The following is a 55636-nucleotide window of genomic DNA, read 5'->3' as shown; positions in this document are numbered from 1 at the left end:
CCACAAAACAACTAAAAGAAATAAAACACAACATCAATTAAATAAAAAAAAAAACAATTTTAAAACGCAATAAATTAAAATAATAACTAATATATTAATTAAAATAAAACAACTATTTCAGCGAAAATACACTCAAAAGCGGGTCATCACATCCTCCCCTCCTTATAAACAAATTTCGTCCTCGAAATTTGCAGAGCAACCACCAACTTAAAGCAAGCCACATGAAAGCACATAAACCAACTGTGACCAAGATTAAGATACATACCTTCTTGAAACGTTGCCAGGTCACCGCAGCGAAAGATCCCAATTCTGATTCCAGCATCACTCTCTTGGTATCCCACCAATCAAACGCCGTGCCTTGCAAGAGATAGCTGGCGTAGAGTACCTGTTGCGCCTCGGTGCATCCACACATCTCAAAAGTTCTCTCCAGGTCCTTGATCCACTTTCCAGCTCGAAGCGGATCCTCTTCTCCAGTGAAGTGTGGAGTCCTATGCGCCAGGAAGCGCTCATAGGTGCACCCAGCTTGCACCATGCTGCTAGATCCTCCCGGGTAAGGCCAAGGCCCTCCCTGATATGGCCAAGGACCTCCTGGTTGCGGCCAAAATCCTTCTTGTTGCGGACAAGGCCCTCCTTGTGGCGGGCAGGGACCCCCTTGTTGTGGCCAAGGTCCCCCTGGTTGTGGCCAAGGCCCTGTCTGTTGTGGCCTATAAGTTTGCTGCATAAACTTCGTCATCTGCCGTATGGATTGAGCTATGGAGTCATCTCTTGATGTATTGTCCCGTGGCTCCTGAGTAGATTTCTTTGGCCTTCCCATTTTCCTGCCACCACAACCTTTGACCCCCTTTCAGAAAAACAAAAAACAAATAAAACCAACCAACAAAACAGAACCAAAAACCAACACCACATCACACCAAAACAAAAGAAACAACTTATAAAAACATAACTAAATAAATAAAACAACTAAACAAACTCAAACAAATAAAACATATAAAAATAGCTGTACTTAACATAATTTTCAAAACACAACTTTAAAAAGCATTCTGGTACTGCCTACGGGACATGTGGTTTTACCCAGAGCCAAACCGCTCTGATACCACCTGTGACGCCCCCAAATCCCCACGCATGGACACGGGGAAATCGAGACGTCCGGATGATGACATCACGGGTCATCACCCTAACGACGTGTGCCAAGTGTGTGCAAAGGCAACATATGTGCACAAAGAAACACGCAGCGGATAAGCAAGTCAATAAATAAGTACCAGAATTTTTCTTGTTTAATACAAAGCTATTCCAAAACGTACATACATAAAATATTACAAAACACGCATATAATAAAAATATCAAATACAAAGCATAACTTCAGCAACCCGGCGGAGCCGCATCCTCGGGCTCAGCCTCCTCCTCCCCATCCTCGAGCTCTGCACCAAAAGTTACGGAACCAAAAATGGTACCGCAGGTAAGTAAAACCCAAACACCACCAGATAAAAATACATAGAACTCAAGCAACATGGATGCAAGAAAAGCCAATGCACATGTCCCGCAAAACCACATTTTTACCACGCACGCCAAAAACCCGTTTGGCCCAATAAAACATATCTTTAAAAAAACACGCCTCGCCATTATCCCAGATAATGGCCCAAACCACCATTTTCCCAGAAAATGGATCAAAGCCTCGAAAAAAACCAACATCACCATTTTCCCAGAAAATGGCCCACATCCGAAAACCATAAAAACAACCGGTTATGCATGCACCATGACCTCCCCTAGGGATCATCCGCACACCCTGGCTCTGTGCCACACCGCAGGTAACGACTACGCATGTGACACCTAAACGAGCGATGCCCAGACTCGCGCCCAGCGCGTACCTGGCCAGGCCATCCTCTAGCCCTCGCCAGCGAAGAGCCACGGAGTCGGTGAGTAGAGCGATGCCCAGACTCGCGCCCCGCGCGTACCTGGCCGGCCATCCTCTAGCCCCGCTCCCGTCGTCACCCAGCGACAACTCAGAGGACGTCACTCAGTATTATCTACTCCCGAGTGACCAGAGGAGCTCCACCGAGATAATAACCCATCTCGGCTTGGGCTCGTGAAACACACGCACCCGAAAATCCATTCACGCCAGCAAAACAGGGTTTCTCCAATAAAATAAATACACGTGCATGCACCATGCAAATGCAATTACCAATGCACAAAACAAACAACCAACCATAAAACAATAAATCAAGCAACTCCGTCCTCCATCCATCCGACCCCCAAACTCCTCGGACTCAGTCCGGAATCAACCAATCAGCAGCAATAAATAAATGAATGAGCAATATATATTTAAATCTGAAAATAGGGTTTGGAAAATACTTACAGCGCTATATGGCAATTTTAGAAAACACGCGGCGTTGCAAACGGCGGAGAAAAATCAACGTCACAGTGAAAATTCACTGTGGTCGTGGGTTGTGAAAAACTCACTTTTGAACGGGTACAAACTAGGGCTTGGGATTGATAGGGAATGGTCTAGGGATGATTGTGAAGCTATTGGAAGTGGTGGTTGGCCGTGGGTGGCGGCGAAAACGCCGGAAAGAGGCCGGATTTCCAAAAAAGGAAAGCTAGCTCGTGGGAGCTGTTCCGGTGGTCGTTGGAGGTCGGAAATAGGTGGGTTAGGACGGCAAGGGACCGGTGATGAAGTGGTGAAGAAATGGTGGCCGGAGGTGGAGCGACGGCGGCGGATCGGAGCCAAACCCGTGCAGGCTTTGAAGGGTTTTTTCGGCCAAACGGCCGGCCGGATGGGGGTGGGTTTTGGTGGGAAGGTGCGCCGGAGGGAGGGGAGTCGAACGGTGCCGGCGGTGAGCCACACGGTGGCCGGACGGCAGCGGTTCAAACGGTTGAAGATTTCCGGCGTGAGGGAGAGAGAAGAGAGAGAGACCGGGGGGGTCGATGCGGGGAGAGAGAGAGAGAAAAAGAAAAGAAAAAAAAAAAGAAAAGAAAGAAAAAAGAGAAAAAGGAAAAAGGAAAAAGGAAAAAGAAAAGAGGTGTAGGGAAAGAAGATGAGGTCTAATCCTCATTCCGGGAAAACAACACTAAACCGCCGAAACGAGATTAAAACCACAAAACAACTAAAAGAAATAAAACACAACATCAATTAAATAAAAAATAATAATTTTAAAACGCAATAAATTAAAATAATAACTAATATATTAATTAAAATAAAACAACTATTTCAGCGAAAATACACTCAAAAGCGGGTCATCACAAATTTGGCATGTCAATAATAGCCCAACTCTTAGCATTGATTGTCCATCCCTCTAAAATATAATGATGTGGCAACATATCTAATTCCAATTGCTTCCTAAGTAGGATATGCCAACAAAGAATCCCCACAAACTCAAGCATATGACATGTGCATATTGCCTTTGCTTCTCTACTATCCAAGGTCACATAATAAATAGGTATTTCTTTACCATTCGGTGCGACTCCGTATATCTTTCTTTCACCCTCTTTGTTAGGGGTGTAACTGGTTCGGTTTGATCCGGTTTTGTAGAATTTTTGGAACCGAACCGGTTACACATGTTTTACATTTTTAAGAACCAATTCTTCTCTAATTACCCTCCTAAACTAGTACTTCCAGTTTTACCAGTTCGGTTTGGTTTTAATCAAGTGTCAATTTCATTAAAAAAAAATTGCTATAAATAACATATGATCATGCAAATGATCAAACAAATTACAAATAGTCATATTTAAGATTAACATTTTATGTTATAAATTATAATATAAAATTATTTCATATATGATATATAATTATATATATTATATATAAAAATTTCATAGATAATTATATATATAATATTTTATATAATATACAAAATTAATTTTTATATATATATTTTTTCCCAACCAGTCCGGTTCGGTCCCGGAAAACTATTAAACTGAAACCAGACTGGGTCTGGCCAGTTTTCACAATATAGGAATAGCTCTTGAACCAACTGGTTCGGTCTAATCCAGTCTAGGCCAGTTTTCTGGTTTTCCAGTTTAAACTTTCACCCCTACTCGTTGTTAACGTTGGTTGATTTGTATCGTTGGCTATTGAATAACTCATCTTGGAAGATCATGAATGACTTCCTTGTATAGACTGAGACTACATCTTCTTCAATTTTCCATAATGTTTTCATAATTGACAATGTCGACTTTATTCACATGTCCTTCTCTTTCTCAATGAAATAACGTACATCTAAGGCTTTCTCATATTGATGCACAAAATCACTCACCATCGTGCTCAAACGAACATAATCTTTAAAAAATTTATTCATGCTTTTGTTCTTTTAAGTTGTTGACATACCAGCACAAAACATGTTCGCAAGTAAGCCAGAACCCATTTATCCCGTCGATTGTAAAGATTTTGCAGTCAATAATTATCTACTAGACCATACTTCGCTAGTATTGAACTTCATTTCTGTTCAAAATCATCAATCATTATTGTCTCATGTATACAATGATGGAACACTTTTTGAAAGTCCAGAAATTTGTTATATACATATGCTAAATGTTCTAGAAATTTTTTGTAAAATATGCCACAAACACAACCTATGAGTTGTATTTGGGAGTACCTCACTAATGACCTTCACCATCGCATTGTCATCATCAGTAATTATGGTTGAAGGGGCACACTCAAGCATTGTCTTTTGCTATGTTCTCAATAATCATATATAGGATAAAACTGTTTCATTAACTAACAATGCACTACCAAACATTATAGTTTGGTGATTATGATTAACTGCTGAAAATGACACAAATAGTATCTTATAAATATTTATCAAGTATGTCGCATCAAATGTGACAACATCTCAAAAATATTGATATGCAACTCTTGATCTTGCATCCGCCTAAAAATAACTTTATATACACTCATTCTCATCAACTTGCATGAAATACACAAACCCAAATTCTTTACACTATTGATCAAGAAAGTAGGCATACAACCTTTATGCATATCCTTCTTAAAAAAAATTTCCTTATTTTATTTCCTAAATAATTCTCGACATCCTTACCAATACATCTAATGTTAAAATCACCACCTAATTATTTGTTCAACACCGAAATTATCTTTCTTGTCAGTACACCGAACTCATTCAAAGTGAGAATGAGACCCTGTTTGGTTACACAGATGAGATGAGATGTTTTAAATACTAATGAATAAAATATTGTTATAATATAATTTTTTAATATTAGTTTCGTATTGGGATTTGAAAAAATTAAATTATTTATTATATTTTGTATGAAAATTTGAAAAAATTGTAATGATGAGTTGAGATGAGGTTTTTGATTTTGTGTAACCAATTCGAGCCTGAGTTTTTTTTTTTTTTGGACACGCGTTACTCCTCTATGTCTATGGAGTAAACTAGTACTTCTCGGTATAAGTAGCTCATGGTTGTATTCAGGGACGAACTTGCATAATGTCCACTTTTCACCATCATTTTTTTATACATATTGTAGCTTTACACCAATTTTTGTCTCAGCAGGTTTAGGAATTTTTCATTTTTTTTTTATTTTTACTTTCACGCTGAAATCATTTCCTTGAGCAAACATACTCTACTAGAATTAGTTTTCTGTCATCTTTTGAGAATCTAGTATAGTTGGTCCTCATTGTAAAACATTTTCGTCTTGCATACGCTTTATAAAAATACTTGGGCGTCTTCTACCTCTACAAACGCATTCCCAATGAATGGTCCAAAAAGACCATTACTCGATTTGGAAATCGTATTGACTCCATCTCCATCTCCCACCTTAACTCCATCTTCCACATTCACTCTGGGTTCATCCCACTCTGGGTTCATCACTTTAATTCAAGAGTATTGGTCAAATGTAACTCTATTTAAAAAAAAAAAAAAGTATTGAAGCTAAAATGATTGGAATTACAATCTAAAATGGCCATTCCAAGACATAACAATGCATGCACCAATATTAGTTCGGTAGCTTCAACACAAATGTAATACAGGAAGTCAAAACAAGATTTACTCAAAATAAGAATTTAATATGATCTCCTACTCAAAACAAGAGGGCAAAAAATATTATCTACCCTTAATCTCCATACATCCCTACAAATACTAGGAATAAAATACTTAATGGACAATATGCAAACCATGTGCGACGGGTTGAAGGGTTGCAATTGGCTGAAGGGTTGCGACGGGTTGAAGGGTGTGAGGGGTTGGAGAGGTTTGCCGGGCTAGGGAGGTGCGGCAATGGAGTGCAAGGGCGTGGTTTAAGCTTTGATCTGAAGAGAGTATTCAGTCAATCATTTGGTATTTGATTTTGCTATCTGTAATGTGGCTCATGGAATTTAGTTGTGGATTTTTGACGTGTCAATTTTTTATTTGTTGCCGTTGAGAGTCTAAGAACATCATAACGGTTCAAAAGAGGGACTGTTAACCTAAACAGTCAAAATTTCACCACGCACTAAACAAAAGAATATAACTTATAATCAAAATGATTAACCCAGGATCGGAACCTGGCTCTGATATCATCTGTGATGCCTCCTACTCCCACTTACAAAAATACGGGAATCGAGATATCCGGATGATGATAACACGGGCCACACATCCCATCGTTAAGTATGTACATGCAACACGTTTATAACTAAACAATGTAGCAAATAATAAAAGTCAGTTGACTAAGTATCAGAATTTGTATAAAAGACAAACTCACTTAAATACAAGCGTATCAAAATATCACAAATTAGTAGTCTCAACTCCGATGGGGATTTCAGTAACTTGTTATAAATTTCTCCGTGGATGTCCATTATCTACAACAGGGTTTGCATATATGTGAATTAACGCAACGGTTCACGAAGGCCACCTACTCTTATTTTGTGTGAAGCATCACGATCACGTTTGTGGGGCTTTGATATTTGGTTCGGTTTGGTAAGTGAGAATTTTGATATTAAAATTTTGAATTTTAAAATTAAATTTTAAAATATTAAATTTTAATATTATTATTGTTTTAAAATTTTAAAAGATTAAGAAAAAGTTAAATTATTTATTATATTTTATATAGAAATTTAAAAAAATTATAATGATAAAATAAAAATTTTAAATTTAAGATAAAAATTTTATGGTACTAAACTGAATTTAATATTTTGTGTGAGCATCACGTGTGTACTATGTGGGGGCTAGCGTGTTTTTTATTTAATGGTTCTGATGACGCGTTTTGGTAATCAAAACGTACCGTAATCCGAAAATTACGAAAATGTTGTTCCTCTTTTATTTATTTTTATTTTTATTTTTTAAAAGTACATTATTTTATTTATTTATTAGACGAATGTTACATATCATTTTACATTATATATTTTATATATTAAAATATTATTTATTATTTTTATTATTTTTTATTTTATTTTATTCTTGTTAAATTAATTAAATTATTTTATTTATTATTTATATATTATATATTTATTATAAAAAAATAAAAAAAATAAAAATAAATATAATATGTAAAGTGTGAGAATAGAAAGAAAAATTTTCCAATTTACTAAGAGCACTCACATCCGTATCCCCATCCCCATCTCTATAATTTAACTTAAAATCATATTTTTTCAAGTTTTTCCCTAAATTTTATTCATCTTCTAAAAACCTCCCACATCCCATTCCCCATCCCTATCTCTATTCTATTAAATAATATTTCTCTAGTCTTTTTTTATTACTTTTTTCTCTCTCTTCCATTTACAATCTTAATTACTAACTCTTTTGTCTTATTATCTTTTTTTTCAAATATCAATTTCTATTAAATTTTTTTACGGTTTTGACTATCAAATACAGTATTTTTTTAACCGGAATTAGTATTATAAAAACAGTAATTTTTTATTTAATTAGTGAATTTTCTAATGTGATGGTCATATTTTATTATTTAGTATTCTTTATTCGTTCTTTTAAAATTTCCTCTCACGTATTGAATCTAAAATTTAAACTCATTTTTTTAACGGTAACATTTTTTGTCTTTTCTCCAACGGTAACATTTTTCGTCTTTTCTCAAACGGTAACATTTTTTGTCTTCTCTCAAACGGTAACATTTTTCGTCCTATGTGTAACAGTAACTTTTTCCTCCATAAATACGCATATTGCTAACATTCACTCTCACAAACTCTTCTTTATTTTGATCTATAGAACCGAATTTCAATAGTCTCCCCTGATCTCCCACTTCTTTCATCAAATGGCTCGTACTTTCTTTCGCAAATTGTTGACATACGTATCCTCTGAAGATGATAGCGATGTTGTTCTTAATGAGGAGGCCGATGGACAGTCATCGAGGCATCGTAACAATCGCCAACGTCGTAAGTTTATTCGGCGTGATCATATTGAGGGGCACGAGCGGCTATTTCACGATTATTTTGCTGAAAATCCAGTATATCCCTCGAATCTATTTCGAAGGAGATTTCGGATGAGCCGTCCCCTATTTCTTCGTATTCTAAATGAGGTAGAGTCTTACGAGCCGTACTTCGTCCAGAGAAGAGATTCCGCCGGAAGACTCGGTTTATCTTCTATGCAAAAGATAACTGCAGCACTTAGAATGATGGCGTATGGGGTGACTGGAGATTTTATGGATGAATACATACGTATTGGTGAAAGCACCGCAATGGAGAGCCTGAAAAAATTCTCCTCGACAATAGTAAGTGTTTTTTCAGATGAATACCTACGGTCTCCAAATGCCAACAATATTACCCGATTGCTTGCTGTAGCTGAACAACGAGGATTCCCAGGAATGCTGGGCAGCATTGACTGCAGGCATTGGAAGTGGAAAAATTAGAAGGATTAATGAGATTACTCTCATGATAGGGATCTATGGTATTGGTGGGATTGGTAAAACAACTATTGTCAAAGAAGTTTATAACAGGATTGCGCATCTATTCGAAGCTAGATGTTTTCTATCAAATGATAGAGAACTTTCAACTCGTGATGGTCTGGTCAAACTGAAAGAGAGCCTTCTTAATGAGCTCTTAGGAAACTCTAGAAGTCTTAATGTTGGTAGTATTGGAGCTAATGTTATAAAGGGTTGGCTTTGCTCTAAAAGGGTACTTCTAATTCTTGATGATGTGAATGATTTGCTCCAATTACAAGAATTAGCTGGAAATCATAATTGGTTCGGTCCAGGAAGCAGAATAATAATAACAACAAGATATAAATATCTATTAGAGAGACATACGATTGACTCAATGTATGAAGTGGAGGGATTGGACAACAACCAAGCTATTCAGCTATTTAGTTGGCACGCATTTAAAAAAGAAGAGCCAGATGAAAGGTACGTGAAATTCTCACAATGTATAATCAGTTATGCTAAGGGCCTTCCACTAGCTCTTAAAGTGCTTGGTTCATATTTGTATGGTAGAAATATAATACAATGGAAAAGTGTATTGAAAAAGTATGCAGGAAAACCTCACGAGGATATTTATGAAATACTTAGAATAAGCTATGACGGGTTGGATCGTGATGAGAAAAATATTTTTCTTGACATTGCATGTTTCTTTAAGGGGATGCATGTACAAGATGTTACGGAAATACTAGACAGTTGTGGTTTTCCAGCAACTATTGGCATCAACATACTTAGAGAAAAGTGTCTCATAAATATTGACAAATTTGATCATGTGGAGATGCATGACTTACTGCAACAAATGGGTAAAGAAGTTGTTCGACGAAAATCCACCATGGAAGCTGGCAGACGTAGTAGATTGTGGTGTCATAAAGATGTTCGCGATGTATTAGAAGACAATACGGTAAGGTCACACTTAAAAAAACCATTGATTTTCATTTCACAAGTGAAAACTCCCAAAAAATGTTGAAGTTAAAAATGGTGAAGTAATTCGTTGGTGTGTGTGTGGATGTTTATGTGCATGTGTGTATGTATGTATGTATAAATGTGTGTGTATATATATCTATATATAATTGTATTTTCTTTTCTTTCCCTTACTATGATTCGTGCAACTTAGGGCTGGTTTGGGCATCATATTAGATATACAATTCTCATCTGATCTCATTTCACCTCATTTCATCTTATTTTCAAACATAATTCAAATGCAAAATTTTCAAAGAAATCATTACAACGTTTTCAAACTTTCAAATACTAAATAAAAAAATTTCAATTTTTTTAAATCTCCAAACAAAAATAATTAATAAAACTATATTTTTACAATATTTTAACTTTATAATATTTTTTATTCAATTTTTTTTCTCTCTTCTCCAAAACTCAAAAAATACTTGAATCAAACTATCTCACTACTATTCACAAACTATCTTACTACTATTTATAAAATTCTCATCTTATTTCACTTTCAAACTAGCCTTTAGATTGTTGTTTATAATTTTAGTAGTTTTCTATATAGAAAATGAATAGCCTATATTAAATTAAGGAGAATTTTGTAAAATTAAGGTAGAGTTTGGATAGTGAATTAAGATGATATAAGTTAAGATGAAAATTAAAAATTGAATAAAATATTGTTAGAATATTATTTTTAATATAATTATTATTTTGAGATTTAAAAAAATTAAAATATTTATTATATTTTATGTGATGATTTAAAAAAATTATACTATTAAAATAAGATGAGATGAAATAAATCGTTTCTTGTATCGAAACGGGACATTCTTAACTTTATTGAAATTGCATCTTTGTTTTAGTTTTTAACAAAATGAATTGTAAAAGAGTTGTATGGATGCTTCCGTTAAAGTTAACATTTACTTTTTTTAAAAAATATAAAATCGCTGGTATCTCCTCAAAAAAATTATGCTTTTATGTTTTAGCGAAACTTTCTGTAGTTTAGTATTATATTTTTATGCGCGGCCTTGTGGCAGCAACACACAAGGGCACGTGGCAACCCACTATATACCCATTTGCCCTTCTCTCTCTCTCTCAATTTGATTGTTTATTATATGTTTTTAAATTTTTATCCTTTTTTATTTTCTTCCGACATTATTAGCTTTTTCCTTTTTCTTATAATTTTCTAATATTAAGTTTTCATTTTTTTTCAGTATTTTTCTATTTTTATTTTATAATGTTAATTGATTTGATTTTTTGAAAACTAATTTATTAAGTTATCCATTTCATTAATTTATGTTTAATTTGTTTTGGTTTTTCTGTATTTTCATGATTTTAGCAAGTGGTAAATGGTAATAAAGGAAGAACTCTATGAATTGATTTTGTTGGGATACCTGTGTGGTGTGTCTTGTCTTTCTAGGGAACAAGAAAAATTGAAGGGATTTCGTTAGACTTTCCTGGAGGCCATGACGAGGTACGCCTGTGTTCCAAGGCATTTATGAAGATGAAGAAACTTCGACTGTTTATAAATCATAACGCACAAATCTCTGGAGTACCGAAATATCTCTCTAATGAGTTAAGCATGCTTCGTTGGAGTAAATATTCGTCGTCATCTTTGCCATCTAATTTTAATGGAAATAATCTCTGTATATTTCGAATGCGACATAGCCTCATCAAGAAGTTGGATGGCCTAAAACTCAAGGTACAATTATTATTTTAAATATTTATTTCTTTAAAACTATGAAAGAAACTACTTCATTGAAGCTAATAGATTTATTTTATTTTATTTGGACAGAACTTGAGAGAAATGGACTTATCTTTTTCTAAATTCTTGACAAAAATACCTGATCTTTCGAGTAGCGCAAATTTAAAGAAGGTGAATCTCCAATATTGTGAGAATTTAGTTGAGGTTCATTGTTCCGTTGGATTCCTTGATAAGCTTTCGGATTTTCTTGTTAATGGATGCTCCAAGCTTAGGATTTTTCCTGAAAGATTCAAGTTGAGATCTCTATGTTTGCTTCAACTTTATGATTGCTCGAGTCTTCAAGACTTTCCCGAGATTTTGTGTGAAATGAAATTTTTATATCATATATGTCTTCGCGGCACTAGCATAACAGAGCTGCCTTCATCAATTGAGAAGCTCACTGAACTTCAATCCTTAGATCTAAATGGTATTGGTATAAAAGAGCTACCTTCATCAATTGGAAAGCTCACTAAACTTGAACGTTTATGTGCAAGAGACTGCAAAGACCTTGTGCATCTCCCATCTAGCATTCATCAGTTGCACCGTCTATGTTCTCTCAAACTCGACCGTTGTTCACAAGCAATAAACATTAGAGAGGTGGAGGAGGATGGTACACAAAGCACGGCATCTGTTGTGTGTAAAGGCCAATATGAAATTGAATCAAGTGCAGAATTGACTTCGATAAATTCAAGCATTTTTAATGATGGTTCCTCCTCAAGCGCGAATTGGGCACCACTAGCTTTAAGTCTTCAATTCTGTTGCCTATCAGAATCAAATTTCTTCACAGATGCTAACTACTTTCCCACTCTGGTTGAGTTAGATCTAAGTGGGAGTGATATTGTTATCTTTCCTCAAGACGTCAGATTTGCAGGGTTGAAAAACCTTTGTTTGAACAATTGCAAGCAGCTTGCAGAAATTTTACCTCTTCCATTGAGTATAGCAAAGGTTGAAGCTCGGGGATGCACGTCATTGAAAAGTTTTGCAGAACTATCTAAAATATTTTTTAATAACAATGGAAGGAATTCAAGTGGCCTAAAGATTGACTTGTATGGATGCCTTCAACTTCTTGTGAATATGATGCTTCCGTCATGGGAAGAGGTATGTATATTTTCCTCTCTTTTTCAACGTGTTTGTGTGCGACCTTGGTTTATAACTTGTCTTGCTGATAATGTTTTTATATTGTTATAACAGAGAGATTCTAAGGAAAAAAATCGGGAAGACCACCTTGAAGCTAGAATCATGGGCATTATATTTTCAGGAGAGAGGATTCCAAGCTGGTTCAGCTATTGGAGGGAGGCCGATAATAGTAATTCGTGTGAAATAGATATTAACGGGCCGCATTATCGGAACCAGATAGAAGAAATTATTTTATGTGTTGTTATTGGATTTAGAGCTGGGATCATTTACTCAAAAATGGAGACTGAAATTTGTGTTGGAATCCATGATGGAAGGCATTGGAATGACTTATGTAATCAACATATAAGATTTGATTGCTCGGAGTCAGACCATGTATGGCTGGGATGTTTTGTGTGCCCTTACAATAAAGGGAACATTTCAAGGTTTAAATTTGAATGTGATTCAGAGCTCGTGGTGTTTAAAAGTGTTGGGGTCCATTTGGTAAAGAAGCATGAAGAGAACGTAAGAGATCAGAAAGGTGTGCTCCACTAAGATGTTGGTGCCCATTTTGGTAAGAGGCATCGTGATGAATTTGATTGCAACTTGGAATCCAATTCGGACCCTCAACGAAAGAGGCATTCCTCAACCATGGGCATTAGAATTTCAGAATTAGAGAATGAAGATGAGAATCCAAAGGAATCCCGATTGGAAGATGCATGAGCCGGAGAAGATGGGATGACTGAAGAATCTGTAGATGTGAAGCTGTCACTGCGACTCGCATCATAGAAGGTATCTTAAAGGCATTATTTTTATTTTTTGTGCATTGGTTATTTCATCTGTACAATTTTCTCACTCCAACCAAACAAACCCATGAATCTTTGTGCACATGAAACTCCGTGTGCAACTCTTTTCAAATTAATGGGTCTGTTTGTGCTAACAGAATTTCATGTCTTTATCCTTGCACAAATGCTGCTAGCACCACATAGATGATCATTGTTAAAAAATTGTCTTAATCGAGACCAAAACCACTTGATTTATGACTTGAAAGCTTAATTTGGGCTGCACTTCACTTTCTTTTGTTGCTCTGCAGTTATGGCTCCGGAGTGTACTTCTTTCTCCTCTCCTTTGAACTGACATAGAGATTAACTGAACTTTGAAATTTCAACCACTCTAAAGAAAAGAGACTGCTGCATTTTCTTGCATCCTTCTTCTGCTCGGTAAAGTGGTGGGTGGTGTTGTGGTGCTCTATATGCGATGGGATGTTCGGCAGCACAGGCTAGATTTTAAAGACTCCCACGCTTTATTATTTGGTTTCAAATTTTCCCTTTTGGATTGCTTGATTCGAAATGTTGCGGTTTGCCCACTTCCTCCTAGTTCATTTTTCCCTGCGAGGTTCGTCTTATGATTGGGTTCGGGTTCGAAGCTCACTTCGTTTGGAAATGCTCTCTCTGATTCTCATTTTTTTAAGTCTAAACTCCCACGTTTTCTGAGATGATTTCCTCAAGCATTTGCTCATTTTAATGTGCTTTCTTGTGTTTAATCTTGGGAATTTTCTAGGAGATTGTTTTGGTCCCCTCAGGAAAAAAGCTTCTCATCAGCCACTATTTCTCATCAACCGTTGCACACCCTACGTGGATCCGAAGTTTTTGAGAAACCAGAGGTATGCAAGAAAGCACAACAAGAAGAATGGTGGTTCTGCAACCGAGGAAGAGTAAATCAATGAGGGTTGGGATTCTTTAAAGTTTAGATATTGTTGAAATGGTTTTCAGATTTGATGTGTTGGAAGTTTCTTTCGACCTTTTCAGTCAATATTGACTGTGGGTACCCTGTGTGTAAGACTAGCAATACATCTTGTTGGAGGATTGATCCCCAGGGTGTTATTTACTTGCAATTAACAGCATTACCCTTAACAATCTTGTTGGGTTTGCTGTGTTCATAGTGCACTTGGTCAACATCCCCATCACTGGTACTGGTATTAACCCAGCTAGGAGCTTTGGTGCTGCTGTTATCTACGACAATGATAAAATATGGGATGAACATGTATGAACGTTTTCATGAATTGGCTCTACTGCATATGAATATATATATATATATATATATATTCATTCCAATTTTTTTTTTTTTTTAAACTTTAATTTGTTATTTGGAGTATTAACTGTTAATACCTATGTAATGCAGTCTTGAAAAGGGAGTTTGAGGTTCAGAAAAGGAAGGATGAAGCCTTGAGAAATGAGCATCAGCTCCAAAAAAGGGAGGATGGGCTGATAAAACCAATGACCACAGGAAGCATTGGATTTCATGAAAACAAATATCTTCTCTAAAAACAGAAGGGGGTCTTCAAAAGAGAGTTTGAGGTTCAGAAAATGGACTGGAGATTGATTACGATAATCATTTGCAACTACTTTGGCAACACTGAGGGGGCTTTCTCAAAAGACCTTCCGCTATAATATAGGATTCGTAACCAATAGTTATGGGGAGTAAATGTGAAGGCAATGTATTTGAGAATGCTTGGTTGTAAACATTACTCTTGATTGTAAATATTCTGTACTTGAGAATGAATAAGCAGTGGCAGTTTTGCCTTTTATCTTCATGTGGCAGTTTTGCAAAGTGGTATTTTTATCTCTACCAGTTTTGAGGCCTCCACTTATTCTCCTAATAAATTGTACAGATGGTGATTCAAACTGCCCTTTTCAACACATTAGATTTACAATTGAGATAATAGACCGTTCTTCACCTTGCATACAAACAGTTTGTACTTTGCTTATCAACTAAGATAAAAATTGTGGTTATCAATTTTGCGTAACAAACTTTTCTTATCAGTTTATACATATAGTTTATACTTTGCTTGACAAACTGTGCTTATCAAAACAGATCAGTTTAAAATTTTGGAGAATCTTCTTCAAAATCCTCACAATGCCCCATACATGAAGGAAAGGAAATCCAACAGCTCAGTTTCCAAACTAAAACAACAACAAAGTATTGTACTTCTCTAACTTGAGTGTAAACAAATACAACAACAAAGACAAAACCAACTCCCATGGCCACTATTTGGCTGCAACTATTTCCATAAATCTTTAGTTCTGCAGGTGTCCAGAGTGTTGTCCAATCCCATTTTCGATCTCCATCATTATTTCTGCAAAAAAAAAAAAAAAAAAAAGAACAGAGAAACATATATGAGGGATGGATTAAACCTCCATTAATTCATCTAGTTTGGCCAGTAACAAAAAAAAGAGCAAAAATGAAGCATTAATGCATTTACAGATCTAAATAACTAGAAGTTCTACAAGGGTACTTATATAGCAGATAGTAAAAAGGAAAACAGAATAGGCTATGAACTTAATACCAAAGAAATAGTAGAAATGATGCAATCAAATTTTTTAACTAAAGTTATACATGAACTAAATATATAGCAAATGAAAATCAACATATTGTCTTCGCTTCCAATCTTGTCACTTTTAGTCAATCCGGAAGTTTGCACTACAAAGCTATTCAAAATACTGGGTGGAATGTTTACCAAAGTTCAAGAACATATCTGAAAAATGGCAGAAACAGACAAATCAGATATTGAAAGTCATAATGAGGAAAATTGGTCTAATGATAAACAGACAAATTAGTAGTCTCTTGCTTGTGAAGGGAAAAAAAGAAGTAGTTATGTCATTCAATATAGAATTTGGAAGGGAATTGTTGTATGTTTTGCTGTTGTCAAACCCGAATAAATTTTAGAACTGGGATATATTTTCACAGGTTTGATATGAATAAAAATTCAAAATCAAACTCAACTCAAATACATTTGAATCCAATTTATTGAAGTCATCTATATGATTTTTTATTTTTTATTTTTTTATTTTTATTGAAGTCAGGCATATATGAGGCTGTTAAGGGTCATATACCAAAGGAATGGGATATTACTAGAGTTGGTGTTTTAAGGGTTAGATTGAGCGCTTGTGATAAATTAATACAAGAAATCGAGATAAAGATGGAATTTCCCTTCAAAATGTGATTTACACAAGCGCAACACAACACAAGTTGCAGAAAATAGAAAAAAGAGAGAGCTTGCAGATCAAACCTCGATCTACCACTCCACAACACAACACAAGCGCAAAGAGTAATTTAAGATAAAAGTTCGTATCATTTCCTGAGTATTTTAAGATAGCCTCCTAATTCTCATCCTATTGAGAACAGATGGCAGTAATAGCTTACCAAGAACAGTAAAGAGTAATTTAATGGGAATTATATCAGCAACTATTAGCTTACTCTACATGAGTATTTTAAGATAGCCTCCTAATTCTCACCCATTTCCAATTGGGTCTCTAACTCTGGTCCCCATTTCCACCTATTCACAACCTCAACAATCTTGGCTACGGCTGAGGCATTAAAAAATGGCTTCTTTAGCCCACCCACCATGACGTGGTCATCAAGTCCTGGTTCAAATGATCGTATACCTTTACCACTGTAAATAACACCCCGATTCATCTAAGTACTCTCTCCTCAGTCCACTCACCAGAACCACCATCACCGTTTCTCCCGGAGATGAAATTTCTTCTAAATTTAGCGTTAATAACAGGACTCCTGACAAAGCTAGGAGACAGCAATGAAAGACATCATGAGGAATCCAATAGGATGAAGCCACTGCTTGTAGAAAATTTGATAGACTTTTTCTTTCTTGTTTATAGCCTTCGAAACATGTTATATTCTCTGAAAAGAGTCTGGAAAAGAGGTATATGTTTTTTTAACAAATGATATAGTTTAATTTCTTGCATCCATAGGATTTTAACTTCATGAAATCCTTCCCCCGTGAAACGGGTTAAAACTGGATTCTCACTTGCTAATCAGATCTTTGATGAAATATTACAAAGCATAGCAAAAAGGTAATTTTGACCACATAATTCACAAAGAAGCCCTTTAACTACAGTCTACAGTAGGCAAAAATCCCATCAGCAAATCAAAGGCATCAAGTTTGACAATGATTATTTCTCAAATCGATCGACATTTTATTCTCTTTAAGTTTGATATAATGGCCTTTTCCTTTTTCTATAATTTGCAAAAGCTCTATGAACAACAAAGAATCTGCCTCCAAAGTCAAAAAGTTGCAACGAATGGGATGAAGACACCGAGTATGGGCGATAAGGAAAGTTACCGAATGGAAACTTACGGAATTCTTGCAAAGTTGTTTGTCTTGCAGAGGATGATTGACGGCGAAGCGGGGTGCTGGGCTGAGGATGGGCGACGACGACGTGGGACCCAGAGCAGAGGAGGGGCGACGGCGGGTGCTGGGCACAAATGGGCGATGCGGGGTGCTGGACAGTGGATGTGCGACGGCGACGCCCAGAGCAGAGGAGGGAGGGGCGACGGCGGGTTTTGAAGGTGGAAGAGCTACCGACACCGAGAGCAATAAATGGGAGGCGGGAATTCGAATGGGATGAAAACATGAAATGGCTGGATAGGTGTTCAGAAGTTCCTCAAAACGCACATTTTGAAAGAAAAACCCCACGTCAGGTGTGTGGCGTGGGATCAGCTACAGTTGCTGATCTATAGAACAACTCTATCTTTGCAGCCACTGTTTGGCTGAAACCGGAACACACTTTACGTGGCCTAAGTGATTTTCCTTTTTTCTCCCTGCTGCACGTTTCCGGTCCCTCCATCTGTTTTCACCTCATTTGAAATTTTCACTCCATTTGAAATTTTCACTCATCCTCTCTCCACCCCCCAATCCTCTCGCCCCTTATCCACGTCGCCCATCCTAAAAGTAAACCGGTGGTGCACCTAAGGGCGTCCCGAGGCCCTCCCTCAGTCTCCCCCTCCCCCAAACGAAGCCCTCGAACCCTGCTTTCTCCCCCACCCCCCGATCGAGTACAGTTTTGGACGGCGTTGCAACGAGAGTGGCTTCTTCTTCTCTGGGATTTCGACGTCGGTAAGCATTTTTTCCAAACTTCTCACATACTCTCTGTTATTACTCACTCACACTCAGATTCTCACCACTCACGCTCACACACTTCCATTTAGCACTGATAACCCAGACCCACAAATTGTTTCCTCCCGTCGAGCAGTGCCACACACCACAGTCATCACAGTTTTCGAACGACCCCACGCCGGTAAGCCCATTCTTCGTTCATATAGAGTTATATCTGAGATTTGTAGGGTTTGTAGTCGATCTACAATTTGAAATTTTGCCCCAACTTATAAAAAGCCGATCTTAAAATCTAGGGTTTGTAGTCGATATTTCATTTCTAATTTTCCCTCAAATCACTGAAAGTGGATCTCAGAATGGAGCACTTGTAGGTGATCTGTACTTTGTAATTTTTCCCCGTGGTTATTGAGTGATGTTAACTAACTAGTTTATCCATTTAGATTGTCAAGAAAAATTAAGAATTTCGAATTTAAAGATCGAGAGCATAAACAAAAAAGGAAGTTATTTATTGTAACACCATAAGTTTGTGAAACAATTGATTCATTGGGATTTATCTCGTTGTTTGAAGGTTGAAGCCCCCCTTATTAGAAAAAAAAAATGTGGGTTTTCTTATACAGAGCTTCAAAATTCTTGATTTCTCATTTTTGAGCTTCATTGGCTTCCTTTTTGTATGGTTTAAGGTTTTATTTATTTCATTTATTTGCTTATCAGTTCATTACTTGATAAAACAAGAATATTTTCTTATGACTTTAACATTCAGGTTATTTTTCCTTTTTGTAATGGGACAAATTTTTGTCAAGGCTTTTGCTTCTCTAGGAGGGTTTGGGCATTAAAATTGTAAAGCCATTAGAGTTTTTTTTTATTGGCACCAGTTGTAAAAAAAATTGATTTTGGCAATTATGCAATTTATGATTTATGAGTTTTGTATGTATGCTAATAGAAAAGAACTGCTACTCTTGTTCTCAGGTTGAAGGAGGACAAGAAGTTGTAAACCAAGTACAGATGGATGCCATTTTCTCATAGCAAAGCCATAGGCTCTAATTCTCAGTGCACAAAAATTAGAAGATGCAAGCTTGCTCAGTTGATTATTTTGAGTCTTCTTGTTTATAGTTTTGGATTTCAAGTTTGTTCAAGTTGATGTATTCGATCTGTTGATGATTTGAATCTTTTTTTATGTATTCTCAAATTAGTTCATCCATTGTATAGTTTTGGATTTCGAGTTTTTGATGATGTATTCTCAAACTTGTTATAGTTTTGGATTTCAAGTTTGTAATGAAGAATTGAACTGCAATTTTTACTATTGGCAATTTTTGAATTTGCTCCTGAAGTTATATTCTTTTCCTCTTTTTTTTGACACAGTGCAATGGCTCAAATTTATATACCACAATTTGACAAAGTCTGTACAAAAAGAAGAAAAAATATATCAATCATCATTCAGAACAAAACTCAAAATGCATCACACACGTCTTCAACCAATATAAAATACGTAGCACATGAATGTTGGCAATGGCACTCCCTTGTCGGCAAACTGGGGTAGCACTCGGGACCAAATGCAATGCTGGCACATGAATGCTCCTGAAGTTATACCACATGAATGAGTGATCGACTCTGTACACTGTTGTTTTTATTTCACATATGCAATGCTATATAAATAAAAACACAAAAGTAGAGAATTTGTGAAAAACTCCAGTTATTTATTGTAACAAACTCCAGTTATTTATTGTAACATCATAATTAGTTTGGTACAATGTAGCACATAAAGTAACATCACCACAACTTTACAAGTGACCCATCTAACTACAATGCTTACAAACTTAACCAATCAGCTAAGTCCCCAACACAACATTAATAAAACTAATTTTCCTCTCTTTTGGTGTTTTTCCTCTCTTTGATGGAGTTCTCCCTCTCTCTATTAGAGATCTTTTTTCCTGGCAACTGGACTTTCATTCCACCACTACAAAAGGACAACAATAGGAACAAGTAGTTAAGCTGCAAGGTGTATACAATGGCAAACGATCACAATTATTCAATCTCCCAAAAAAATTTGTCATGCAAGGGTAGATGGAAACATATTCTATAATACTGGATATTTTGTAAAGCCATAGGATGAACATGATGTAAATAAAGTAAATCAAACATCACGCTATTCCTAACCTTCTCTTCCTCCTGCATAAACTAGATTGAAGAGGAGCACACTTGAGCATTCAAAGCATAAAAAATAAAATACCAACTTTATCAGGCTTTTCATTGATGGTAATGGCCCTAATAACCCAATAAATTATTTAAATAATGGAATGTGTCACTCTAACCTTACTACTTTTCATAAATAAAAGGATATGCTTTTATTCTTGCAGAAAATAAGAAGAACACGATGAGGGGATATCTGTTTAAGAACTTATGGTCACTTTGCAAAGATATTAATGCATTAAAAAAAAATAGAGTCTGTGCTATACTAATATTTAAGTTGAATGATATTCTTACCCCAAAAAAAAGATAAATCAAAGATAAAATAAGAAAAAGGCCAATGGCAGTTTTTTGTTTATGCTCTTGATCTTTAAATTCGAAATTCCTAATTTTTCTTGACAATCTAAATGGATAAACTAGTTAACATCACTCAATAACCACGGGGAAAAATTACAAAGTACAGATCGCCTATAAGTCCTCCACTCTGAGATCCACTTTCAGTGATTTGGGGGAAAATTAGAAATGAAATATCGACTACAAACCCTAGATTTTGAGATCGGCTTTTTATAAGTTGGGGCAAAATTTCAAATTGTAGATCGTGATGACTGTGGTGTGTGGCACTGCTCGACGGAATTTGTGGGTCTGGGTTATTAGTGCTAAATGGAAGTGTGTGCGCGTGAGTGGTGAGAATCTGAGTGTGAGTGAGTAATAACAGAGAGTATGTGAGAAGTTTGGAAAAAATGCTTACCGACGTCGAAATCCCAGAGAAGAAGAAGCCACTCTCGTTGCAACGCCGTCCAAAACTGTACTCGATCGGAGGGTGGGGGAGAAAGCAGGGTTCGAGGGCTTCGTTTGGGGGAGGGGGAGACTGAGAGAGGGCCTCGGGACGCCCTTAGGTGCACCACCGGTTTACTTTTAGGATGGGCGACGTGGGTAGGGGGCGAGAGGATTGGGGGGTGGAGAGAGGATGAGTGAAAATTTCAAATGAAGTGAAAACAGATGGAGGGACCGGAAACGTGCAGCAGGGAGAAAAAAAGAAAATCACTTAGGCCACGTAAGGTGTGTTCCGGTTTCAGCCAAACAGTGGCTGCTCCGTAGACTTTCTCTCTCTTAAAGCATCCACATTAGTTTCATCAAAGTGATTTTTAAAATTTGATAAAAAGTACAAATTTTTCATAATTTTAAAATCTTCCTATCCATAATCCCATATTAGATTAGTCATTGGATTCATCAAAATAATAATATAATATTATCTTTTTAATAATATTTTTTTTCCATATTTTGCAATTAAACCTACTATATGTACATTAATAATTTAATTTGATATTTAAATTATTGATTTCCAACTAATTTTTTTCCTCAACCTAATTACCAACAAACATATTTTGCCAACCCTTCTTCTACCTAACAATCAAATATATAATAATTTAAGGAACAACAAACACATATACAATTTGTTCATCTAAGATAAAATATTATGTTTGAAACTAACTACATAAACCACAATAGAACACGTAGTAGCACATTTGAAGTTAAATAAACCACAATAGAACACATAAACCATACTACCACACAAACATAACATTCCAACTCTACAGCTTTGAAGCAGCATCCTTGTCCAAAAACTAAGTCAACTTCCCTTCAGGTGAAACCATTTGAACAGGAAGCTTAACTGAATTTTGACTCTTTCCTAAAGCTGTTTGCACTGCTCCAGCTTCACCGGCACCAGTTATCACAAGGGCAATGTATGTAGAAGAGTTGATCACTGGAAACGTAAAAGTAATTCTCTCTGGGGGCGGTTTTGGAGAGTCCTTAATGAAGCTGACCCATTTCTCATTTTCTTTGAGCAGAGGATGGCCTGGGAATAAAGAAGCCACATGTCCATCTGGACCCATACCCAGCAGCATGAGATCGAACTTTGGGAATCCACTAGCTTCAGATAAAGCTATCACATTTCTATTGACCAAGTTTTTTAGACAAGCCTCATAATCATCTGCTGCACCCTCAGCTGACAGCTTATCATTGATTGCATAGACATTACCAGGGAGAATTGGTACCTGTCAAGAAAATAACAGGGTTAAATTCACTAAAGACCATCACAAGAGGAATAACCATGGACGGCAAAAGGAAAATTGATAATAATAATTCAATTAAAGAATGAAACTACCTTCTACCTACACGTGACCCAGAATATGTTTTGATACAGATCAAGGATAAGCATGCCATCTTATTTTTATTTGTTTGACTTATCAAATTTTTTTCCTGCACCTAAACTAATCATAATTCAACTCAACAAAGTCATAAACAAACTATGCTCTCCTAATCGTACCTTAGAAAGAAACCCATCATTAGCAAGCTTATAATTACTGTCTTCATGATCCTTTGGTACTACTCTTTCATCTAGCCAAAAGACATGCCATTTCGACCATTCGATTGAATCAATATATGGGGGTTCCAGTAGCTTTCTGAAATCTCATTGTCAAGCAATTACCAAAACGATTCCTCATTTATCGAGTCTTAGCATATGAAACTTGCATAGGAAAGCAAGATTTGGTTAATTAAACCTCTAATTTCAATTTTCCCAAAATGAACAGAGCTGAAACATCCCACTGATATAGTTTATTAGCTTCATTTAGACCTTCACTTTTATTGAAGTTTTAAACTTTGGTTACTTACTTAGGATACACAAATTATCAAAAATTTGTACTTAGGATACACAAATTATCAAGTTTTAAACTTTGGTTACTTACTTTGACACAAGAGAAATAAAGCAATCGGTACTTATCAAAAATTTTAATAAATGGATGATGTAAACAGAAACTGGTATTTGCTTAACAGAGTAGTAGCAATCTTATATTTGTCGACTCAAAAAAGTCCTATTAATAGTAAACCAGATGTAGACCAAAACAGACCGTGTGTATAACACAGAGGGAAGGATAGGTAACGAGAAAGCAAACACAATCTTTTGTAGTGAATTGTTGTCTCCACTCAAACACTCTAATTGACCATGCCATCTTATTTTTATTTGTTTGACTTATCAATTTTTTTTTTATTTGTTTGTCTATTTATGGGAAAGGTGAGTTCTTTCTACTTTGTTAAATACTAAAGAAACACTTTGGAAGAGGTGAATATCTTTTAGTAAAACGGAACAATACACTAATGTTTTTTTAATACTCCTTTAAAGGGACAGTTTGGAAACCTTTTTTTATGACAGGAAACTCATTGAGACAGGATTCTTCAAATCCATCTCAGAAGAATAAACTCTCAATATACTATCCTACCATCAAAATTTGGATTTTCCCTATGATATTTTGAACTCTTGTATCCCATATTCTCCAAACCATCATTGATTGGTCCTAACTATGCTTTTTTAATTATATATATATATATATATATAAACTATGCTTTTAACACAATCCAACAAAACTGATTAATACAGATTTTTTTTAATTAAAGCGGCTAAAAATTTGATCTTTTAAGTCAAGGGTTTGGCCAACAAATTCAGAGAGGCCATATGATTAATAGTTCCCTTAACCCAGATTGAGAAATTAGCACCTATTCAATTGATTACTCGCTATTTCAGAATTAACGTTCAGACCGTTCAATTGATGCTGCTATATCAAACATAGAGATAAAATACCTGAATTAGATCACCAAGATGTAGTATATGCAAAAATCGAAGCTACTACAAGTCCTTTCGCTGAAATTTGTAAAAAGAAAATCGAAATGTTAGAAAAAGTGCTCGATTGAGTTCAGAGCTGAGAAACCTTGTGATTCATAATAGAAATGCAAGAAAAATGCAAGAAAATACCCTCAAGCAGTGATTTCCTGGATTGGGCAGTGATTTCCTCGACCCCTCAAGAGCGATTTACTCGAACGACATCACTAAGATTTCCTCATGCTCCTCAAGCATGATTTAGATTGGGAAGGGTGAGTTTATGAGGTTGGGTTTAGCAAAAACTAAATCAAAAATGGAGAGAAAGGGAGAGAGGGAGTGTCGGGCTCTAGAGGGAAGAGAGAAAGATAGAAAAAGAGAAAAGGAAGAGAGAAAATGGAGAGGAAAAATTGAAAGAGAGAAATGATACTTTTTTTCGGATTCACGGGCGAAAGAAACATCTGGGAGAGAAGAAAGACAGACAAAGAGAAAGGGTGAGAAAGAGAGAAACGGAATCACGGGCGAAAAAGGAAAGAGCAGTTGAAAGAAATGATTTTGTAATAAAATAATGGGATAGACGGTAAATAGTGAGTCTTTAAAGATGAAGATGAAACTAAATTTACTGTAACTCAAAGCTTGACTTTTAGCGTTTGCCGAATCCAATGCCAGCGTTTTAACCTCCAAACCATTCAAATTTTGAAGTTTCCTTCATTTTACCGAGACCAATGCTAGTGCTTAAAAGGTTGTAAATGGCGATTGGGAAGTGGCAATTCAGTTAATATATGGAATGATAGATGGCTTTCAAGTGATTTGCAGTCGTATGCTTCTTCAGCTTCTACCATTTTACCTTTGGAGGTAAAGGTAAGTGATTTGTTTTATCCAAATTCTAGAACTTGGAATATAGATTTGATTTGAGGGATCTTTCCTCCATATGTTGTTGAATAAATTAAATTGTTCAACTTCATATTCACTCTTGGTCTATTGATAAGCTTATATGGGGTGTTAACTTTGCTGGAAATTATACGTTAAATCTGGGTATCATTTTGCTATGGGGTTGGCCTAACAAATGAATCCAGCTACTAGTTCATCCTCATCAAATCATAGCGTTATGCGGCGTAAATTAAGGAATCTGAATCTCCCTAACAAAGTATTGAATTTTGCATGGAGAGCATGTTCAAACAGTTTACCTACAAAATCCAATTTGCTGAAGCGAAATGTGACCAGCAATGATCTTTGTATCCATTGTGGTAGGTTAATGAAGATGTCCCTCATGCAATTTGTTTGTGTCCCATGGTTCAACAGGTGTGGTTTGCACGTTGCAGTAGACTTGTGAGATTGTTTTTTGCTGAACATTCCTTTGCTGATTTGATGTGGAGTGTGATGGAGTTTGATGTGTCAATAGTTCCATTTTTTCTCACTATCTCATGGGGATTATGGAAATATAGAAATTTGAAGTGTTTGAACAAACAAAAGAGCCAATACGGTGGATAATTGTATTGATTATGTAAACAGTTTTACATCTATTAAAGCAGCCCGTATGATCGGGAGAAATGAAACTGTTTTACAATGGAAACCTCCACCATGTGGTAAGCTGAAACTGAACTTTGATGAGGCATTATTTCATGATGTAAATTTTGTTAGTATTGGAGTATTCTTAGGAATGAAAAGGGGGAGGTGGTGTTTGCTTTGAGTAGGAAGGAAATTGGAGTTTTTGCAGTTGATGATATTGAAGCTCTAGCGGTTTTGAGAGGGTTACAGATGTTACTCAATATGGGTTCCAATGGGCTGATTATAGAAGGAGATTCAATGCATGTAATTGATGATATTAAATCAAGGGAATCAAGTTTTACATCACAGGCGCCTATTATTAAGGAAATACAGCAGATTCTGAGGCTTTTGTCTGATTGGATTAAGTCATGTGGGTAGACAGGGAAATGAAGCCGCTCATTTGTTAGCAAGACATGCTTGTACGGTGGATGATACAGTACAATGGTGGCATGCATGCCCAGATGTTGTATCTAAGGTGTTGATGGAAGCTTCATGTGTTTTCTTGTTGGAGTTGGTTGAGGGGTTCTCAGAGTTTACCGTATTTTATTGTTGGTATGGGTTCGAGGGTCCAGTTTATTACTTGTGAATGTATTTGTTTCTTGAACTTTCAAGTATGAAGTCCATCTTTTATCAAAATATATATATATATATATATATATATATATATATATATATGTATGTATGTATGTATGTATTTATATATAAATATATGTTGTTTGCTGAGTTGCTTGTGGGGGTTGGCCATTTGCAGCTTGGTTTTATGCTTTAAATTTAATCATCTCGCACAATTTTTGTGATCTGCTCTGCGTTTTTGTGATTTGCTCTATATTTTGTGATTTTCTTTGTGTTTTTGTGACTTCCACCAATGCGATAAGAGTAAAAATTGTGGGTGTTTGCTTGATTAGATAAGGATCGAGACGGGATGAGTACATATCATAATTCCTGGGCTGGGGCCGGCCTTGGTTAGAGAATGATCTGCTTTTAAAAGTTAGATTCACGTACTTCACCATCCAAAGGAGGACCAAAACGTCGCACCTGCATTACCTGCATTTTCTTTCGAAATGCTTCGTGCACGCTTCCGTAATATTTAAACAGTTCTCATGAATCTCTATGCTCCAGAAATATCATACATAGAAAACCTTTGCTACTGTTTCTAATGATTCCGGTGCACCCATCTTATTCAAATCATAACTATATAATTTAACAGGAACTTTATATTTGAAATTAATTAATTTTTCTTGGTGTTTGGGTATTTATAAGCTTTAAATAATACTACTAAAAAAAAAATAATAGTCTCTGGTTTCTTTTAATTTAAGTTTTACTAATATAGGATGACAATGATCAGAACACAGAAATAACTAAAACTAATTAGTAATTATGTCATGCTACCAGTTTTTTTTTTTTTTCTTTCAGCATCTTTATGAGGCAAATTAATTTTTATGTTAATAAGATTCATGGTATATATAGAAAATAATGAATTGAACTTTATTTTGAATCAACCAGTGCATGAGTTTCAAGTGTTGAAGATACACCAGTTTTCCATCTCTAATGTTGCTGAGTCGGCATTCAGTATTGGTACTCGTATTAGATTCATTTAGAAGCTCCTTGGCCCCAAAAACAGTTGAAGTTTTTATTTTCACACAAAATTGATTGAAAGCTCCCTCCATTAATTAAGACTCTTAATAAGGCCTAATTTGGTTACACAAATCAATCTACTAAATCATTTCATCTTAATATCCAAAACACAATTTAAATGCAAATATTTTTTTAATTTTAAATTTTTAACTTTTTTATCTAATCATTATCAAATCATTACAACTTTCACAAATTTCTAAATAAAATACACAAAAACAATTTAACATTTTCAAACCTCAAAACAAAAATAATACTAACATTTTATATTAAAAAATTCTTTTAATTTTATAATTTTTTATTTAAATTTTTTTCTCTCTTTTTTCAAAACCTGGTAAAACATTTCAACTCAAATTATTTCACTATTATTTACAAAGCATTTCATTATTCTTTACAGATTTCTTATGCCATCTATGTTAGAAGATGTAGAAAGCTATAAGCCGGAAAATGGCCGTGTGTATGAATTGCTGCTTGGCTTTAATGGTTTGCAATCCAAAAGGCTGCTTTATTTTAATCTATTCTCCTTGTTTCCATTTCTTCTTCGTTCATTCTTTTTTCGTTTATGTTGACTGCTGACTCTGCTGCTATTTTGTGACATGATGCCTTTGAAAGGCATTAAAACTAATATTAATGAAGATGAAAATATCTCACTATTCTTTTCCATTATAAGTCTGGTAGTTGGGACGAAGAAGATGATGGAATATGGAAACCCTCCAAGGTACCTAATCCACATAGAAATGACCATGGCAGCGCGAGCTAGGTATGACAATTAAGATGAATTGCTACATAAAAAGCTTGAAGCTTTATTTATTTTTTATTTTTTGCAGTTTCTGACAAAATTGTTCTTTTTTACTTGACAGAAAATTAAGGACCCCAATTATAATAGGAAATGAAAGACTCCTTGGATTGATAATCCAGATATTTTGAAGCTTACATATTTATTTTAGCCTGAAGAAACTGTAATTGAAGTAGTTTCCTTTTATCACATCCAGACTTTGTATTTGATTAATGTTTTACTCTTTTTCAACATATATTCTTGACGGTATCATGCTTAGAGCATATACAAGAACCATTGAAGGACGCATAATCACTAATAAGAACTATGAAAAGATTCATTATATGGCACCAAACATATATTGTTGTGGAGCAAAAATTTCCACCAATACAAAGGCAATAACAGGTATTTGTTAGGTCTGAGTTTAATGTGATGATATTGCACTCTTTCCATCTTCTTTTAAGAATGGCTAATGCACTGTCTCGGTGTTTGCTTTCTTTCAACAAGGTCAGCTCACAACTGCAACTGCATCGCTACAATACCGGTCAACAATCAAGGTTGTCACAGCACTCACCCTCATGAAGAATCACATTTTCAAGTGAAGTTTCATTTATTGCAAACTTAAAAAGGAAAGTTGCATTTGAGTTGATGGTACTGGACGTCATCTGCATACTATGAGTCTATTTTCAAGAATTAAATTGGAAAATATGTGTTTTTTTTTACTTACATATTTGGTGTTGTGTCACTGCCTCTTGTAAAAATTAGAATTGTTTTTGTAATTTTATTAACAGGCCAAAAGATTACTTAGGCTTGTTTATCGTGTTTTGTAGGAGGATGAATAACCAGATGTATCAAGTCATGTCAGAAGTTTTGTATAAACAATAGAGCACTGCTACATCTCCTGAAGATGTAGCCCGAAAAGTCACCAAACATTGCCAAAAAAAAAATAGATTTTATATTTATTTTTTTCATTCATTTTTTTATATTATTAAAGATTTTTTTTAAAAATAAAAAAATTCACAACATCATTAAAAATATTTCCTTAGTCACAAAGTAAAAAAAAAAATTTGATTCGGGAGAAATCTTCAGGATAACTATTTGGGTGAAATAGCATTTTTCGAAACAATATTGTGGTTGTTTTCCTTTTGTGTGTATATTACAAATTTGTTGGGTTTGGTTTTTAAAAGATCTTTGCTTATTTTTTTTGGGATTTCGTAAATTTCTTTTAGAATTCTGCATACTTTTTGGATATATTGAATGCATTATGATCGTTCATCATGCGTTTTAACTAAAATGGCATTTATTAGGATTATTCATTTTTACCATTTACACAGAAATGACCAAGACAATGATGTCCAACTTATTTGATATAAGTTCAGCTATTGGTCCAAAATATTAGGTTTGCAACGAAAGTTCTTTCCATAAGAAAAATTCTTTTTAAAGCATAACCACTGGAAGATATGTTTGGAATTGTGGCACAAGTCATGCAAAAAATAATTTGATAAAATAGTGAGCAATCTTCTTCAATGTTAATACCTTCCTTTTTTGACAGCCTTTTTTAGGACCCCAAGCAATGTGCTTTCCAAGAATTTATCCACTCATTGAAGCAAACAAGGCCTTGGTTTTTATACTTTTTTCTATGGCTAAGAGATGGAACAACATATTGGATTCTCATTTGACATTCTTTTTGCAAAGAATAGAAATCAAATTTTTCTAGCATACTGATCTAGAATTTATATAATAAAAAAAAACTTGTCGAAGAACCCATTTATGGATTTGGGTTTGGGTCAAAAATCTAGACATATATATTTGGTTCAGAACTGCTTGTTTGGAATAGTGTTTTTCAAGTCGATTCGGGTGAACAGAGATAACTCATTATTCTTTTATCTTTTCAAATTCTTCTAAAGGACTTGCTTTTGAGCAAGGCTAGAAAAAAGTTTGATGTAGCAGATTCAAATTGAATCAATCCAAACCCGAACTGATTTCAATGAACTTTTTGAACAGTTCATTGAACCGCTTCAATCGACCAATTTAAGTCGATTCAAACTAGGGGTGGTAATATGTTACACGACCCCGTTAATCCAATACGAATACAACACGATAATAACGGGTTAGGGTTTAACCTTAACAGGTTCGGGTCAAAGCGGATTAGCCCGTTAAGACACGATTGCTTAACGGGTTGATAACGGGTCAACCCGTTATAACACGTTATGACACGTTAAGAAAGTTAAAGTTACAATTATACCCCTATACTTAAAAGTAAAATTGCTAGAATTTCAATTTAGAAATTTTTATTATTTGAATTGTAATTTTAGACTGGTAGTTAGTTTTATAATTTTGATAGATGTTGTGGTTTTAATATTTATATAAAATTATGTTAAATTTAATCAGGTCAAACGGGTTAATTTTGAGTCCATTCAACCCATTTACATAAACAGTTTGAAACGGGTCATGTTGTGTCGTATTAACCTATTTCGTAATATTCACTAATGGGTCAAAATGAGTTGACACGATACAACCCGTTATGTTAATGGGTTGTATTAGAGTTTGAGATTTTGACACGATAAGCTTAACATGTCAGGTTAGGGTTGACCTATATAGTATAATATACATTCTTTGACACGACACAAACACGACCCGTTAACATAATTTGACACCCCTAATTCAAACCGATTCTAGTTTATTTTAGGCCGATTTGAGCCAATTCTAACAATTCAAAATTGTAATTATTTTTAGGTTGTCTAAAAGATAAATGGGTATTTTGTATTAAATTTGTGATTGTGTATAAAATGGTACACTCACCATGTAATTATAATATAATGTTCTTTATCTTCTTCGCATATGAGGCAAAAAAATGTCTACGAAATTAAATACATAAATTACATGTTTATTGAAACTATTTATATTCATATCATATTTTATTGAAATTAGTCAATAAATTTATATTTATACTCTTTTATACATGATATTAAATGCTTGAATTTCATTATATTTAATTTTTAATACATTTTATCAACATTGAAATAACCAATTCAAAATTGTCATCAATCATCCGATTTAATTTCTTGAATCACCCAATTCATTGAATTGGTGTTTATTCAATTTCTATTTAATTAAATTTATTTATAAATGGAAGGTGTAAATTGACTCATGTTACTGTAATCTTGGATGGGTTATGCCTGAGGATTTAAAAATATATGATACAGAAATTACTTTCTGCAGGAACGATTTTCACATAAGTGATTAAATAATTAATGAGAGATATGAGGGAGAAATTGTTGTGGTTCCTTGAAGCCAAAGAGCAACCTTCCCCATTGAATGTACCAGTAAACGCTTGATCAAGTCATTGCTTGATGAAAATATGGTTTGTTTCACATCTCTCTCAACTTTCCAAGCACATGGCTCGTAAATTTTTCACAATAGATTGACCAAGTATTCCTTTACTAAGGCATTAGCTTTAATGTTTTATTATGATTATAAAGGGCTCCAATTTCTAACATTGACTAGTCATTTTGGAGTATAAGTCCTTATGTGATTTGAGCTTCTTTAGGTCCCTAGCTATAATTTCCTATCACAAATTTAACAATTGTTGCCAAGAAGATGGCACCTTTCATTGTGTTCTGTCTCAATTCTTTGACTAAGCTATGATGATCCTGATAAAGATCGCTTCCTTGATTTTTTTAGGTTGAAAAGCTTGGAAAAGATTCTCACAAATTGTGCCAAGACCAGCGTGTTTTCAAAGTTGATAGCTGGTGACAGTGACTTCTTTGCAAATTTGGTGTACTTTTATGTTGGGAAGTGTAGTTATTTTGTTCCAAGAATCTGGATATTAGAAACATTGTGGTGATTGTTTCCATAGTTTTATATATATATATATATATATATAAGTAATTGTTTCCATACTTGACCAAGCTATCTCTGCATTTTATTCCTTAGGTGAGCCTTTTGTGTGTTACTTATCAAAAAAGATATTTGATGTGTATTTATAGGTTAAAAAAACCGCAATCTGTTAAGATGACAAATGCACGATGTTAAATACCTAACCAAGGTAGGTTATGACCATATTGTGTTAATGAAAGGCTATGTATTGTGCACATATAATTGGAGGAAATTAAAATATGTTAGATTGGTATTGCAAGTTCTTTTAAAACAACATGCTAGTAAAATCATTAGCCTCATATGGGTCAACCTTCTTTTCATGCTTTTAGTTGGTGGATTTTCAAGTTGTAACCACCTAGTTAATCTTCAGAAGACAAAGATGCAAATGCTTTTATGCTTACGTTGGCTGACAATTTTACTCATTGATTATTTATGGCTATCAAGATGAAAACATGATTTATGCTTGTCTATGATTTTGCTTATGTGGCATTGATGTTACATGTGTTAACAGAAAAGCCAATATGACAAAAATTGAAAAACTGTTGAAGGCTGGAGCCAATGTTGTTCTGACTAAGAAAGGGATTGATGACATGGCACTCAAGGCAAGTTTGTGGATCGATGCTTCTTATGTTGCTTTGCTCGGTTGGGAATGAGATTTTTTTTTTGTATTGATTTTTTATACATCGGGAACATCTTTGATTAATTGGGAAATGAGACTACATCACGAATAACTTATTCATGTAGCTTTTAAGAGTTTATACTCTATATTTAATGGTTGCACAGAGGCTTTTGTGTAATGTTTGTTTGTTGAAGTATGTTGCTGTAGTTTTTCGGATTGATTTTTCGTTACCTTTTGCAAATATAATTCTCTCTAAAGTCTGCTGGGATGGAAAATTTGTGTTTTTTTGTAGAAGCTACTCTATTAGTTGGAATTGTCGTGTTTTTGTATGAATTATTGTATGTACAATAGCACAATAAACAGTAACTATATGCAATTGAATCAACATACAGAAGGTTCTATAGGTATAATTCCTGGTTTAGAATCAATCTGTTAGATTATGGTACTATAGTTGGCACAATTCAGATTTATATAGACCATGGTACTGCATAGTATGAATGTGTACTGAATTTTCCATATATCTTGTTTAGTGTAGTTTTTTTTTTTTCTTTTTTTTTTTTTTAATTTTTGTAATGGACCATTTTCAGCAAGCAAAACTCATGGAAATATTTATATGGATTATAAGACTATTTCCGGGAATTAAAAATCGCCATAAATATCTATTTGCATCAATAATGTCTAGTCAGAAATACAACTTTCCGTTGCTTCATTACGCAGCATTAAGTATTTGCAGCTGAAAAAATCACTGAGAAAAGTCCTGCTGGCAATGATTAACCCTAGTTAAATATTTCTTTATTGCAATATTTGGGTTTTTCCCAGTGAACGTTTTCACATGAAAAAACTCTATTTTTTCTGATTGTTCCACAATTTCACCAGAAATAGGTATCTTGTGAACAACAATTGTGGCTATGATACGGTGAGTCTTTTATAGTCAAAAGTGGTTTTTTCAACTAATTTTGGGCCTTTTCAAGCGACTTCTTATCACTGGAAAATGCCATTTTTTTGGTCCTCCATTTACTTATAAAATAAAATAAAATAAAAATAACTTTATGACGTATTGTAGTAAACTATGTTAATTATATAGATTTACCTTCATGAAGTTCTTTTGTATCCAAAAACATCTCTTAAGAAAAAAAAAAGTTGCAAAACAGCTAGATAATTTAAACTAAAGCTCCACATACTACTAATGTCAAGATAATGTCATGAATCTTGCTATTACAAGCCATTATGTTTAACTATATGAACCTTAAAACTATCTATTTTAAAAGAGTTCTACTCTAGCAACCTTACACCACACATTTGTTGATGGGAAAAAAAATAAAAATAAGTGTATAATACAGGGCTGCTGTGACACCCCCAACTCCCACGTACGGAAATGCAAGAATCATGACGTTCGGATGATGATAACATGTGTTACACAGCCCAACGATAACTCAAGTGTGTGCAACATGCAAAAAGTGCACAACAAAAGTCGCAGCAAATAATTAAAAGTTAGTGAACTAAGTACCAGAATTTTAAATACAAGTCTCTCAAAATAAAATACATTCAAAAGTTATACAGTAATCCGGTAAAAATATATACAAGCCAAAATACATATCAAAAGCGGGAAACAAATCCCAATATCCGAAAAGCGTCCCCAAGACACTCCTCCGGCAAATTCAATCCCTCAGGCTCAGCGTCCTCATCTGCATCAAGATCTACGATTCTATAAAATGGAACCGCATGGTCAAGAATACCACATGAGATTATGAATCTCAGTAAGTAACTAACCAAACAACCCACGAGATAAAAAAACTACGTTAATGCAACTAACAAATATGCATGCATATGATAAAATATGCATGAGACCCAAAATCATCATTTTCCCAAAAATGAATATTTTTCCAATGCATGCCAAAATTTCATTTGGGCCAAAACCATTACATTAAAACAAACAACCGCCATTTTTTCAGAAAATGGCCCACATATAAATCCAACATTTTTCCAAAAAATAGTCAACATAAATCTTGAAATTCCCAACGTATCCCTGTAAATCACAAAATTGTCTACCAATTTCCTTGAATAAATAGATTAGATCTCAATTATCAAGATTATGAAACGAATCAAATACTTTAAAATAAATAATCAACTTTGTAAAATACAACGATTGGTTACGAAGGAAAACCCTTTAAAGAACTCTTTAAAGGTAAAACCCTACGGGTAGTCAAACCTAGGAAAGTCAATTTTATTATTTGAAGAACAATTACAAGGAATCATCAATTACAAAACCTTTGCAATTCGACTCTCTTGCTTGCCTAGACAAATGACCCGTTTGTCTTCTACCGCAGTAGCAGCCAGAACATCTGGCAATTTTCAAATGTTGATTTCCCTTCTGGAACTCCAGAGGTTGAAATCTAATTAATGTTACTTCACACTCAAAGCATGATCATACTCAAGAAGAGATGAAAAACTCAATGAAAATTATCAAGCGAATTTTCTCTCACAAATGCTCAGACTATCCTCTCTGGAATTCGTGGCTCAAAGTCCTTGTTGAGATACAAGACCGAATCCCTTTAAATAGAAAGTCTGAAAAGAGTTCTAGTCACATTAAGACTCTGCTGACGGTTAGCAACAATCGCAAAAATATGTTCCAACGGACTGCTAACATTTCGCGATAACATTCTTCTGTATTGACTAATCTCTGTTCAGCTTTCTTCTAAATAAATACAGATATACCAGAACTCGATTTTAACCTCAATGATTTATCTAAACAACACCTAAGACTTCTAAATAGACTCAACATTGTTTAGAGATAAATCAATAATTATTTTTACATTCATCCAACAAATTCAAATATAATGATAAGATAAGCTTTATCATATAGTTATCTAATCCTAGTCAATGTTTGCCTTTACAATCTCCCACTTTGGCGGATTGGTGACAAAATCAACTTGATGAATATCTTGCATCTACAATCTTCCCCTTTGGCGGATTGGTCACAAAACTACCTTGATGAATGTAGTGTGTACCTAAGACAAAAACAACCAGCAGACCAAGATCTCGTAAAGAAAATCTTAATACAGTAATGAGAAGAAATGACATAAAACATTCTTTGAAATTAGTCTCAATAATAATCAAAGCTTAGACATAATGTAAACCTACAAAAATAGTGTTCTAGTCATTATCAATAACCATGTTCAGTACTAAGTTCTCTCCCTCTATATTCTGCCGCTCCCCCTAAAGTATATAGTTCTCCCCCTCAATATTTTGTTGCTCCCCTTTTTTATTTTCAGCAAATTCATTAAACTCCCACTTACTCAAACTCCCCCTAAATTTCACAATATCAAAATATTCCAATACTCTCCCTTTTTGTCACTAATCTGATAAGACACAAAATAGAATAAATATCACTTATGTGTGCTAAGATGAAGACACTAAGAAAGACATGATGAACAATTCCCATGTATCTCAACTTTTTATGGATTAAATGCACCTAATATATGAGAATGAATGTATGTCAAATAATGAGCAAATGATTAAGACAACTTTGTTGAGACAAAAAATCAACACTTGGTGGGCATACCATGAAAACTGAATGACAAAGTCCAAGAACCCACTCAAAAATTATCCTCAATACATGCATAAAATAATCGCATATGAACAAATATGTCAATGCCCACTCTTTCCAAACAAAATCAGAGCCTCAACATCACAAATCAATCTTCAAAATCCCAACTTTCAGATATAGATGTGCCGAAATCTAGAACTGGAAGAAGAGAGTGATTGGAATAAACTCAAAATCTTACCGTGAATCTGTGATGGAGAGCCTTTAGTCAAGAAACTCAAAACTAAGTATTTTTCCCAAGTAGATCGTATGAGATAAGGATGCAAAGAGGAGTGCTAAGGCATGCATATGTGAGGTGTTGTGCGTTGGATGAGTATTACGGGGCACTGGGAGCGTTTGTAGTGACCGAAATCACTTTAAGTCACTTTAAGTGATGTCGTGCGAAGCATGTGCTAGATGGTCTCTCTGGGACTCAAACATGGATATATACGAGTGTCCTACTTGGACTTAGTCAAACTAATATCACCCAGATTTATATCACTACCCAATATCCACCCAACCTCCAATAATATTTTATATTTTTATTACTTTATTTATTTTATTTAATAATAAGAAAATAAAAATTAATTTAATTTAATTTAATTTTTTTTTATATATATTTGTATAAACAATGAAACAAGTAACATGCTTAAATGCATATTAGTTTAAACACAATGCTACTCACAAAACAAATTCAATAGAGTACATCCTCTTATTTGTAACAATCACTATAGATGTTCACTCCTCATAAGATCATCAATGTCATAGTTTATGTGAGTGTGTGAGTGAGCAAACTTATATGAGGTAGCAATTCTTTATTTTTTTTTATTTTTTTTTTCTTTAATATATTTTTATAATATTATCCATGAGTATTTTCTTCTTATAGATGCTCCTAAGAGATTGTCACTCACCTCAAAAGTCAAACTTTATGTTAGGGCCTAGATACATATGCATTTCCTCCAAACATTAGTTTGCACAACCCCTTTTTTATGTCCATTTTTGTTGCTCATCTTTTTCCACAATAATTAGAGCAACGATTCTTTCTATAAGGACTTAAGGAGATAGATCCGTGTAGGGTGTTAGTCTTTTTTCACAATAATTTAACATTGACTTTTTCTATATGGATCAACTATTTGTGTTTGGTAATGGGAGAACTCTTTATTAATGTACTAGGTTCAACTAGTATTAGTCAATTTAAGACATAGACTCCATCTATGGTGAGCATCTCATTAAACAATATAAACATTAATTATTATATGCATACATATAAATTCCTCACAGTGCTTTGTAAATGAACTTTGCTAAGATACTCCATAGGATTAGTATATACAAAGTGAATTGCACAAAGTAGAGAGATGCGTAGGTTCAGGAATTTATTAAGTGAGAACACAAGTACTCAAACTTTGACATATCAAGCATGTACTTTCCTTAAAGAAAAGTTTTAAACCAAACCAGGAATTTTTTTTTTTATATTATATTTTTCTTATTTAAAACTGAAAAACAGAAACATTAAAGCAAAACAGAAAAATAAAATACATGCCATAGACTAATGCAATAATATAAAGAATACAAAAACATGCAAGTAGTCCTATTAGTTAATGTGACATGGCATCTTCTTTGACCACTAATTTTGCTTTAAATTTTGACATATTCTTTTCATCAACATCATTTTGTATGATCTTTTCTTTATTTTGAAAGTAAAAATATGCTAGTTCACCAAGTTTGAGACTTAAAAAGTTGATTTGTTGATTTATATCACAAACTTGATTCTTAGACTCTTTCTTTTCCTTTTTAGATTTCTTTCACCTCCATTTTTCTTCACTTTATTCAAGTTAAAGCAATTTGGCCTTATATGACCAACAACACCACAATAATGACAAGTAGAAATAAATTTACCATGCAGATTTTTTGAATAAACAAGCTTATGTTCAGCATGATTTTGAAAACTCTTACCTTGACTTCTTTTAACAAAAAATAATACCTTTGGAAGTTGTTGCAGCAGATGATGAGACCAGTTTTTCTTTCCCCTTTGAAGTCGTGTACCCTAGGCCAATTCTATCACTACTCATCTTTTGAACACTCAACATCTCTTTTAATTTTTGTGTGGCTGTTTTTTCTTGAACCTTTTCCAATTCCGTTTCTAGTGCAAGTTTTTGATCCCTTAATCTTGCTATTTCAATATTAGAAATTTTGAATGCCTCAAATAGGTTATTTTTCTCACTCTCCATATCAGTGAATTTCTTGTACAACTTCTTGTTGAGTTTCTTTAATTTGATCACTTCTTCACACACATCATTGTAAGCTTCTTGTAAACTTAACTCATAATCATCCACAACTAGAACAATCTCTGAATCATTATTTTCATCATCACTTTCAGATTTTGTTAGCTCAATATCAGAAAAATTATTAACAACCGCAGAAAAAGCTACAAAAGAATTGTCATCACTAGATGATGAACTTGAAGTTTCAGATTCTGAACTGTCACTAAGCGTGACATTCAATGCTTTTCATTTACTTTTCTTGAAATTTGGACATTCAATTCTTATATGACCATAACCAGAATATTCATGACACTTTACTTTATCATTATTATCAGATTTTTCTTTATTCCACTTTTCAAAATAATTTTTTTTTTGCAGAAAATTCTTTACCTCTTTTTTTCTTTCCACTAGAAGTTTTATTAAACATGAATTTTCTAAACTTTCTTGCTATGAGATTTATATCCTCATTGTTAAAATTTTCTTTATCAGAAAAATCATATTGATCTTCTTTTACTGTTTTAAGAGTAATGGACTTACCTTTTCTTGTTTGACGAAGTGAGAATTCATACGTTTGTAAGGAACCGACCATCTCTTCAATTTTTATTCTATCCAAATCCTTACTTTCCTCAATGGCAGTAACCTTAGACCGAAATCTTTCCGGTAGAAATCTTAAAATCTTCCTCACGATCCTTGGATCCTCCACCTTCTCGTCGAGATTAAACCTGTAATTCACAATATCATTTAGTTTAGCATAAAAATCATTAAAACTTTCATCTTCTAACATTTTAATCTCTTCAAATTTTGAGGTTAGCATCTGTAATTTTGAATTTTTTACTAATCTTGTGCCTTCATGTGTAACCTCCAAAATATCTCAAACTTCTTTAGCAATCTCACACATAATTCTTTTAAATTCTTCGGGGGATACCGTCATGAAAATAGCGTTAAGTCCTTTACTATTCAAATTACAATTGCTGATTTTATCTTTTGTCCAAGCATCTATAGATGTCATGGGTTTAGTCCATCCTCATTCAACCGAATGCCATACACATTCATCCAAAGACTTAAGAAAAGCCCTCATACGAACTTTCCAATAAGCATAGTTGTGACGCCCCCAAATCCCCACGCCCGAACACGGGGAAATCGAGACGTCCGGATGGTGACAACCCGGGTCACCATCCCATCGTCGGGTGCCAAGTGTGTGTAAAAGCAACATATGTGCACGAAGAAACACGCAGCGGATAACGAAAGTCATAACTAAGTACCAGAATTTTTCTTAACGTAATACAAGCTGTTTAAAACATACATAAATAAAATATTACAAAAACACAAATACAGTTTTAAACAAATATAAAACATAGCATCAGCAACCCGGCGAAGCCGCATCCTCGGGCTCAGCCTCCTCCTCTTCGTCCTCTAACTCTGCACCAAAAGCTACGGAACCAAAACGGTACCGCAGGTAAGTAAAACCCAAACACTACCAGATAAAACACATAGAACTCAAACAATATGCATGAAACATGCCCAATGCACAAAACCCAAAGACACAGTTTCCACACACGCCAAAAACTCATTTGGCCCAAAAACACATCTTTTCCGGAAAACACGCCAAAGTCACATTTTATCCGTATGCACCATGACCTCCCCTAGGGGTCATCCGCACACCCTGGCTCCAGTGCCACACCGCAGAGTACCACCACGCATGTGACACCTAACGAGCGATGCCCAGTTCCGTGCCCCGCACGTTCGTAGCCAAGCATCCTCTAGCCCTCACCAGCGAAGGGCCACGGAGTCGGTGCGTAGAGCGATGCTCGGTTCCGCGCCCGGCGCGTTCGTAGCCAAGCAACCCCTAGCCCCCGATCCCGTCGTCTAGCGACAACTCAGGGGACATCACTCAGTTTATTCCGCTCCCGAGTGACCAGAGGAGCTCCACCGGGATAATACCCCATCCCGGCTTGGGGTCATGATACACACGCACCCGTAAGACCACTTACGCCAATACACAGGCTTTTCACACATAAACAAAAACACACGTGCATGCACCATGTAATGCCATATCAATGCATAATAAAATAACCAACCAACATAAATCAATAAAACAAGTAACTCCGTCCTCCATCCATCCGACCCCCGAACTCCTCGGACTCAGTCTGGAATCAACCAACCAGCAGATTAATTAATTGAAAGAGCAATATATATTTAAATCTGAAAATAGGGTTTGGAAAATACTTACAGCGCTATATGGCAATTTTAGAAAACACGCGGCGTTGCAAACGGCGCCGGAAAAGCAAAGTCACAGTGAAAATTCACTGTGGGCGTGGGTTGTGAAAAACCCACTTTTGAACGGGGACAAACTAGGACACGAAATTGATAGGGAATGGTCTAGGGATGATTGTGAAGCTATTGGAAGTGGTGGTTGGCCGTGGGTGGCGGCGAAAACGCCGGAAATAGGCCGGAAGACGCAAATCGGAGATCAAGCTCGTAGGAGCTGTTCCGGTGGTCGTTGGAGGCCGGAAATAGGTGGGTTAGGACGGCAAGGGACCGGTGATGAAGCGGTGAAGAAATGGTGGCCGGAGGTGGAGCGACGGCGGCGGAACGGACGAAAAACCGTGGAGCTTTGAGGAGGATTTCCGGCCAAACGGCCGGCCGGCAGGGGGAGATATTTGGTGGGAAGGTGCACCGGAGGGAGGGGGTTCGAACGAGACCGGCGGTGAGCCAAACGGTGGCCGGACGGCGGCGGTCTGGGCTGAAGAAGATTCCGGCCGTGGGTGAGGAGAGAGAAGAGAGAGAGAGATAACCGGGGGGGGTCGACGCGGGGGAAGTAGGAGGAAAAAGAAAAAGAAGAAAAAAGAAAAAGAAAGGAAAAAGAAAAGAAGGGAAAAAGAAAAAAGGAAAAAAGAGAAAAAAGAAAAAGATGTAAAAAGAAATGAGGTACAATCCTCACTCCGGGAAAACAAAACAAACCGCCGAAAAGGGATTAAAAACCACAAAACATCTAAAAGAAATAAAACACAACATCAAATAAATTAAAAAACCAAATTTTAAAACGTAAATAAATTAAAATAAATAACTGATATATTAATTAAAATAAAAACAATTATTTCAGCGAAAATACACTAAAAAACGGGTCATCACATCCTCCCCTCCTTAAAAACAATTTCGTCCTCGAAATTGCAGATCAACCACCAACTTAAAACAAGCCACAAGAAAGCACATAAACCATCTGTGATCAAGATTAAGACACATATCTTCCTTATTCGAACAAATACCGGTACTGCTCCCTCATGTCCGCTGCTCGCTCCCAAGAGAAGTCTTGAGCTAACGGATCTCCCCAAGCCACTTTAACTAAAGGTATCGTCTTGGACCTCAACTGTTGCTCCTTCCAATCCAAAATCTGCGACGGAACAACTTCATAAGTGAGATCCGGTTGCAACTGAATACCCGCTGGGTCGACGAAACGTGGCTCTTGCTGTCCAAAGCTCTTCTTCAGGGATGATACATGGAAGACATCATGAACATCCCCAAAATAATCTGGCAAAGCAACTCTATAGGCGACGGGCCCTACTCTCTCCAGAATCTGAAAAGGGCCGACGTACCTCGGATCTAGCTTCCTCTTCTTACCAAAACGCTTAACACCTCTCATGGGAGAGACTTTAAGGTAAACCCAATCACCAACTTCAAACGACAACTCTCTCCTCCTGGTATCAGCGTAACTCTTCTGGCGACTCTGAGCTGCCGTCATTTTATCTCTGATGATCCGGACTTGGCTTTGCATCTCTTGAATTATTTCGGGTCCAATTATCCTACTCTCCCCAACTTCATCCAACACAAGGGCGACCTGCACTTTCTCCCATAAAGAGCTTCATAGGGAGCCATCTGAATGGTCGCATGGAAGCTGTTATTGTATGCAAACTCGATGAGCGGCAAATGGTTTTCCCAACTTCCTTGGAATTCCATGACACATGCTCGCAACATGTCTTCCAGGGTCTGAATGGTGCGCTCTGACTGGCCGTCTGTCTGCGGGTGATAAGCAGTACTGAACTTCAACTTAGTACCCAAAACTGCCTGCAAACTCTTCCAGAACTGCGACGTAAACCTCGGGTCTCGATCCGACACTATACTCTTTGGTACGCCGTGTAGTCGCACTATCTCTTTGACATACAAACGGGTCAATTTACCCAAAGAGTCGGTGTTATTAACAGGCAGAAAATGAGCACTCTTCGTTAACCGGTCCACAATCACCCAAACAGAATTCTTCCCACTGGGCGTTCTCGGCAAACCCACTACGAAGTCCATCGTGATGTCATCCCACTTCCACTCAGGAATAGGGAGGGGTTGGAGCATACCTGCAGGTCTCTGGTGCTCGGCCTTCACCTGACGGCATGTGTGGCATTTCTCCACATATAAGGCAACGTCCTTCTTCATTCCATCCCACCAGTAATTCTTCTTCAAGTCTCGATACATCTTTGTACTGCCGGGATGAACTGAATACGGGGCCGCATGAGCTTCCGCCATGATCCGTTCTTTGAAATCTGAGTCCTTTGGGACCACTCTGCGATCTCGGAACCGAAGTATCCCATCACTATCCATGCTATAGTGCAACGGCCCTCGAGATTTTCTGACTCTCTTCCTGATGTTCAGCAGCTTCGGATCCTTTCTTTGGAGAGTTTTCAATTCTTCAAAATCAGTTACCCGAATATCAAGAACTGAAGACAAAATCTCTACTTGCTGCGAACTCTCTATAAGGAGCCTTCTCATCCCACAAAGCAACGATTCCAATTCTGACGGCTCGGCTTCATCTTCCAAATGTGACTTCCGGTTCAAAGCATCAACAACTATATTAGCCTTCCCCGGATGGTACTTGATCTCACACTGATAGTCACTGATTAGCTCCAGCCATCGCCTCTGCCTCATATTCAGATTTTTCTGGGAAAACAAATGCTTCAAACTCTTGTGATCAGTAAATACCTCGCAAGCTTCCCCATACAAGAAGTGCCACCAGATTTTAAGGGCAAAAACAATCGCAGCCAATTCTAGATCGTGCGTCGGATAATTCTTTTCATGGTCCTTTAGCTGACGAGATGCATAGGCTACAACCCGTCCTTCCTGCATAAGGACACAACCCAAACCAAACTTAGACGCATCACTGAAGACTACGAATGGCTTATGCGGTTCTGGGAGTGCTAACACTAGTGCCGTTGTCAACCTGTTCTTTAATTCCTGGAAGCTTCTCTCACATTTCTCTGACCAAACAAATTCTGTATTCTTCCGAGTCAAAGCTGTGAGAGGTCCAGATAGGCGAGCAAAACCCTCTACAAATCTTCGGTAGTAACCAGCGAGCCCCAAGAAACTCCTGACCTCGCGCACTGTTGTCGGGCGCTGCCATGACAAAATGGCTTCTACCTTACTAGGATCAACTGCCACTCCGCCCTGGGAAATTACATGCCCAAGAAATTTAACTTCTTCCAACCAGAATTCACACTTACTGAGCTTGGTGTATAGCTGGTGTTCTCTCAACCTCTCAAGTACCAGACTAAGATGATACACATGCTCTTCAACATCTCGGGAATAAACCAGTATATCATCAATAAATACTACCACAAAAGAATCCAGATAAGGTCGAAACACACGATTCATTAAATCCATGAACGCTGCAGGGGCATTAGCTAACCCAAACGGCATCACCTTAAATTCATAATGCCCATACCTCGACCTAAAAGCAGTTTTAGGCACATCCTGGTCTCTGATTCTCAGCTGGTAGTATCCCGACCTCAGATCAATCTTAGAGAACACGGCTGCTCCTTGAAGCTAGTCAAACAAATCATCAATCCGCGGGAGAGGGTATTTATTTTTGATGGTCACCTTGTTCAATTCCAGATAATCAATGCACATACGGAGGGTTCCATCTTTCTTTTTAACAAATAAAACTGGTGCACCCCACGACGACGTACTAGGCTGAATAAATCCCTTCTCTACCAACTCTTGCAACTGAGTCTTCAACTCTTTTAATTCAGCCGGTGCCATGCGATAAGGAGCTTTATGCACAGGAGCCGCTCCAGGTTCCAAGTCTATGACAAACTCCATCTCCCGAACAGGGGGTAGTCCGGGCAAGTCATCCACAAACACATCGGGGAATTCTTCCACAACTGGAATGTCTGCCAAAGACTTCTTCTCAGACGGCGTGGACACCATCTGCACCAAGAATGCATCCGCTCCCCAAGCAATCTCTCGTCTTGCCTGAATCGCCGATATAATTATCGATTTTTCTTTTAATCTACTCCCCACAAATTCCAGACAATCACCATCTGGAAGCTGAAAGCTAATTATCCGACTTCTGCAATTAATACTCGCAGAATATCGGTATAGCCAATCCATCCCGAGGATGATATCGAAGCCCAACAGCTTGAACACCACCAAATCAGCATCCAAGAACCTTCCCTCAAAATTTAACGGGCATCCCAAAGCAACCTTGGAACACCACACCATCTCACCATCGGGTAGAGCCACTACCATAGACTTCGGCAACGGTTCCGTGACCAAATTACACACCCGAGCAAACGTGGAAGATACAAATGACCGTGAAGCACCGGAATCAAACAAAGTACAAGCATAAAACTCATACAAACGAACTCTTCCTGAACCAAACACATCAACCCATGAAATCCAAAAAGCAAAGAATAACCACAAACACCCAAAAATTAAATCCAACTTAAAATTAAATTAAACCATACCTGTAATTACTCCAGCATCATGGGTCGCTGGTGCCTCATCATCCACCTCTCCGGGTGTGACAGCATAAACCCGGGCTTGCACTGCTTGTCTCGGGTTGGTTCTTCCACCGTGTCTACCTCCACGGCTTTCTTGAACTCTGACGGAGCAATCCCGAGCGATATGTCCCACTTGGCCGCACCGGTAACACTGGGGTCCGCTACTCATCCGACACTCGCCCTCATGAGCTCTATTACAAGCTCCACAAATAGGCACCCGTCCTCCCATACGAACACCTGAGGACGTTGGAGGTCGAGTTTCGGTCCGCTGAACAAACTTCTGGGGCGAACCCGAGCTGCTTCCTTCACCAGAAAAACTCCGCCTCTTATGCCCTGGAGGGGAACCCACACTCAGATTATTTTCTCGCTCCACAAGGGTAGCCACATCCACTAATTCCTGAAAAGTGGATATCCGATGGCTGACCACCATACGGCGTATGTCATGACGCAGCCCCTCCTGGAAACGATCTGCTCGTATCTCCTCAGTGGCGACAAGGTGAGGAGCAAACCGCTCAAGTTCTATGAACCTCCGGGCGTACTGTTCCACTGTCGCCCCCCCTTGGACCAAATTGGAGAACTCTCTGGCCTTTTGCTTCCTTACCGATGCGGGAAAGAAGCGGTCATTGAACTCCTTCTTGAAACGCTGCCAGGTCAACGCAGCGAAAGATCCCAGTTCAGATTCCAACAGCACCCTCTTGGTATCCCACAAATCAGAAGCGGTACCTTGCAAGAGATAGCTGGCGTAGAGTACTTGCTGTGCCTCAGTGCATCCACACACCTCAAAAGTTTTCTCCAGATCTTTGATCCATTTTCCAGCCTGAAGTGGATCCTCATTTCCAGTGAAGTGTAGAGTCCTATGCGCCAGGAAGCGCTCATAGGTGCATCCGGCTTGCACCATGCTACTGGACCCTCCTGGATACATCCAAGGCCCTCCCTGATATGGCCAAGGACCTCCTGGTTGTGGCCAATACCCTCCTTGTTGCGGACAAAGCTCTCCTGACGGTGGATAAGGCCCTCCTGATGGTGGACAAGGCCCTCCTGATGGTGGCCAAGGACCCCCTTGTTGTGGCCAAGGTCCTTGTTGTGGCCAAGGCCCTGCCTGTTGAGACCTCGCACTCTGCTGCATAAATTCTGTCATCTGCCGTATTGCTTCGGCTAGGGAGTCATCCCTGGAGGTATTGTCCCGTGGTTCCTGGGTATTTTTCCTTGGTCTCCCCATAATCCTGCCACAACACCACTCTTGACCCTCCTTTAAGAAAACAAAAAAAAACATCATAAAACCAACAAAAACAAAAACAACACCACACAGCAAGAAACAAAAGAAACCAGCATGCCAAAAATATAACTAAATAAATAAAACAAACAAACAAGCTCAAACAAATAAAACAAATAAAACAACTATACTTAACATAATTTTTAAAACAAAACTTTAAAAAGCATTCTGGTACTGCCTACGGGACATGTGGTTTTACCCAGAGCCAAACCGCTCTGATACCACCTGTGACGCCCCCAAATCCCCACGCCCGAATACGGAGAAATCGAGACGTCCGGATGGTGACAACCCGGGTCACCATCCCATCGTTGGGTGCCAAGTGTGTGCAAAAGCAACATATGTGCACGAAGAAACACGCAGCGGATAACGAAAGTCATAACTAAGTACCAGAATTTTTCTTAACGTAATACAAGCTGTTTAAAACATACATAAATAAAATATTACAAAAACACAAATACAGTTTTAAACAAATATAAAACATAGCATCAGCAACCCGGCGGAGCCGCATCCTCGGGCTTAGCCTCCTCCTCTTCGTCCTCTAACTCTGCACCAAAAGCTACGGAACCAAAATGGTACCGCAGATAAGTAAAACCCAAACACTACCAGATAAAACACATAGAACTCAAACAATATGCATGAAACATGCCCAATGCACAAAACCCAAAGACACAGTTTCCACACACGCCAAAAACCCATTTGGCCCAAAAACACATCTTTTCCGGAAAACACGCCAAAGTCACATTTTATCCGTATGCACCATGACCTCCCCTAGGGGTCATCCGCACACCCTGGCTCCAGTGCCACACCGCAGAGTACCACCACGCAAGTGACACCTAACGAGCGATGCCCAGTTCCGTGCCCCGCACGTTCGTAGCCAAGCATCCTCTAGCCCTCACCAGCGAAGGGCCACGGAGTCGGTGAGTAGAGCGATGCTCGGTTCCGCGCCCGGCGCGTTCGTAGCCAAGCAACCCCTAGCCCCCGCTCCCGTCGTCTAGCGACAACTCAGGGGACATCACTCAGTTTATTCCGCTCCCGAGTGACCAGAGGAGCTCCACCGGGATAATACCCCATCCCGGCTTGGGGTCGTGATACACACGCACCCGTAAGACCACTTACGCCAATACACAGGCTTTTCACACATAAACAAAAACACACGTGCATGCACCATGTAATGCCATATCAATGCATAATAAAATAACCAACCAACATAAATCAATAAAACAAGTAACTCCGTCCTCCATCCATCCGACCCCCGAACTCCTCGGACTCAGTCCGGAATCAACCAACCAGCAGATTAATTAATTGAAAGAGCAATATATATTTAAATATGAAAATAGGGTTTGGAAAATACTTACAGCACTATATGGCAATTTTAGAAAACACGCGGCGTTGCAAACGGCGCCTGAAAAGCAACGTCACAGTGAAAATTCACTGTGGCCGTGGGTTGTGAAAAACTCACTTTTGAACGGGGACAAACTAGGACACGAAATTGATAGAGAATGGTCTAGGGATGATTGTGAAGCTATTGGAAGTGGTGGTTGGCCGTGGGTGGCGGCGAAAACGTCGGAAATAGGCCGGAAGACGCAAATCGGAGATCAAGCTCGTAGGAGGCCGGAAATAGGTGGGTTAGGACGGCAAGGGACCGGTGATGAAGTGGTGAAGAAATGGTGGCCGGAGGTGGAGCGACGGCGGCGGAACGGACGAAAAACCGTGGGGCTTTGAGGAGGATTTCCGGCCAAACGGCCGGCCGGCAGAATGAGATATTTGGTGGGAAGGTGCACCGGAGGGAGGGGGTTCGAACGAGACCGGCGGTGAGCCAAACGGTGGCCGGACGGCGGCGGTCTGGGCTGAAGAAGATTCCGGCCGTGGGTGAGGAGAGAGAAGAGAGAGAGAGATAACAGGGGGGGTCGATGCGGGGGAAGCAGGAGGAAAAAGAAAAAGAAGAAAAAAGAAAAAGAAAGGAAAAAGAAAAGAAGGGAAAAAGAAAAAAGAAAAAAAGAGAAAAAAGGAAAAAGATGTAAAAAGAAATGAGGTCCAATCCTCACTCCGGGAAAACAAAACAAACCGCCGAAAAGGGATTAAAAACCACAAAACATCTAAAAGAAATAAAACACAACATCAAATAAATTAAAAAATCAAATTTTAAAACGTAAATAAATTAAAATAAATAACTGATATATTAATTAAAATAAAAACAATTATTTCAGCGAAAATACACTCAAAAACGGGTCATCACAATAGTTTTCTCCATCGAAATATGGTGAAATGTATAATGACGTCGACATGATCTACAAACGCACGAATGACACTCGAATGAGTGAACCACGCTCTGATGCCAATTGAAATTCCCAACGTATCCCTATAAATCATGAAATTGTCTACCAATTTTCTTGAACAAATAGGTTAGATCTTAATTATCAAGATTATAAAACGAATCAAATATTTTAAAATAAATAATTAACTTTATAAGATACAACGATTAGTTACAAAGGGAAATCCTTTAAAGAACTCTTTAAAAGTAAAACCCTACAGGGCAGCCAAACTCAGGAAAGTCAATCTTATTATTTGAAGAACAATTACAAGCAATCATCAATTATAAAATCTTTGCAATTCGACTCTCTTACTTGCCAAGACAAACGACTCGTTTGTCTTCTACCGCAGTAGCAGCCAAAACCTCTGACGATCTTCAAATGTTGACTTCTCTTCTGGAACTCCAGAGGCTGAAATCCAATTTATGTTACTTCACACTCAAAACATGATCATACTCAAGAAGAGATGAAAAACTCAATGAAAATTTTCAAGCAAATTTTCTCTCACAAATGCTCAGACTATCATCTCTGAAATTTGTGGCTCAAAGTCCTTGCTGAGATACAAAACCGAATCCCTTTAAATAGAAAGTCTGGAAAGAGTTCTAGTCACAGTAGGATTCTGCTAACGATTAGCAACAGTCGCGAAAACATATTCCGACGGACTGCTAACATTTCGCGATAACATTCTTCTGTATTGACTAATCTCTATTCAGCTTTCTTCTGGATAAATACAAATCTACCAGAACTCGATTTTAACCTCAATGATTTATCTAAACAACACCTAAGACTTTTAGATAGACTCAACATTGTTTTGAAATAAATTAATAATTATTTTTACATTCATCCAACAAATTCAAATATAATGATAAGATAAGCCTTATCATATAGTCATCTAATCCTAACCAATCTTTGCCTTTACAAATCCTTGTATTAAAACCCGTCATTTTTCCTATAAAAGGACTAAAAACCCATTTTTACATATGCAGCATGATCTCCCCTAGAGATCATTCGCACACTCTGGCTCCCATCATCATACCACAGGTAACGACTGTCCGTATGACTTTGTAACGAGCGATGCCTAGTTCCGCACTTAGCGCATTCGTGACCAAGCATGCTCTATCCCTCGCTAGCAAGAGGGGCCACGGAGTCGGTACGAGAGCGTTACCATCCCGTTCGATCTCTTTGTCACCCAGCGACAATCCAGGGGACGTCACTCAGTATATTACGTTCCTAAGTGACCAGATGAGTTCCACCGAGATAATGTCCCATCTCGGTTTGGGGTCATGATATGCACGCACACAACAATCATTTCTCACATGAAAACCCAGTTTTCATTCACAACTCATGAACATGCATGAACACCATGATGAATGTCATGACATCAAACACCACATATAAGATATCCAAACATGATCTAATTTCACAAACCAAGTCCAACACAACCAACCAACCAAACCAAATTGCAGTAAATATGTTATAGCAAAAATATATTTAAATCTCCAAAAAATATTTGAAAATTTACTTACAGCTATAAAAGGCAACTCTGAAAAATCAAGGTGACGCCAAAAGAGGCAAAGCAGAGGCAGAGCAGTGTTTTACAAGGAGTAGTCGTGGGTCTCAAAACTATGAATTTCGAAGGGGGAGCTTGGCTGGCTATGGAGGGGCATGGAGGAGTTAAGGAAGGTGCTGGGAGACAAGTGATGGCAGCTTGGAGTTGTGGGTGGCGGCGCACTGTGGGGATATAGCTATGAGATGGAGGGAACCCATTTCGGGTTGGGTGCTCGATGGAGGAGAAGGAACTGCCGAGAGGGGCTAGGCTTGGTTGAGGGTGTTGGTCGACATGAGGAGGAGCTAAGGAGGTGGCCAGTGGCGTTGCAGGGTGGTGTACGGCGGCGCATGGAGGAGAAAATGAATGGGAGGAGAAACGGGCTAGGGGCTTCGATCTGGCCGTGGAGAGGGAGGGGCTCGAGGGGGAGGTCGCCAGTGAGCTAGGGTCGGTGTGGTGGGCTGCTAGTGGCCGTGCGGTGGTGCAACTAGCCGTGCTAGAGGCACAAAGTTGAAGAACTCGTGGGTTCTACATGTTGCGGAGAGAGGGAGGGAGTTGCGGGGGGCTGGGCTTGGCGTGGAAGGGTGGTCGCGGGCATGAGGGGGTGGGGGTGAGGTGGTCAGCAGGGCTAGGCTGGCCATGTGGGGGCAACGCTGGGCTGAGCGACACACTGTTTTGAGAGGGGGAGGGGGCCATCAGGTGCATGAGAGAAGTAGGGGAAAGAAAGAAGAAAAAGGAAATGAAAAAAGAAAATGAAGGGAAAAGAAATGAGATCCAGCATTTTTATCTTGGGTCTCAAAATTGATCCATAAAAAAGGATTTCAAAACTACAATTTAAATAAAATAATTTAAACACAATGACTAAGTAAAATAAATTAATAAAATTCAACAATAAAATAATTTAAAACAAATAGCTTTTTAAATAATAAACAAGAATTAATAACAATAAAACACATTAACTTAATTTCATAGTTAAAAGTCGTAAAATAATATCACGTAAATCATCTAAAATTTAAAAAAAAAAAGTCCATAATTCTAATAAATACAATGATTACTTAGTTAAAATACATATAAATATGGGATATTACAACTGCTAAATAGAATTATTCACCTTAAAATGAGTCTGCCCATTTGCTAACAAAAAAGAGAGTATCTAAGCACATCTAGAGCATTTCAAAAAAAATTTCGAGCAATTCCTACTAAGCAAGAGGCTAACCTCAGAAAATATCATGAGATTTTCCTTCAAGTTCTTTTACCATTGTTAGCAACACAAATTGTCACACTAATAAAATATGTTCAATTACTATTAGAAATTATAATAAAGGCCCTTTAAACATCTTAATAGCCCAATGTGTAAGATGGGAGGTCATACTTGTCTAAAGAATTAGTCAAGATAAATAAAAATGTATGCTTTTTAAGACATCTATCACAATTGACACAGTTTTGTGTGAAAAACCTAAAACATCAGATATCTACAGATACCATAAAAGAAAGAAAAGCAAACAAAACATCATCAATATTTTTGTATAAATTTATTATGTAGACAACCGATCATTAATCGAAGATTCGAAAACACACCTTTGGAAGAGAAAGAAAAAAAAAAAAAATCGAAAACACGCCAAAACTCAAAACCCACTAACAAGCATTTGGCCTTTGGAGTAATTGCAAAAGGAAGATGTAAAACTACTTTACAACTCTTAAGTAAAATGAAAGGTAACTTTAATGTTATTTGAAAGTTTTTACACCACATATCGTCTATATGATATAATTTAATTTATAAGATTTATCTTTTAAACCAAATTATATTATATAGACGGTGTGTAGTATAAATATGTTTAAATAAAATGATCTTTTATAATATTGAAACTTATTTTTAATGAAGTGGTCTAATTGTAAAATAGTTGTAAAAAAATTATAAGTTTATTATTACCCATCACAAAATAAATATCTCAATTTCCATGCTTAACAAATCCAGACCACAATTTTAACTCTCCCAACATTCATAAGTAAACTTAAAAAAAAAAAATGATATATCTATTCATCTCTATTAGTCTCGTTTGATTATATAGATGAGATGTGATAAAAAATCTGTAAATAGTAGTGAGATAGTTTGTAAATAGTAGTGAGATAGTTTGAGTTAAGATGTTTTATAAGATTTAAAAAAAGATATTTGCTACTCATCATTTCCACACACCACACACCACACTTTTTTCTTTTCTTACAAAATGCGCAGTATATGGATGATGAGTAGAAGAACTCAATTAGTCTAAAAAGAATAAAACCAAAAAATAAAAATAAAAAATTTTAAAAAAATAAAATAAAAAATAAAAAAAGTGTAGTGTGTTATGTGAGGATGATTAATATAATTTTTCATCAGAAAATGAGGGAGAAAAGGTTGAATAAAAATATTATAAAGTTCAACTATTATTAGAATATGATTTTTAATATAATTTTTGTTTTATAATTTAAAAAAATCAAATTTTTTTTTATGTTTTGTTTGGAAGTTTGGAAAAATTGTAATAATTAGATGAAAAAGTTAAAAATTTAAAATTAAAAAATATTTATATTTAAATAGTATTAGATATTAAGATGAGATGAGACGAAAAATGAAATAGATTGAGACCACCTATCACCTGTGAAACCGGAAATGGGCCTTAGGTTTCTAATGGGAGGATTGCTACGTGGCATATTAATGATAACTAATGTGACATACTAATGTCATGGGCCATCGAAGATTGACATATGTCATATTAGTTACTTTATAATAGGAGATTAACAAGGTAATTAATTAAAAAAATTAATTTCAAATATCAATTTTATGAAAATTAAAAACAGTGATTTTAATATATAAAAATAAGAAAATCTTGATTTTGTACTTGACCCGAAACATTTGATCTTATTGCTAAGTACGTCCAGTCAAAGGCTTGTTACAAATTCTAATTACAATGCTGCCTCAGCGCCGTTAAAGAAACCGTCTAGTCAACAGAAGAACGGTCACCGGAAGTGACGGAGAAATCAACGGCGGTCGTTACCCCCCTCCACTCCCACACTAAAACCACCTGAGTCAATTCCAGTCAAAGACATATATACCCTCCCCACAACTCTCATTCACTTTAATCTTTGCTGCTACACTGATTCCGAAACGCGATTCGGGATTTCGGTCAAGGTTTCGGACACTATAAATAAGCTCAGCAACTGTTCGGAAACTTTACTCTCTCTCTACCTCTCTCGTGCGAAAGAATCGGCCATGGCTGAGAACGGGAGCTCAGAAGCTCTCCACGTAGAGAATCCGAAGCCACACGAAGAAGAAGAAGAAGAAGATGAAGAAGAAGAAGAAGTAGAAGAAGAAGAAGATGAGTCTGATGATTCGGAGGATGTTGAGGAAGAAAGAGAAGATGAAACCCAACTCGGTGAGTCGCAACGCAGCAACTTAAGGGGCCCCGTACGGCATGGTGAAGCTGAGTTGCAAGAGTCTCGTTTGGAAACCCTAGCAGCTCCTTCTTCGCTTCAATTGTCCCAGGACGATCAGGGTGCGGGTGGGCTTTTGTTTCTTTGTTATTTATTTCTCCTCTTTATTTTATTTTTGTTTTTGGAAAACATCTGTTTGTTTCTTTGTTTTGGTTTAATTGTGATGGAAATGTGATTTTTGCCATTGATCTGACAGGCTTGCAGGAGAATTCGACTTCGCGGGCGGCTGGAGGAGCGAAATCCGAGGTTAGAATTTTGGAGTTCTTAGTTTCTGTTTATGCATTTCGTTTCTGAACAGTGAGTCCCATTTGCATTCATATTTTTGCTCGCTACCTGTTTTTTCTGATCTTTGCCATGAATTTGCGAATTATTAGCGTGCCTTTGTGTGTTATTTGCTTAGTTTGAACATCAATTCAGACACTTTAGTTTGAGCACGTGAAATTGGGTGCTTTTTTATGTGCAAGAGTGCTGTAAGGGAACGATTATTTCTGTGCACTGTTTCTTGAGATTTTTCCTGAAGGTGATTATGACTAAGGATTAGGTCTTACCCCATATGTGATTGTTGGAAAATACTTTGATAGTGCTAAACTTCTTGCCACTAACAAACACACTTTAACCTGAAAATTGGAGAAAAAATCATCAATACTATTGTTACCAAATGTTTCAAGCTATGAAATTAATCGAGAGCAAGGATCATACAAGCTATAGAATCATCAAAAACATTGTTGTTGAAGGTCCATTTTCCCTGGAGTTCTGACTTGGTGCGAATGAGTATCTTGAGTCTTGACTCATAAAAGCCCCAGGATTAGTCTTTTTTTTAATAGGTCATCAACAAGTTTTATTCATAAGAAAACCCCCAGGATTAGACTTTTGTGTATTCCTCTATAAGAATGTACTTCAATATACAATGGACCAAGCCAAATAACCCTCAAGGATCACTCCTTTCCAGAGGGAAGCTTGCTTTTGCGTGAGTGTAGGAAAGTTTCTGTATATAGATCAGAAAGCTTTTGCCTTTATAAATGGGTTGGACTAACCAAGTCAAATAGTCTGAAACAACATCACTAGAGGTATGTTTGTTATACCCTTCATGACTCGTTTAGGAATAACCAATTCATGGGACGGTTGGAGTATCACATGAGGGACTATAACGAATCTGGGTTTTTGGAGTTACGAAGGTGTAGTCGGTGCACATATTGTTTTTCCTGGCTTGTGCTTCTTGACGTTGGGTGTATTGGGACCTAGAAATATTTTATGATGAACGCACGGGTAGCAACTGTCCAAACAATAATGGTAATGAACAGCTCGTCCATCTAAGTCCAATGGTAGTTGGAGAAAGGAAGAATCCAAGTGGAAAATGAAGAAAAATAAGTGGGTAGGGTAAAAAGGAATCCTAGCTCCTGTACAAGTACAAGATGAGATAGGATGGGGCTTGGCATGTGTGCATACGATATTAAATTAGCTTAATGTCCAGCTAGGCTCCTATACCTTAAGATACCAAAGGATGTCCTTGAAACTTAAGAAGGAATTCATTACTAATCAATGTGGATGTCAAGAAAAATACAATAAGCCCAGAATGTTCAAACACGTATAGA

General features: G+C 36.8%; 4 protein-coding genes and 1 long non-coding RNA gene across 7 annotated transcripts in view; 3 read left to right on the top strand and 2 right to left on the bottom strand.

Moving 5' to 3' along the window:
- Positions 1–8184: 8184 nt before the first annotated feature.
- Positions 8185–8778, top strand: LOC122299017. The gene is made up of 2 exons (XM_043108853.1): positions 8185–8376; positions 8479–8778. Exons 1-2 carry the CDS (start codon positions 8185–8187, stop codon positions 8776–8778), a joined length of 492 nt encoding a protein of 163 aa, XP_042964787.1.
- Positions 8776–15247, top strand: LOC122299845 (disease resistance protein RUN1-like). 2 transcript variants are annotated; one of them, XM_043110309.1, is made up of 8 exons: positions 9132–9270; positions 9500–9742; positions 11201–11482; positions 11576–12622; positions 12716–13429; positions 13731–14032; positions 14198–14680; positions 14819–15247. In XM_043110309.1, the coding sequence occupies exons 2-5, from the start codon at positions 9503–9505 to the stop codon at positions 13190–13192; spliced, it is 2046 nt and encodes a 681-aa protein (XP_042966243.1). In that variant the 5' UTR covers positions 9132–9270; positions 9500–9502; the 3' UTR covers positions 13193–13429; positions 13731–14032; positions 14198–14680; positions 14819–15247. The 2 variants fall into 2 exon arrangements, with proteins under 2 accessions (XP_042966242.1, XP_042966243.1); XM_043110308.1 differs by having other exon boundaries at positions 8776–9742.
- A 211-nt stretch (positions 15248–15458) lies between these two features.
- LOC122299847 lies at positions 15459–18157 on the bottom strand. Its single transcript, XR_006239784.1, has 2 exons — positions 17793–18157; positions 15459–15773 (listed from the first exon to the last, which is right to left on the bottom strand). It is a non-coding gene; the product is annotated as an uncharacterized LOC122299847 (long non-coding RNA).
- Positions 18158–22320: 4163 nt separating this feature from the next.
- Positions 22321–25630, bottom strand: LOC122299016 (probable 6-phosphogluconolactonase 4, chloroplastic). Its single transcript, XM_043108852.1, has 3 exons — positions 25575–25630; positions 23062–23197; positions 22321–22789 (listed from the first exon to the last, which is right to left on the bottom strand). The coding sequence occupies exons 1-3, from the start codon at positions 25628–25630 to the stop codon at positions 22358–22360; spliced, it is 624 nt and encodes a 207-aa protein (XP_042964786.1). The 3' UTR covers positions 22321–22357.
- Positions 25631–53731: 28101 nt separating this feature from the next.
- LOC122299478 (probable WRKY transcription factor 32) overlaps positions 53732–55636 on the top strand; it is a 6769-nt gene continuing 4864 nt past the window's right edge. The window contains exons 1-2 of one of the 2 annotated variants that reach the window (XM_043109816.1): positions 53732–54112; positions 54241–54290. In XM_043109816.1, coding sequence (XP_042965750.1) covers positions 53824–54112; positions 54241–54290 — 339 coding nt within the window. In that variant the 5' untranslated portion in view covers positions 53732–53823. The remainder of the gene's footprint in view (positions 54113–54240; positions 54291–55636) is intronic. The other variant, XM_043109818.1, reaches the window with a different exon arrangement.

This window comes from Carya illinoinensis, chromosome 16, assembly GCF_018687715.1.
Source record: "Carya illinoinensis cultivar Pawnee chromosome 16, C.illinoinensisPawnee_v1, whole genome shotgun sequence".
NCBI lineage: Eukaryota > Viridiplantae > Streptophyta > Magnoliopsida > Fagales > Juglandaceae > Carya > Carya illinoinensis.
The sequence above is the reverse complement of the archived record's forward strand: the minus strand, read 5'-3'. Positions and strand labels throughout refer to the sequence as shown.

Excerpts from the sequence above, each read along its gene's own strand:
- LOC122299845 (XM_043110308.1), top strand. The coding sequence starts at position 8,801 with ATGATAGGGATCTATGGTATTGGTGGGATTGGTAAAACAACTATTGTC. Across the intron at positions 9,743-11,200 it reads ATGTATTAGAAGACAATACG|GGAACAAGAAAAATTGAAGG; the intron begins GTAAGGTCACAC and ends TTGTCTTTCTAG. Across the intron at positions 11,483-11,575 it reads TGGATGGCCTAAAACTCAAG|AACTTGAGAGAAATGGACTT; the intron begins GTACAATTATTA and ends TTATTTGGACAG.
- LOC122299016 (XM_043108852.1), bottom strand. The coding sequence starts at position 25,630 with ATGGATACAAAGATCATTGCTGGTCACATTTCGCTTCAGCAAATTGGA. Across the intron at positions 23,198-25,574 it reads CAGCAAATTGGATTTTGTAG|AAAGCTACTGGAACCCCCAT; the intron begins GTAAACTGTTTG and ends ATGAGATTTCAG. Across the intron at positions 22,790-23,061 it reads ATGATGGGTTTCTTTCTAAG|GTACCAATTCTCCCTGGTAA; the intron begins GTACGATTAGGA and ends TTTTCTTGACAG.
- LOC122299017 (XM_043108853.1), top strand. The coding sequence starts at position 8,185 with ATGGCTCGTACTTTCTTTCGCAAATTGTTGACATACGTATCCTCTGAA. Across the intron at positions 8,377-8,478 it reads ATTATTTTGCTGAAAATCCA|AGAAGAGATTCCGCCGGAAG; the intron begins GTATATCCCTCG and ends TACTTCGTCCAG.